Source organism: Juglans microcarpa x Juglans regia, chromosome 1D (genome assembly GCF_004785595.1).
Source record: "Juglans microcarpa x Juglans regia isolate MS1-56 chromosome 1D, Jm3101_v1.0, whole genome shotgun sequence".
Taxonomy (NCBI): Eukaryota; Viridiplantae; Streptophyta; class Magnoliopsida; order Fagales; family Juglandaceae; genus Juglans; species Juglans microcarpa x Juglans regia.
This window is the reverse complement of record NC_054594.1, coordinates 6,088,678-6,160,766: the sequence shown is the minus strand read 5'-3', so window position 1 is coordinate 6,160,766 and position 72,089 is coordinate 6,088,678. Positions and strand designations below refer to the sequence as shown.

At 39.0% G+C, this 72,089-nt stretch overlaps 1 protein-coding gene and 1 pseudogene across 1 annotated transcript; both read right to left on the bottom strand.

Annotated features, from left to right (window-relative positions):
* LOC121256824 overlaps positions 1 to 9,892 on the bottom strand; it is a 14,948-nt pseudogene extending 5,056 nt beyond the window's left edge.
* A 46,418-nt stretch (positions 9,893 to 56,310) lies between these two features.
* LOC121256712 (tryptophan N-monooxygenase CYP79A68-like) lies at positions 56,311 to 68,601 on the bottom strand. Its single transcript, XM_041157625.1, has 4 exons — positions 67,630 to 68,601; positions 66,743 to 67,395; positions 59,291 to 59,292; positions 56,311 to 56,416 (listed from the first exon to the last, which is right to left on the bottom strand). Coding segments are annotated over exons 1-3 (1,626 nt in total). The 3' UTR covers positions 56,311 to 56,416; position 59,291.
* Between the last annotated feature and the right edge of the window lie 3,488 nt (positions 68,602 to 72,089).

Below are 72,089 nucleotides of genomic sequence, written 5' to 3'. Positions count from 1 at the left end.
TTGTGCATTTATTTGAAAAGATGTGCTGGCTTTTGTGTTCAGTGTGTGTAAATTATCTGATTCTGTTTTGATACTTTGTATTATTTTGATATAACATCTGAAAACCTTTGGCATGGTGAACTGGTTTTCGTATCTGACTTTGTCTCTGCTTTGCTCTGCTCTGCTCTGTTATGCTCTGCTCTGTTTGGGTTGGTACCAACTTCTCTGTCTCTGAGTGCACCCACTTTGAAAACAAAGTGGTTTTATTGTGGTCTTTCCTGTGTGCACACTCGGGGCTCCGAGAAGAATAAAGGAAAGATTTCACCTCTGTCTCTGCCTGGTTTGGCCACCGGGGTTAGCACAACCCTACCACGGGGGTGAAACATGGTCTCTGCTCTGTTTGATGCTCTGTTTTGATCTGATGATGATACTCAGTTTATGTTATGCCAAAGCACTATGAGTTTTACTTGTCTTAAAACCATCGCTCTGTTACTTTTGGAAATATGTTCTGTTCTGCATGATAACTCTGGAAAATATTTTGTTCTGCATGCTCTACTTTGTAAATGCTCATGTTTACAAGCTAGCATATGATTTCTGCTTACTGAGTTGTTGATAACTCACCCCCTATCTTCATAATATTTTTCAGATGATGTGGAGAGTCCAACTGAGGACCTGGATTAGATTGGTGAGCATGATTAAGCTGAGAGAGGATGTTAGAAGAATGAATTCTGATGTCTTATGTCTTTTAGATTTAATTTTATCTTGGGCTTGGGTTTAGTAAGACTTTTGAAGTTATTAGTTTGGTTTGTTATGACTACCGGGAGATTTTGGACTCCTTAGCTTATTTTGCTGCAGTAATAACTTTGTAGAGTTTCAATGTGGTTATTTAGAGTACTTGAGATTGAGTTTTGCTAATAAAGTTTTGGAGTTTTATTTTAGTTGTGTTGGAAAACATGTTCTTAAGTGATAGGTAGTAATTCTCCAGGCCAACTGGGTTTGGGGCGTTACATACCCGTAACCTATATATAAGACCTAATCCTGACACACCCCAAACAGGATTCCCAAGATTCAGGCATAGTCTTGAATACGTTGAGATATTTCTGCAAACACTCAGCAAACGGTTAAACGTTCCAACAAAAATATGCAAGAAATAATCTCATAAGCATAAACAATGTCTGTAGCACATTTTTCATAAAAGACTCTTCATTGAGAAATTAATCAAACTTTGAGTTCAAAAAGACAGACAATAGCAGCATAAGCACAAAAGCTGCCCCTACAGCTTTCTTGCTACTCCCCCTACATCTATACTACTCCGCTTAAATTTATACTACTCCCCATTTTTGTCACAATAAGCCAAGGGTCTCAAGTATCACCATCACTCTTACTGCCACCATCATCATGTTCATTGAGTCACAAGCTGTTGCAGGCTCTCAACTTTAGCATCAAGGCTATCAAATCGGGCTTTAAGGCGAGCAAGGTACTCAATGACCTGCTGAAGGCTGGGCTTGGTCAAACCTGGTGCTGATGTGGATGGTGCCGAGCTATGAGGCTATGAGCTGGATGACCGAGAGCTCAATGGCTGAGAGGAAGCTGCAGGAGGATGCTCAACACTCAGAGGGTGAGGGATAATGTGAGCACGACTCAGTTGCATGGTCCTATGACCAATAGGAGCCTTAAGAGGAATTCTAGGCTCATGAGCAAGAAATGCAACTGACTGGGAGATGGCTAACCGAGTGATAAGGTAGGCAAAAGGAAAGCCAGTTCATACTTTGGGGGAATTGAAGGCCTCAAGCAAGACCCGACAAAGATGACTCCCCAGATCCATGGAGACATCATTGATTAATGCATACAGAAGAGTGGCGCGGTCAAGACCCACATCACTCTGATGACCAGTAGGATATAGATTTGTAAGGACAATCCTATTTAGAATGAGATATTCAGGTGGAAATCTTAGAGTTAGAAGTGGTGACTTACCATCCCAACTAGTAGGCATACCATACAGATATTGAGCAATGACTGGCGGACTGGGAGGAGATGTCCGTGTATAGGGATACACTGGATTTGACACATGCGGGGCATTGAGCACGTCTGCTAACTTGCCTGGAGTCACCCGTAAGACGATATTCCAGAGACTAACATCGAAAGAGCCATCATCAGAGATGGTATAAATATTGGAGTAAAACTCCCAAACCAACTCCACAGAAGGAGTGGGATGACCAGTGGTCAAGGCCAGCCACTGGCGAGACTCAAAAATATGTGGAATAAAAGTCTCAGTAAGCTCACCAAGGGTGACTTCGCGCTCGACAATAGGAGAACGGTTAGAGAAGTTCTGAGTATAAAGTTCTCTTACACGAGGATTGTGGAAATGTGCTTGAGTAGGGGCAGGAGGATTTTGGCGTGGACGAATATGTCGAGACATGGCTTTGGCTATGGACAGAATTAGTCACCATTAGACAAGGCTAAAGGTATTTAAGACCTGATGTATGCATGTCCAAAATGTAAAATGCCCAATGCATGATCCAATGCACATGCCTAATGTAAACCAATGTACATGATCCATTGCACATTTCAAAATGCACAATGCACATGCCGAAGAACACAATTTAACAGCCCATTTCAATACCCAACAAACACAATGCCAAGTTGGGTTTTAAACCCAATGGAAGTCGCAAGCCTCAATGTCAAACACTATCCTAATACTAGGATAGAGATGTAATGAACATGGGAACAATGATATGCCAATGCATGATGAAAATGAGAATTCAAACATCATTAAGGCATTTCCCCGAGCACGTGGAGTGCATCCAAGCAAAAACCATAACCAACACTACATGGGAGTTCCAAGAACTTCCTAAATACAAGAGTGAGAGAATCATTCTCTACACCCAAATCACAAACCAACAAACACCCCAAATCAGTTTCTCCATTTTGAAAACCAAATCAAAATGCCCAAACGCAACAACCCGAAATGGGAAAATAAACAAACTCTAATGCCGAAATTAGAAAAAATAAACACAAATGAGAGAAGCTTACCGTGATTAGGAAGGGATTTCTTGAGAGAAATCAAGTGAAAAACACACCGAGAACAGAAAAGGGAAGTCGCACGAAGAGGGGAGAGGAAATGGCACAGAGAAAAGAAATGGGCTGGGGAAAAAGAAAATGAGGCAGGGGCTTTATAAAACGTCTTTGCTCGAGTGGCATTTAAGTTTCGTTCGAGCGACATCCCTAGAATTTTCAAACTGCTTCATACTTTTTCATTAAGTGACTCAAGAATTAATGAAGTCAATTTTGAAGCCTTAAAATCACATCAAATGTAAAAGAGCATCATATTACCACAATTTACGCAAGTAGTAAAAACAGAGTATCATAGGTAAGATGGACATGCGTGTTTTGTGAATCTTAACTCAATCAAGAAGTTTCAACCAAAAGATGTGAGTGGAGTTGGGCTGAGACATGAAACCATAAATGCTTGGGGAGCATTTCCATGATACAGAAAGTAAAACCTAATGCTGCTAGGACCTAAATACTTCTGTTTGAATTTATGTATCAGTATTGGCCTATCGAGTAATATGACCCCTTTCTCTTTTTCTTCTTCTTCCTCCATTATATATATATATATTTTATTTTTTTAATTTATTTATAGATAGAGAATTTTCACAGGAGGAATTTTGATATATAATCATGAGGTCATCTAGCCTGTGGTCAATTCTGTATACACGTAGAACTCCCTTACACCTTTGATTGCCTCCCCAAGAACTCACAGGTGGTAAAACAACAATTGATTGAGTTGGATGTGTAGTGTGCGATGAAGGTCACAAATTACTAATAGTACACATGTTTTAAACATTTGTAACTTATAAAAGTACATGATACAATTTTCAAAAGTCATATGTACCTAAAATTTTTTGAATTGACATCACTAACACTCTTTGTCACATTCATGTGCAAAACATTATGCATATTTTTTAGGAACACACACAACAATATACAAAGACAAAATTATGCATGTAATGAACACACACAATATGCTTTTAACAAAAAAATGAAGAAAAACTATAAAAGACCTAAACATGTGTAAAATGCATGACCATCAGTCTAAACCATAAATACCATGTCTAGTCTGCTCCTCCCCCTTTCTCATCCACATTTGTCTCACTTTTGGATGATTCACCTTATTAGCCTTTTGGCTAGTAGTCAATTGGTCTAACTTCACATTGATCATCTCATTTTGTTTGGTCAAGACCATGACTTGGCTCCACAAGTTTTGATGCCCTTTTCTTGAGTAGAGCTTTTCCATTCTCTTAGGATAGCCCCTAAGCTCAAAACAGTTTGGTCGAATGTGACCAATCTTACCACAATTGTGACAGATGTGATTTGCCTTGTGAGTTTTTTGTCTCATGGAGGGTGAGACGTACCTAGGAGCATTCAAGAACTTCTTACTCTTTTTAAAAGGATAAGCAGTCCCACTTTTAGAGAATGCAGGAGCATGAACAGATTGATTTTTAACTTGAAGCAATCTGGTCTAACATGACCAACCTTCCCACAGTGATAACATATAGGGCTCGTGTTGCGAGCTCCTGGGCTGTTGGGAGGTGGGACAGACTTTTGCACATATAGGGTTTTCTTACACTTTTTAAGAGGTTGTGCTTTGCCATTCTCATTCGATGCAGGAACAAACATAAATTTTCCTACATTTTTACAGGAGGTTTTTGAAGTTAAAGCCACATCAGATTTCCCTTCAACATATCCTATACCTCTCTTATTACCAAAGGACTTTCCTGAATTTAGGATTTTGTCAAGCTTTTGTTTCCCAGTAGAAACGTTTTTCAATTTATCGTTTAACAAAATCAACTCACTTTCCTGCATTTTTACTTTATCCTTGAGTGACACATTCCTCTTTTGCAACTGATCGGTTAGACAAATGGCTTCATTTAATTTGCCTTGGAGATCCTCCTTTTCTCTTTTGCAAATATCTATATTCTCAATATGTGCTTTATTGAGTTTCCTCAATTTTACACATTCCTTATACAACTTCTCATAGATTTCCTGCAACTCATCTTCATCCCCGGATTCACTCCCGGATATACTCTCATTTTCAGACGTTGATTCACTTCTGTGACTTTGGCCACAAACAGAAGAAGTGAATGCCATGTCGTTGAGATTTCTCTTTGGAGATGGACTATCTGAAGAGTCACTTATCTCAGAACAATTATCACTCAATGAAGCACTCTTTGTTTTCCCTTTGGCCTTTATGTAATTTGCACACTCAAGGCAAATGTGCCCAAAATCATGACATTCATGACACTGTATATCAGATTGTACCTTGTCTTTGGTAGCTCTAGTGTATTTCTTAGAGCTCATTTCCTTGTTTCCTGAACTGGAATTTCTATTGACTCTCTCAAACTTTTTCTTCTTATGTCCCCAGTTCTTTCTATTTCTAGATACAAATATCTTCCTGAATTTTTTTGCATAAAAAGCTACTTCTTTGTCACTCATAGCCAACTCATCGAACAACTCATCGGATGACTCATCAATAGTGTTGAGGGCTTTGGACTTATTTTTCTTATCTACAGGAAGAGTATGTTCATAGGTTTGTAGAGAGCCCACCAGCTCTTCAATCCTCATATTGTCTAAATCTTTGCTCTCTTCAATGGCAGTGACTTTGGGACCGAATCTCTCAGGAAGAGATCTGAGAACTTTTCTCACAGTTCTATTTTCTGGAATTTTGTCCCCTAGATTAAAACGAGAGTTGACAATGTCATTCAGTTTTGCATAAAAGACATCAAATGTTTCATCATCCCTCATTCTGAGTTCTTCAAAGTTGGTAGTCAACATTTGAAGCTTAGAGTTCTTCACAGCCTTGGTACCTTCATGGATAATTTCAAGAAAATCCCATGCCTCTTTGCAAATTTCACACATGGAGATTCGCTTGAACTACTCCTGGGACACATCCATGAAATTGCATTTAGGCCTTTGTTATTCCAACCACACTCATTTATTTCATCCCTAGAGTAATTTTCCACATTTTTGGAAATTTCAATTTCTTCAACGACAATAACAGGTTGTTTCCATCCTCTTACCATGAAAACCCACACTCGTTCATCTATGGATTTCAGAAAAGCTCTCATTCAAACTTTCCAATAGGCATAATTGCTACCATCAAAATATGGTGGCGATGTGAGTGATTAAGACTTATCCATTTTAACAACTACAGCAGGATCACACTCAGGAACTAAATCCTAGCGGAGTAAACCCGCTCTGATACCAATTGAAAAAGCAGTGGTTCTATCCAACACAACACCTAGAGGGGGTGAATAGGTGTAGTTCAATTTTTCTGGTCTAATCAAATATAATGACAAGTAAGCAATTAAATGATGAAACAACTCACACAATAATCAACACAGAGATTTGGTCACAAAGTACAAACTCATTTGAAAAATGTCTTCAAATTCTAAAACCACTGCGGGTGGAAGACACCACCTAAAATCTACTATAGAAAAAGTTTGTTACAACCAATATAGAGACACTCACAAAACTTTTGTAGTTCCTAAACTTGGCTTGCAACATCACGAGTGACCCACTCGATCTCTACATGCATGTAATGCCAGAACTCCGACCTTTCTATAGCTTCCCACGAGAACCTCTCGATCTCTGCATCAACAACAACTCTAAAAACCTTCAGGCCAATGAACACGTCCACTTCAATGGACTTAAATAATATTTGATGTTGAATGTGGTGTGGTGGAAATGTGTTTGTCCAAGAGAAATTCACAAAGTGGGGAAAACTTTCTCTCTAAGTCTCTTGAAGCAACTGGGGTTTTTGCTCTATTTCTCCACACACAAGAACATAAATATGCTGTTCTATATATAGCCCAACAGATCACGGCGCTCAAAACCCTGAATTCTAAGTTGTCTTGAATATTGGCTCGAGCGAGGTGTCGAGCGCAAGTCGAGCGCACATTGTCTTTCAGAAACAGCTCGAGTGACACATTGAGCACACATCGAGCGAACCTCTCTAGAAGAATTCTACTCGAGCGCCATGTCGAGCGCACATCGAGCAAACCTCTCTGGAAGGGTTCCGCTCGAGCGCTAAATCGAGCGCACATCGAGCGAACCTCTCTAGAAGGTTCTGCTTGAGCGCCAGTAGAGCCGTGTTGAGCACACTTCAATCATTTTCATGTTGCACCGCTTCAACACTTGTTACAACACAATATTACACAGGTTTTCACAAGAAAATGCCAATCAACTAATTTTTCCCTCAACACTTCTTTCCTTTGCCAAAGTACCTTCTGTTGAATATCATCTTCCTAATGACATATCCACAGTAATGATGTGCAACAAGTCTCACGTCCACAACTGAACCACTAATGGACTGATCATCAGGAACGTCGTCAATCGCAGCATTCTTACATTGATTATAAATGAAACGAACAAGATTATCAGCTTCTTCAATCCTCTTATCGAGTAGCCACCGAGTTGTTTTTGAGTTAATTATCTCGGAAGCCACCAACTTTTTCATCTTCTTCCATTGATCTCCCCACGGCACCAAAGCTGTTGACTTAAAGCCGCGACTAGCATATTTATTCGACATGAAAAGAGGTCTTGATGCAAACACGATATCGTGCTTTTTCAAGAACTCCCGGGCAAGTTCCAGTGAAGTTACCAGAATAACATGAAAACCTCGTAGACATATACAAGCGATTTCCGTATTGAGTGATTCCAAAAGGCCATGTATCCACCGAAATGCGGGCTTGTTCCTCCACAGTTATGGGAGGTTTCCAACTATTGGCCACAGAGTTGGCCCCGGTGGGAGTGCTAGAGTTTGCTTAAAGTTTTTTCCATGGGGTTTCCACTTGAGTAATATGAGAGGAAAATGAAAAATGAGCATGATAAGAAAGGCAGAGATCAAGGCAGTACAAGAAAACTGCTTATTTGCAGCCAGTTAATTTCAACGAAATGACTATTATAGTTAAAATGAATTTGTTTTGATCACAAATAGTCTTTTAGTCACAAATAAATAACCACAAATATTTATTTTTCTTGTAGTGAGGTTAAGCTTATCGGCAACATGATTTTTTCTGAGGAGCCATAACCATGGTTGACGTCGCCCATGGTAATTAAGAATAGGAAGGAATAAAACATGGTTTCTTTTCTACGTATATTGTTTGCGAATGTATATGCTTGATAAGGTATACGTTAATGCATGCAGGGCTTAAGAGAACCGATTTATTGGAATGACAACTTCTTTAGGAAAGTGAAAGAGCACTAAGCAGAACTCTTTCTCGAGCTGAGAATTCTTTTCGAAAATCAATGGAGACCAAAAGACACGAATCTATAGATCATTACTATAGTGAGAGAAATCTCACCACGTGTTTTAGCTGAAAACGTTAGGCTGCAGGGAGACAAATTATTAACGCATGTAAAACTTCGAAGCTGTGTGGTCCAGAGAAGTCTACGTGTTTAATTACACGCTAGATGGTATGGAGCAATCTTTCTATTTTTTGGCGTTTTTTAATATTCTGAAATAAATTCAGTGTCATTGGATTTTTTCAGATTACTATATACATTATAAGAAAACTATTTATTTATAGTCAGTTATTTCTTACAAAAATGATTATTTTTTACTATTTAAATGAGCCTATTTTTGTTATAAATAATCATTTTTATCGCAAATAATCTGTCACAAATGATCACAAATTAATAATCTCATGATCAATATATTATTTATGTTAATCTCTTCAATAAAATGTTGATTTAGTTATATTTTGAGAAGTTGTGAAAGAGAAATTAGATAAAAGCTGGGAAGTTGCTATCTCATTATAATAACTCAAAATTGTGAAAAATATTATTTATCTCACTTTTAATTATAGTTCTTTTATTCTTGCTTAACATAATACAAAATAATTAATAAGTAAGTAAAATATAATAAGTAATTTTAGATAGTTTAATATCGAATTATTTCTTGATTCGATATGCAAATATATGATAGAACCAACTCTATCAGCTATGATATGCAAATAAAAGGTACAATTAAAATTATGCAATTATATATATCTGATTGAATCAACTTTCATTGGTCCGTCAATAAAATAATGAAAGAAAAATTCTATTTTAAATTTGTTTAACAAATCAAATCTTGTCATGTGATTTGCACTTGCACTGACCCATCTTAAAAAGATGAAAATTACATAAACCGTTCAGAGCATTCCGTTCATAGAATGGGAATCCTAGTACAGGCACGTGAAAGTCGGACCCTCAACACCAATCACGACGACAATTAATGTCTTTTTCAGGATGTAATGTCTTTGGTTTGTTTGGTTTTAAATTTTCTCTCTCTTTTTCTTTCTTTTTTTTTTTTTTTTCAGGATGTAATGTCATTGGTTTGTAGGTGCTGTGGGCCAGATTTTAGGCTTGTGAGAGAGGATTTCAAGCCCAGCCCGTGTAGTAGTAGCCCAGCCCCTCCTCCACTTGAAACCGCGACGTTTTGAGGCTGTAAACATTTTTGCCTTCCTTCACCTAACGACGCTATTTTGGAACTTAAGGCTAAAAACTCTTATCCTTTTTTTTTTTTTTTTTCCTTCTCTTCCCCCAGCATTGCATGGCTTCTCTTTTTCCCTATTTCTTTTTGGTTTTTTTTTTTTTCTTTTCTTCTTCTTTTCCTCTTCCTCCTCCCTCCTGCAGACCCGTGAGCTCTCCCTGCGACTTGCAGCACTGCTCCTTGTAACCACCACCTCGGCTCCATGTGTCCGACGGTCAGAGCCCTCTCCTTTGGAAGCCTGCAACTCGTGAGGACATGGCAACTGCTCACCGCTGCTACCCACCCATAGTCGCACGCCATGCCTGCGTTGCTCGCAGAGCCCACGCCGTCCTCTACCCCCAATCGTAGTCGCTGCTGCTGTCGAGAACCACCCATTTTAGCCCATGTTCTGCACAGTTACATCACTACCACTGCTTGCAGCCACTACTCCACCGTCCTCCACCCCTCTAGACGCCAAAACAGTAAGCCTTTATGGCTCTTGCCTTGTGTTTCTTTTTATTGGATGTTCAGTTTTTAATCTAACCAACCATGTCAGTCCACGCAACGATGCACGCACTTGTTCAATTGCGGGACCCCTTAAACCATCACGCACGATCATCCAGAAGAATTACCTTCCGGGCTGTATGTAACTCTCCAGCGCGACCCTTGGAATTCTAAGGTGAAATTTATCGCTAACTTTGTTGTAGTCTGGTTGTATTTGAGAAGGGCCTTGGGCCCGGGGAATTGTTGGGAATATTTGATGTGGTTGTTATTAGAATTTGGGTTGAGAGCCAGATGGAGGATGGGAAATGCATGTAGTTGGAGTTTGTGAAACTGTGGAATTGGACTTGTTTGTTGTTGTGTGGTTGACTGTTTGTGCTATGTCATGTCATCTAATAAACTGTCTGTCATGATTTTGCATATTCATTGTTCTTAATATTTGTCATGAATTATACATTTGTGCTATGCTATATGGCGTAATCTAAAACTGGTTTTTGGTGTCAATGGAAAAATAATATATTTTTGTGTGGGTGCGTGCATGTCACGACCCCAAGTCGAGATTAAGTATTATCTCAGTGGAGCTCCTCTGGTCACTTGAGAGTATGCAAAATCGAGTGACGTTTCCTAGGCTATCGTCGGGCTACAATAGGCTCTGCCAAGATGGTAACGCTTTTGGTACGACTCCGAAGCCCCTCTACTGGAGGGCTAGAGGATGCCTAGTCACATTACGTGCCTGGCGCGGAGCTGGGCATCGCTCGTAACAAAGTCACATGCACGGTCATTACCCGTGGTGTGACGATAGGAGTCAAGGTGTGCAGGTGATCCCGAGCGGAGGCCATGGTGTACACTATAATAAATGGTTGTGTATTGGGTACAAAAGGGTTTTTTGCGTGAGTGGTTATAAGAAATGAATGTTTTGTGGTTATTACTTCCATGGCTATTATGCATTGTTTATGGTATAATTTCATACTTGAACCTCTTGGATGTCTCTTTGCTGATTGATTTTCTAAGATTGCAAAATCTCATTGTGGTATTTCCACCTACAGTTTCGTTTCCTGGGATCGTAAACTTTGACGTAGAGGAGGAGTATGAGCGTGAGGGACTAGCCCCACCTAATGAGTGACGGCATGAGACTTTTTAGCATTATTTATTGTTGGACCTTTGTATTCATTTCCTTTATTTCAATTGGATGACTATACTAACCTCTTGGAGGACTTTGTTTCAGGTTGTATTGTTGTTAAACTTTCTGGTACATAGTTTTTGACTGCCTTATGTCGTACACATTTTGCATATTTGCACACACTTGCACAAGGTGTTGGGGTGTATGATCCGTGTGGTAATCATCCTGGTGTCACAACTTCCACCAAATCACACGTGGGATTTGAGGGCGCCAAAGACTCTCTTCGTCACACCACAAATAATGACCGTGCATGTGACTTCATAAGAAGCGATGCTCAGATCCGTACCTAGTGCATTCATGGCTAGGCATCCTCGAGCCTCATCTAGCAGAGTGGCAATGAAGTCAGCCCGAGAGCGTTATACTCTTGACTGAGCCTATTGTCGCCCATCAACAACCCAAATAATGTTACTTAGTGTTGTACACTCCACTAAGTAATGAGCACGGTAAGAAAGGCAGAGATCAAGGTTAAGCTTATAGGCAAGATGATTTTTTCTGAGGAGCCAAAACCATGGTTGACATCTCCCATGGTAATTAAGAATAGGAAGGAATAAAACATGGTTTCTTTTCTACCTATATTTTTTGCAAATGTATATGCTTGATAAGGTATACGTTAATGCATGCAGTCAGTTGACGTTAATGCATATATTTTTTCTAACTACTTATTTGTAGTCAATTATTTCTTATAAAAATGATTATTTTTTACTATTTAAATTAGCCTATTTTCATCATAAATAGTCATTTTTATCGCAAATAATCCGTCACAAATATTCATAAATTAACAATCTCATGATCAATATATTATTTATGTTAATCTCTTCAATAAAATGTTGATTTAGTTATATTTTGAGAAGTTGTGAAAGAGAAATTAGATAAAAGCTGGGAAGTTGCTATCTCATGATAATAACTCAAAATTGTGAAAAATATTATTTATCCCACTTTTAATTATCGTTCTTTTATTCTCGCTTAACACAAGATAATTAATAAGTAAGTACAATATAATAAGTAATTTTAGATAGTTTAATATCGAATTGCTTCTTGATTCGATATGCAAATATAAGGTACAATTAAAATTAAAATTATGCAATAATATATATATGATTGAATCAACTTTCATTGGTCTGTGAATAAAACAATGAAAAAAAAATTCTATTTAAAATTTTTTTTAACAAATCAAATCTTGTCATGTGATTTGCACATGCACTGACCCATCTTAAAAAGATGAAAATTACATAAACCGTTCAAAGCATTCCGTTCATAGAATGGGAATCCTAGTACAGGCACGTGAAAGTCGGACCCTCAACACCAATCACGACGACAATTAATGTCTTTTTCAGGATGTAATGTCTTTGGTTTGTAGGTGCTGTGGGCCAGATTTTAGGTTTGTGAGAGAGGATTTCAAGCCCAGCCCGTGTGCTTGTAGCTCAGCCCCTCCTCCACTTGAAACTGAGACGTTTTGAGGCTGTAAACATTTTCACGTTCCTTCACCTAAACGACACCATTTGGAGGTTGTCTTGCAAGTGTTGCGGGAGAAGAAGTCATATGCTAAATTCAATAAATGTGAGTTTTGGCTACAAAAAATTTCCTTCCTTAGCCATATAGTGTCCAAGGATGGTATCTCTATAGATCCCACGAAGGTAGAAGCCATAGTAGAATGGTTTAGACCAAAGACAGTCCCAGAAATCAGGAGTTTCCTCGGTCTTGCGGGGTATTATCGAAGATTCGTTGAAGGGTTTTCTCGCATCATAGTTCCTTTAACGAAGTTGACCAGACAGGGTGAGAAATTTATATGGATTGCGGAATGTGAGAAGAGCTTCCAGGAGCTCAAGGAGAGACTTGTGACGGCACCTATTCTCATTATACCTTCTAGAACGGGTGGATTTGTGATATACAGTGATGCCTCACATAAAGGGCTGGGATGTCTTCTTATGCAGCATGGAAGAATTGTAACTTGCGCCTCGTGTCAACTAAAGAAGTATGAGCACAACTACCCAACCCATGATTTAGAGTTAGCAGTCATAGTGTTCACCTTGAAGATATGGCGACATTATCTTTATAGGGAACGCTGCGAAATCTATACGGACCACAAGAGTTTAAAATATTTCTTCACTCAGAAGGAATTAAATGAGGCAGCGCAAGTGGTTGGAGCTATTAAATGATTACAACTGCAGTATCAACTACCACTCGAGCAAGGCCAACATAGTCGTAGACACCCTCAATCGAAAGTCTTCTTCTGCTGGGTAGCCTAGTCCTTGGTCCGAAGACATTGACATCCAGAAGATCAAGACGGAGGTCTCGGAAGGGAAGCATCTTGATTTTGTGAATTCAGAAGATGGATCTCTACAATTTAGAGGAAGATTATGTGTACCAGCTAAGAAGGAGTTACGAGACCTAATACTGAGGGAGGCATATAGGTCTTTATACACAGTACATCTATGTAGTACAAAAAAGTACAGAGACCTGGAACGACACTATTGGTGGAGCGGGATGAAACGGGATGTGGCCAACCTTTTAGCTTAATGCCTGACATGCCAGCAGGTTAAGGCCGAGCATCAAAGGCCCTCGGGAGCACTGCAACTATTGCCAATTCCAGTCTGGCCGTGGGATGAAATCAGCATGGATTTTGTAACGAAATTTCCAAAAGCCCATGGAGGTCAAGATTCAGTGTGAGTGATTGTCGATAGATTATCGAAGTTAGCCCATTTTATACCAGTCTAGATGACCTACTCAATGAGCAGGTTGGCGGAGTTATACGTCAAAGAGATAGTCAGGTTGCATGGAGTTCCATCCAAGATAATATCAGATAGGGACTTGTGATTTACATCAGCCTTTTGGAAGAGCATGCAAAGGAACCTGGGAATAGAATTGACTTATAGCACTGCCTATCACTCTCAAACAGACGGCAAGTCCGAGAGGACAATTCAGATTCTTGAGGATATGTTACGGGCATGTATCTTGGATTTTAAAGAGGGTTGGATGAAATACTTACCACTAGTTGAGTTCACTTACAATAACAGCCACCAAGAGAGCATAGATGCTGCGCCATACAAGGTTTTGTATGGGCGCAAATATAGATCGCCCCTTTATTGGGACGAAGTTGGTGAGTAAAAGATGTTGGGCCCTGATTTAGTTCAGATTATGCAAGAAAATGTGGCTATTATTAGAAAAAGGCTTGCCTTGGCTTAAGAGAGGCAGAAGAAATACGCCGATCATAGAACAAAGGAGCTATACTTTGAGGTAGGAGACAAGGTATTCCTACGGGTGGCTCCAATGAATGGAGTTATGAGATTCGGCAAGAAAGGCAACCTAACCCCAAGATACATTAGACCATTTGAAATTCTTGAAAGGATTGGAGCAGTAGCTTATCGGCTTGCACTACCTCCACAGTTTTCAGCCATGCATGATGTCTTCCATGTCTCAATGCTTTGGAAATATGTGCACGATCCTACACGTGTTGGATTATGCACCTCTCTAGGTGCATAAGAACTTCTCATATGGGGAAGTGCCAGTCTAAATTTTGGATCGACAAGTTCGAGTACTTGTCGATCCAATCCCAACACATCACAATCAAACTACAATTACAATCCCAAGACTTCTCAGTGCCCTCGGCCACCACACCGTTTCACAACCAACTACAGCCTCATTCCTAGCACTTCATTGGCGCCCTCGACCACCACACAAATTGAAAACCAGACTACATGATTCACAATTTCACGATTTGTTTCCAACGACAATTATTTTAATCATTAGTCTGAGGATCACTTACATCATAGAAGGGAAAGATTTTTAATGATTGCTTGTGAACTGAACTCAACATTGTGCTTTCCGTCAGTAAGAGGTGTGCTAGTCTCTTAGGTAGAGGTGGTGTCTCAGGTAGAGAGAAGCAGAGTGTGTATGTGGTAGAGACAGAGATAGACATCCCTTTAGCTAGAGGTGTGGTGGTCTCTTGGGTAGGTGTGGTGTCTTCGTGAGAAATAGAGTGTTTGTGTGGGAGAGAGAGGGAGGGAGAGAGAGAGAGAGAGAGAGAGAGAGCTCGTCGTGTGTGCTTGTGATTGGGGAAGGGGTTTTTGGTGTGTGGTTGGCTGGCAACTTGAGCGTGGGGAGAGAGAGAGAGAGAGAGGGAAGGTGCGATGGAGATAGAGAGACAATGAGAGGGACAGAGAATGATGAAGACGAAGAGACCGAAAGTGGGAGGAGCCAATCGAGGGAGGGAAGAGAGTTTGAGAGTGTCAAAGAGAAAGATCGAAGTCGGACGGACGTGGCACGGGGGGATCGAGGTGGCAGCTAGGGTTTTCAAATTCAAAAATGGGTAAGGGCTTCCGTATGAGATAGAGAGAGGGTGGGTATTGAGGGTGGAGATGGGACGAGAGGCTTACCAGAGCAAGCCAGCGCTCCTATCTTTGGGTCAAATGATGGTGGCAATGAAGCCAAAACTAAGGGGAGGAGAGAAGAAAGTACAATGCAATAGAGAGATGAGAAATCAGGGGAGAGAATTGAGACTGAAAGAGAGGCTTATCTACTGGTGAAATTGGGCAGCATGGTGCGGTGTGTGGCAGACAAGATTGAGAAAGAGAGAGTCAGAGGGTGAAAATGAGCGTGAGAGGGTGATGGAAGAGAAACAGAGAGGGATCGATTGAGACTTACCTGGTTGAGGCAGTACGGGTAAGGCTGGGATGGCGTTGGTGGCGGTAGAACATAATCACTAGGGGAGAGAGAGAGAGAGAGAGAGAGAGAAGAGGGAGAGTGTGAGTGGAAGAGAGATTGAGAGATAGAAAGGTGAGGGATGGGGAGAGGAGGGGACGACACAGAGGGAGAGAGAAGGAGAAAGAGAGGACCAAAGAGGGAGAAGAGAACAGAATGGGGAAAAGTTGAGACGGCAGAGAGGAAGGGAGGGAGGGAGAGGGGGAGAGAGAGAGAGAGGGGGGGGAAGGGTAGTTAATTTAGGGTTTGTGTGTTTAAGGCAAAAACAACATCGTTTTGCCAAGGGTTGGGCTTGCCTCTCCTATGGGTCTTGGCTGAAATGGGCTAGGCTTCACACCTGGAATCAAATGAACAATGCTACAAACCTTGATGTGAGACCTGACTGCTTCTCATTGGTTCGGCACAGATGGATGCATTCTGTGATGCCCCCAACCTCTGCTTGGAGTATAACAGAGACTTAGAGTGTCGAGACATGAAACACAAGGTTACATACCCTTATACATGATAGTTAATATGCAATACATCCTAAAAATGCATCTAACAGTATGCAATAATCGCAACAGAAAGTAAGAGTAAAAATGAGCTTATGCCAGAATAACTAAAATCATCCCAATAATATTGATTAAACCATAAGTTCAAATCATCAAGTAGCTTAATCTTAATACAAAATGCCAAGTTTCCAAAAAAAAAAAAAAAATCTAAAACAGCTGCTTCATGTGTTCTATGGCACGAAGGGTCAGACCTAGAAATATCAAAATAAGATCAAGTCTTCTGTCGACATCTGGTTCCTCCTCAATCCTCTTGATCCACAGTCCATTGGGTCCATCTGCATCTACAACTTCTAATGATAGTGGGTCCACAAAGGGTGAGATTTATTTGAAATCTTAGTAAGTTAGACAACCAACATGCACAAAGATAGATTATGCATAAAGAATGATAAACATGAAATACATAAAATGCAGGAAAATTAAATTTGTCTCTCATTCAGATTTCTCAAGAAAATAGATTTTTAATGCACATTTTCTTACAAAGAACATAATTTCAATTTCGTCATTACACTACAAAAAAAAAGGACTTGTTGTGGCCAAAAAATGGAGCGGCGAGGCATTGTTGGATGAAAGAAGGCTCATTTAACTGTAGTCGCATTTTTGTGATGGCGACCTAGAAATTCGCCACAAAAAAAGACTTTTTGCGGCGGCATTTTGTCTTCAGAAATAAGTCTGCCGCAAATACCAATCCACCACAATGGCTTCCCTTTGCGGCGACATGTGTTCGCCGCAATAAGTTAGAAAAAAAAATACCGACAGAAAAAGACCCTATCTGCATTCACTTTGATATTTTCTCTCTCCTCTATGACAATTCCGCCGCCCCTGCTACTACGCCATCAACTCCTCATGTAGCCGGTAAGTCTCCTCCGTCTCTCTCTTTATCTTTCACTATCGATTTATCTCTCTCTCTCTCTCTCACACACACACACACACTCGGTCCTTCTCTCTTCCTCCGTGAGCAGGCTGCCCCACCATCACTCTCTGTTATGTGCAAAAGTTCCCTCTCTCTTTCTTTAACACGCACGACTTCCTCTAGTACTCAATCGACCTCTATTTCACCTTTATTTCAGCAACTTTCCACATTTGTTTCACTGACCCTTATGATCACACACACACGCGCTTGTGTTTTTTTGTCTATGAGTTTTGTGTTGGCTGCTTTTTCTATAGAATGACATCTACTTAATTTAAAGTTAAGAACACAGGAGATTGAAATTAGAGAACTATCGCTTGACTAGGGCTTTAGAGAACTAGAAGTATTGCTATATATTAACACAATGATCTATCTAGAATTACATTTCTATAATACAAATACAACATTTTCTGCTGCTCACAAATAATGCCTAGATATAATTAAATTAAGCAATTTTCATGCATATGTACTTCTAGTATCAGGGACCTACATATGCATAGTATATCAGTAAATACAAGATACAACAAATCAGAGAATGGAACATGAGAAAGCATAATAAACTCAGTGACACTAAATATATATATAGGTAACTCAATGACACTATATATAAATATATATTATATTGTCAGATTAGCCCATTTCAATTGACTAATTCATAATTTTTTGTCTCTAAGACCTATAATCATCCTAAAAAATATCTTCAAGATAATCTGGCCACCAGTGGTAAGAATACTATATATATATACGTGTGTGTGTGTGTGTATCGTCAAGATCAGGCATGCGCCCCCCCCCCCCCCCCCCCAACACACACTCGGTCACAAACGTGTGAACTACCAGTACGGTGTTAGCATACCATTTAGAGTGCAGTGATTCTCTTACCTCATATATGTGCATGTATATGAACATGCAGTCGCATGACTAACTTCCATAAAAGCCTTTCATCCCATTTGAGAAATATTATTGAAAATTACAGGCCTACAACTTATATATATATATATATATATTTAATGAGAGGTTTCAATTTTAAATGGTTATCTAAATATCTACTAGCCATGTACATACTTAGGATTAAAAGTTAGTTTTGTTGGAGTATCCTGGTGTTAGCTAGGTAGATTAACTTTAGGTACAAATATGCTATATATAATTTAACTTGTGCAAATTGTTTTACTATAGTCAATATTAAATGGACAAAAGTTGGATACATTTGACTGATAGATTGAGGTCCATCAAATACAGAGAAGGGGTACAACAATTCATTACAATGGCATGACCTCATGCAAACACTACAGACAGTATTAGGTGTCTGTGTCGTACTTGTCACAACAACTTTTTTCGACCCATAGATATGGTGGAAGGTCACTTGTTTACCAAAGGAATGGATCCTAACTATACATAATGGATCTTTCATGGGGAGGATGATCACCTTCCTGAGTTCTTGGATTCTGATGATGATGATGTTGTGGTTGATCAAGGCCAAACTCATGAATATGTTGATGATATGGACGAGATGTTAGATGACAATCGTGCCAACATGTTTGCCGGTGCAACGTCAACTGATCCTAGCATCCATGTAGATTCCACCTATGTAGAGCCTACTTCAAAATCATTTGATCAATTATTGGAGGACTCCTCACGCCCACTCTATCCTGCATGTGCGAAATTCTCAAAATTATCGTTTATTGTGAAGTTGTTGCATATAAAGACCATTGATCTGGACTGCAAATCATTTGACATGCTTTTGAAGTTGTTGAAAGAAGCATTTCCCAATGCCCTTTTACCCAACACATACCGCGAGGCACGAAGATTAGAGCGGGGGTTGGGCATCTCTTATGAGAAGATACATGCATGCCAAAACGATTGCATACTATTTTGGAAGGAAAATGCCAACATGAATAACTGTCCTAAATGCGGTAAATCCAGATGGGCCCTAGAAATAAGTCAACAAAAAACGATTCCCTACAAAGTACTCTGATATTTCCTCGTGGTACCAACGTTGCAGAGGTTGTTTACATCCAAGAAGACAGCACTGGCTATGAGATGGCATAAAGAACAGCGTGTTGATGACAATGATGTTAAGGAGCATCCTGCTAACTCCATAGAATGGAAAAAATTAAATGAAGAGCATGCCTCATTCACTAGAGATGCACGAAATGTGTGCATTGGATTAGCAAGGAAGGATTCAACCCTTTTAATAATATGGCAAGGCCATATAGTATATAGCCAGTTATACTTTGTCCTTACAATCTACCCCCGTGGATGTGCATGAAATATCCTTTCTTAATAATGTCCCTCTGAATTCCTGGACCAAAGGCACCGGGCAATGATATCGACGTGTACTTGTAGCCTCTCATAGATGAATTGTTAGATTTGTGGGAAAATGATGTAGATACATATGATGCCTCCACCAAAGGCATGTTTAAATTACATGCAGCATTATTATGGACCATCAATGATTTTCCTGCATATAGGAATCTATATGGTTGGAGTACTAAGGGAAAGATGGCTTGCCCAACTTGTAACGAGGACATAGACTCGATGTGGTTAAGACATGGGCGAAAATATTGTTAAATGGGACATCATCGTTTCTTGCCAAAAGGTCATACTTGGAGGAAGAAGAAGTCAATGTTTAATGACAAAGATGATCATCGTAGGCCACCTAGAGAACTGTCGAGGCAAGATGCACTTGACCAACTAAATTTTGTTGGCCGTGTACAATTTGGGAAAGGTGGAAAGAAGAGAAAACGCCAACCTAATGAGTTAAATTGGATGAAAAAAAGTATCTTCTTCCAATTACCTTATTGGTCATCATTGAAATTGCAGCATAACCTCGATGTCATGCATATCGAGAAGAACATTTGTGATAATATATTGGGAACGTTGATGAGTATTCCAGGCAAATCAAAAGATTCAATCAATGCACGCAGGAATTTGTATAGTCTTGGTTTAAGAAATGAATTGCATTTACATGAAGATGGAGTAGGTTGGTCTATGCCACATGCATGTTACACATTGCATGGAGATGAGAGGAAAAGTTTTTGCATTTGGTTACAATCTATCAAATTCCCAAATGGATTTGCAAGCAATATTGTGAGATGTGTTACTGTGAATGATTACAAAATACAAGGAATGAAGAGTCATGATTGCCATATCTTCCTACAACGGCTACTTCCTGTTGCAATAGGTGGGGCTTAGCGACCAGATATTCGACATGCTTTGACTGAGCTAAGTACCTTCTTCAAACAATTGTGTGCCCGCACATTGCCTATAGAGGTCCTACAACGCCTTCAGGCTGATATTCCAACTATCCTCTATAAACTAGAGATGATATTCCCTTGCTTTCTTTGATGTAATGGTACATTTAGCTGTTCATCTACCTCACGAGGTATTGTATGGAGGGCCTGTGCAATATAGGTGGATGTATCCGTTTGAGAGGTACTTGGAAAAATTCAAGCGATACGTCTGAAATAAGGCCCGTACGGAAGGCTTAATAGCTGAGGCCTACATTCATGTAGAATGCCTTACATTTTCATCTATGTATCTCCATGATATCGAGACTAGATTCCTTAGAGAAGAACGTAACGTGGATGTATCTGAAGAGTGTGAAAAAATGGAGTTATCGGTCTTTTCACAGAAGGTGCGACCATTGGTGTCATCCACCTCTTATCGACCCAATGAAGCAATGTTTCAAGCCACATGTTGGTATGTCTTTAACAACTGTGCATAAATTGTACAATACATTGAGTAAGCAACCTTCAACCATCTTGTGCACCACATATATGTAGAAATGCTTACAAATTGAGTTGGTTTTTTGTTTTTTGTGATATTTGCAGTGAGCACTACAACAAAATTAAAGGAGAAACTGCACATAATACAGATCGTCTGCATCAAACACAATTTCCTATATGGTTCAAGGAGCATGTTTCTTTAAAGCATGAACGCAAATCTTGTTCAGCTTCATATATATATATATATATATATATAAACTTTTATGCATTGGGTACTTAGATACTCTTTCCCTTATCATATTCACCGAACAAATCACAGCATTGCGCCATTCAAGTCCTTCTGAAGTTTCTGATGAGCTATATGCCCTTTCATGTAGACCTAGCCCATGGGTTGCATCATATACTGGTTACATTATGAATAATGTTAGGTTCCACACAAAGTAGCTTGAACAATATCTATTATCACAAAATAGCAGGGTAGTTGTTCCAAGGGAGCGTGAAGGCAAGCCTGTAGACTTCTACGGAGTTCTGACAGACATTTTTGAACTCCATTCCATGGGCTGGCACCATGTTTACTTGTTCAAATGTGATTGGTTTGACGTTGGTGATTTGAAAAGAAGAGTTCGTGTCGAGATTCACCAGACTAGTGTTAACACATGTTGAAAAAGGTACAAGGACAAGCCATTTGTCCTTGCCTCCCAGGCCTCTCAAGTATTTTATCTTAATGATAGGAGCTTAGGGAGGATTTGGTAGGTAGTACAAAAGGTTACAAGCAGAAATGTCTATGACATTCCATGCGTAGAAGACTTTAATGAGGATGAGTCGGGTGCAGATGAAGCATATCAAGATGATGAATCACTACAACATAATGTAGTTTTTCCCGCGACCATGTCTATCCATATTACCCATATTTAATGCCACAAATGCCTTTTTCGACATTATCTAGTCGTGGCAACATCGTTAGAAATAACTGGCCCAACATACTACTATATCTTGTGACCTTAGTTTCTGTCCGAAAAAGGCTCTTTTCTGGCATGACCAAATCCTCAGATAAAACATACATTTGGCAGGAAAAAGGTGGCCCAGCAGGTGGTCTCTTCGCCAAGAAAAAGTAATTATGGTGACATCTCTCGCCGGAATTGAGTATTTCCTGTGAATTATTTGTATAGGATATACATATTTCTAGCGATAGTGACTTGCAGGAAATGTATTTCCAATATAAGATTTATATCCATAATATATATGCCAGAATTAACATTATTTTATTTGTAACCAAATTGTATCGTCAGAAATAATTTTTTCACAGTGGTTTGTAATTGCCAGATTTATAGAGTTGTGGCATATATAGGTCACTCAAAAACACACAACACTAATAAAAAAAATTACCAGAAATAATAATTTTTTACAGGAACACAATCGTTAGAAATGGTCATCCAGTTTATACATGAAATGGATCATTTTTTGGACATGCTTAACATACCGGAAAAAATATATTATTATTATTATTATTATTTTACAATTAATGCCACGGCTTACATTCAGATTTTATGTACTTGGTTCAGTATATGCAGCTTTTATATTGAACCAAGTGCATTTCCATAAGATTTTTCTTTAGCCATAAACTATATACGTAGTGTTAACCAGAAGTGACCATCATAAATCCAAAATTATAACCAAAACGTAAAAACAGAAAGAGGAGTTGGATCAGCATACATGCATATATTGAAATGGCACATCGTTTCGTTGCATGTCACCAACATGCACATATTTACATAAAACATGCATTGGTGCAGTCTACACAAAATAACTAGCATGTATTAACTTAAAGCTTGATTGTGCATCTCATACAATTTTGGATTGTTCATTCTATATCCTTACATGAAGATGTTCTTCCTAAACTGCATGCATGGAGGCTTGGATTCTTGATTCTTTGTTCTGCTCAGGCACTCCATTCTGTTGTAAGTGTAATTCTTTCTGTATGCCAAAGTTGGCTAAATCCCTTCGTGCATTGGCAGAGTCCTTACTTTTTTCCGTCAATATTCATCAAAGTGCCTAATATGCTATCGCATATGTTCTTCTCAATATACTTGACGTCAAGGTTATGCCTCAAACATAAGGTAGCTAAAAAAATATACTTCTTTTGGTCCAATTCAACTCATTGGCTGTGCATTTCCTCTTCTTTGTAGTTTTGCTAAACTGTACATCTGTCACTTCTTTCAACTGTTCCAGGATAGTGTCTCCTGACAAATGTGTAGGTTGATGCTGATAATCCATATAACCATTAAAATCAACATTTTTAGATCTCAACCTGTGCCCTGCCGACAACCACCGACGATGACCCATGTAACAATGATTTCACCGAAAGACCAACCACAATGAATCTATCTCATCATTACATGTTGGACATGCCAACTTTCCCTTTGTGCTCCACCCAGAAATATTAGCATACGCTGGAAAGTCATTAATAGTCCATGGTAATGTGCCATGGTAATGTTATATGTTAACTCCATCTTCCCACAAATATTTCAATTCATCAATTAAAGGGCGTAGATAGACGTCAATATCATTACCAAGTGCTTTTGGGCCAGGGATTAGCAAAGATAGCATGAGGATCTTTCATGCATAACCAAGAGGGTAAGTTATAAGGTACGAGTATCACTGGCCATATACTGTATGGTTTAACTATATTGTTAAATGGGTTAAAACCATCACTAACAAAACCAATTCTCACATTACAAGAATCTAAGGAAAATGTAGGATACTAGAGATCAAAATCTTTCCAGACCTTCGAATCTGCAAGATGCCTCAGGACATTGGCATCGTTGACCCGTTCAGAAGCATTCCACATCATTGTTGTGGCGCCCCCGACCCCCACGTACGGAAACTCGGGAATCTAGACGTCCAGATGATAACACACGGTCACGCATCCCAACGATAAGTGTCAAGTGTGTGTACATGCAATAGTATACAAAAACAAAGTAGTGGATAATTTAAGTAAGTCAACTAAGTACCAGAATTGTTTAATGCAAAATTACATAAGTAAAACGTTTAAAAAGAGTTATACAGTTATCCCGAAAAATATAATACAAAGTCCAAATACATAAATGAGTGATCACATATCACTCTCGGGGGAACCGAATCCTCAGACTCAACCTCAGCATCATCTATATCAAAATCTGCGATATCATAAAACGATACCGCAGGTAAGTAATAATCCAAACAACCTTTGAGAATAAAAATGCATTAATACAACCAACAATTATGTATGCATATGATGAAATATGCATTAGACCCAAAACAATATTTTTCCGAAAAATGAATATTTTCCAACGCACGCCAAAATCTCATTTTTGGCCCGAAATATTTCCATAAAAACATTTTCTCACCATTTTTCCAGAAAATGGCCCAAATCTATAATCCACCATTTTCCCAGAAAGTGACCCAATATCTATTTTAACTGTATGCACCATGATCTCCCCTAGGGACCATCCGCACACCCTGCCTCCCTTCCTCACACCACGAGTAACGACCGTGCAAGTGACTTCATAACGAGCGATGCCCAGTTTCGCGCCTAGCGCATTCGTGGCCAAGCATCCTTTAGCCCCTGTAAGCTGAAGGGCCATGGAGTCAGCATGAGAGCGTTACCATCCCGTGCAATCCCGATGTCGCCCAACGACAACCTAGGGGACGTCCTTCAGTATATTCCGCACCCGAGTGACCAGAGAAGCTCCATCGAGATAATACCCCATCTCGGCTTGGGGTCATGATACACACGCATCCAAAAATCATTTCTCACATGAAAACCCAGTTTTCAACTATACACATGAACATGTATGCAATTATGTGAAAACCGAATTTTCATTTACAAACATGAAGAAGCATGCAATTATGCAATGTACATGATACGACATAATATCCAACAACCAACAAATCACAACACAGTCCATTCACACAAACAACCCTATCCTCCAACCCAACCGACCCCCTTACTCCTCGGATTCAGTCCGGCACAACGAACCAGTTTATAGAAAATATGAGTTAGTATAAAAATATATTTAAATCTCAAAAGTTCTTTTGGAAAATACTTACAATGCTATAATATAATTTTCAAAAGATCATAGAGGTGCTAGAAGTGGTGACACAACAATGTAACAGTGAAAAATGAACAAGGTCGTGGGTCTCAAAATCTTAACTTTTGAACAGGGACAAACGAAGACTTGAGATTACTAGGGAATGGCTTAGGGATGTTGGTGAAGCTAATAGTGGTGGTGGTTGGGCGTAGGTGGTGGCGTGGGCAGCGGTTGAAGTCCAAAAAGCTCAAATAAAAAATGGAGATGGATGGGCTTCACCGGTGGTGGATCATGGCTGAGGATGGGTGGATTAGGTAGCTGGGGGTCGCCGGTGATGTGGTGAAGAGGTGGTGGCCAATGGTGGCGCGATAGTGGCGCGTGAGCTCAATGGGTCTTGCGACTTGAAGCCGTGCGTGGAGGCTCACGGCAGAGCGAGAGGGGCTAAAAACGGAGGGGTGAGGTTGTCGGTCGCTGGGGAAAAGAATTGGAGGGACATGATAGCAACAGACTACGCACAGCGGCACTGTGGAGGACGACGCAAAGGGACAGGGAGAGAGGGAGGGTGTCACGCATGGGAAGAGAGAGAGAAGGGAGAAAAAGAAATGAAGAAAAAAGAAAAAGAGAAGAAAAAAAGCTAGGGAAAAGAATGAGGAAAAGAGATGAGGTCTAATCCCCACAACTTAAGTCACAAAAATGATCTAATGAAAATGATTTCAAAACAGTAAGTTGGATAAAATAATTTAAATGTAACTGAAATGCATAATAATAAAAATCCAACAACACAATGATTTTAAATCCCACAACAAACTAATTTAAATTAAAGAGCAATATAAATGCAAAAAAATAATTAATATTAAAAAAGCATGTCAAAATAATTCTCACAAATTAAAAATCTTAAAAATAAACCAACAAGAGATTCAATAAATTTAAAATAAGAGAACCTATTTCTTTTAAATTAATTAAAATAATCATTCAATTAAAATACACTAAAATAAAGAGTGTCACATCCTCGCCCCTTAAATAAAATTTCATCCTCGAGATTGGCAAGGTCAAACATTAAAGCTAGGACAAGAATAAGATTCGACTAAGAGCAGATTTAAGAAACATACCGCCAGGGTCAATCAAACAAATACGGATATTGCTCCCTCATCTCGGCCTCTCTCTCCCAAGAGAAATCTTGAGCCAACGGATCACCCCATGAAACTTTCACCAAAAATATCATTTTGGACCTTAACCTTTGCTCTTTCCAATCCACAATCTGCGTCGGGGCAACTTCATAAGTAAGGTTAGGCTAAAGTTGAATGCGTTCTAGGTTGACAAAATGTGGTTCTTGCTATCCAAAATACTTCTTCCTCAAAATAGTCCAGCAATGCAACTCTATAAGAAACAAGACTAACTTTCTCCACAATCTGAAAATGGCTAACATACCTCGGACTATGCTTTCCCTTCTTACCAAAGCGCTTAACGCATTTCATAGGAGAGACTTTGAGGTAGACCCAATCACCTACCTCAAAGGATAAGTCTCTTCTCCTCGTATCTGCATAACTTTTTTGACAACTTTGAGCTTCCACCATTTTAGTCCTCTGAACTTGATCTTTCAGTTCTTAAATTATCTCAGGCCCAATTAATATACTCTCGCCAACTTCATCCTAACACATAGGTGATCTATACTTCGTTCCATACAAAGCTTCATACGGGACCATCTGAATGGAGGCATGAAAACTGTTATTATAAACAAACTCTATTAGCAGCAGGTGATTTTCCCAACTAGCTTGAAATTTCATGACACAAGCCCGCAACATATCCTTAAGAGTCTGAATAGTGTGCTCTGATTGACCTTTAATTTGAGAGTGATATGCAGTACTAAACTTTAACTTAGTGCCTAAAGTTGCCTGCAAACTCTTCCAAAAATGAGAAGTGAACCGCGGGTCCCAATCCAACACAATACTCTTGGGTACTCCGTGCAAACGCATTATCTCTTTGACATACAATCGAGTTAGCTTTCCCAAAGAGTCAGTATTATTGATAGGCAAGAAATTGGCACTCTTGGTCAACCGATTAACAATCACCCAAACCGAGTTCTTTCCACTAGGGGTCCTCGGCAAACCCACTACAAAATCCATAGAAATGTCATCCCACTTCCACTCAGGAATAGGGAGAGGTTGAAGTTTACCAGTAGGCCTTTGATGCTCAGCCTTAACTTGATGGTACATGTCACATTTCTCAATAAACATGGCGATATCCATCTTCATCCCTTCCCACCAGAAATTTCTCTTTAAATCTCGGTACATCTTTGTGCTTCCAGGATGAACTGAATAAGGAGCCGCAAAAGCTTCTGCCAAAACTCACTCTTTAAATTCTGAATCTCGGGGAATCACTTTAAGATCCCGAAACCGAAGAATATTATCTTTATCCAAACTATAATGCAAGGGTCCTCTAGACTTTATGACTCTCCTCCTGCTGTCCAACAACTTTGGATCCCTTCTTTGGAGAGTCTTCAATTCTTCAAAATCAACTACTCGGACATTCACAATCGGAGATAACAATTCTTCTTGCTGCGAACTCTCAATAAGAAGTCTTCTCATCCCACAAATGAGAGAGTCCAAACCTGATGACTCTGCCTCGTCCACTAGTTGAGACTTCCTACTCAAAGCTTCAACGACTAGATTCGTCTTTCCTGGATGATACTTGATCTCACATTGGTAGTTGCTAATCAACTCTAACCATCGCCTCTGTCTCATTTTGAAATTCTTTTGAGAAAACACATGCTTCAAGCTCTTATGGTTAGTGTAAACTTCACAAACTTCTCCATACAAATAATGTCACCAAATCTTAAGTGCAAAAACTACAGCCACCAATTCCAAATCATGAGTGGGATAATTCCTCTCATGAATTTCCAACTGATGAGATACATAAGCAACAACTCGTCCCTCTTGCATAAGAACACATCCTAACCCAAACTCGGATGCATCGCTAAAAACCACAAACGACTTGTGTGGCTCCGGGAGTGCCAAAACTGGTGTTGTTGTCAATCTCCTCTTCAACTCTTAGAAACTTCTCTCACATTTGTCTGACCAAACGAACTCAGTATTCTTCCTAGTCAAAGCAGTGAGAGGTCCAGATAATCGAGAAAATCCATCCACAAATCTCCGATAATACCTGGCAAGACCCAAGAAACTTCGAATCTCACGCACTGTTGAAGGGCGAGGCCACGACAAAACAACTTCCACCTTGCTAGGATCTACGGCCACTCCCTCTCGGGAAATCAAGTGTCTAAGAAACTTGACTTCTTCTAACTAAAATCCACATTTACTTAGCTTAGCATACAATTGATGTTCTCTTAACTTCCCATGTGCCAGACGAAGGTGACAAACATGCTCTTCCAAATCCCGATAATAAATCAAAATGTCATCGAGGAACACCACCACAAATGAATCCAAATAAGGTCGAAATACCCTATTCATCAAATCCATAAAGGCGGCAGGGGCATTAGCTAACCCAAAATACATCACTTTAAACTCATAATGCCCATACCTTGTCCTAAAAGAAGTCTTGGGCACATCCTTATCTCTTATCCTCAACTGGTAGTACCCCAATCTCAAGTCAATCTTCGAGAACATAGCTGCTCCTTGAAGCTGGTCAAACAAATCATCGATCCGAGGAAGAGGGTACTTATTCTTGATAGTCACCTTATTAACTTATCTGTAGTCAATACACATCCTGAGAGTATTGTCCTTCTTCTTAACAAATAAAACAGACGCTCCCTAAGGCGAAGTACTAGGTTGAATAAACCCATTATCAACCAGTTCTTGCAACCGAGTTTTTAACTCTTTCAACTCAACCGGTGCCATGCGGTAGGGAGCCTTATGCATAGGAGTCACTCCAGGTTTCAAATCAATAACAAATTCCAACTCGCGAACTGGAGGCAACTCGGGCAACTCATCCACGAACACACCAAGAAATTCTTCCACAACTGGAATATCCACTAAAGACTTCTTCTCAGATGGCGTGGACGCTACTTGAACCAAAAAGGCATTTGCTCCACAAGCTATATCTCTCTTCGCTTGAATTGCAGATATAATTGCTAATCTCGCTTTCAACTTGCTTCCCACAAATTCCAAGTAGTCTCCTTTCGAAAGTTGAAAATCAATTACCCGACTTCTACAATTAATGTTTGCAGAATACCAATGAAACCAATCCATTTCCAGAATAATGTTAAACCAAAGCAACTTGAACACAATTAAATCTGCCTCAAGTGTCCTCCCACCAAAATCCAAAGGACAGCCAAAAGCAACTTTAGAGCACCACACAATCTCACCATTTGGGAGAGTCACTACCAAAGATTGTGGTAAAGGTTTCATGACTAGATTGCACATCCATGCAAAAGTAGTAGACACAAAAGACTGAGATGCCCAAGAGTCAAATAAAGTACAGGCATAAAAATCATACAGACGAACTCTACCTGAGGCAAACACATACACTAGGGAATTTCAAAAAAAAAATCAACCCATGCCAAACATCAAATCCAAAGATTAAACTAAACACATACCAGTAAACACCCTAGCATTTTGAGTCTCTGAAGCCTCATAATCAACATCCCCAGGAGTCACAGCATAAACTTGAGCTTGCACCAGCTACCTCTAGTTATTCCTACCACCACGTCAACCTCCTCGACCTCCCTGAGCTTGGTTAGGACACTCACGAGCAAAGTGCCCCGGCTGGCCACATCTGAAACATTGGATCCCTCTATGACTGCAGTTGCCCTCGTGGGCTCTATTACACCTATTACATGCTGGAGTTCGGCCTCCCACACGAACACCGAAGGCTTCCTGCGATCAGGCCCAAGTCCTCTGCACAAACTTGTATGGCGACCCGAAACTACTCCCTTCACCAATAAAACTCCGCCTCTTATGACCCAGAGGGGAGCCTACCACAAAACTATTTTCATGCTCTGCAATAGTGGCCATATCAACCAACCTCTAAAAATTTGAAATCTGGAGACAAGCTACTTGTCTGCGTATCTCATGTCGCAGACCCTCCTGAAAACGCTCTGCTCGCATCTCCTCAGTGGCAATTAGGTGGGTAGCAAACCGCCCAAGCTCCATAAATTTTCAAGCATACTGCTCAACAGTCATATCCCCTTGGACCAAGTTGTTGAATTTCCATGCCTTCTGTCGTCTCACAAAAATAGGGAAGAAACAATCATCAAACTCTTTCTTGAAGCACTGCTGAGACACAGATGCAAAAGATCCCAACTCCATCTCTAGGAGTTGCCGCTTAGTCTTCCACCAATTTGCCACTTCACCTTGCAGCAGATAGCACCCATACAACACCATCTGGGCCTCCGTGCACCCATAGGCTTTGAATGTCCTTCCAAGGTCTTCAATCCACCTTCCAGCCCAAAGTGGATCCTCTTCACCAGTAAAGGCAGGGGTCCTATGTACTAGGAAGCACTTGTAGGTGCACCCGGCTTGAACCGCTCTATTCGAATCTCCTTGCGGCGGCAGAAAATTCTGTTGGAGGAACTCCGTCATCCGATTTAATGCCCTTGCCATGGCGTAATTCCCATCGCCTCTCGATAATTCATCCTCGGGCTCATTGGTTGGCCTTCTTGGTCTTAACATCTTCCTGTCATAGAGCAACCTTTAACCCCACTTAAAACTCTAGACAAAATCAAACACAACCAAAAGCAACACCAAAAATAAAATAAAGTAAAATACAATAATACAACATAAAATGAAATAGAAATGAACCCATAATATATCATACTTTAAAATAAATAATTTCAATTTACAACTTTAAAAATATTTTTGGTACCTCATCTAAGGGACATGTGGTTTTACCCAGAGCCGAACTGCTCTGATACCACCTGTAGCGCCCCCGACCCCATGTATGGAAACTTAGGAATTGAGACTTCCGGATGATGACACATTGTCACGCATCCCAGCAATAAGTGTCAAGTGTGTGTACATGCAATAGTGTACAAAAACAAAGCAGCGGATACTTTAAGTAAGTCGACTAAGTACCAAAATTGTTTAATACAAATTTACATAAGTAAAACGTTTAAAAAGAGTTATACAGTTATCCCGAAGAATGTAATACAAAGTCCAAATACATAAACGAGTGTCCCATATCACTCCTCTGGCGGAGCCGAATCCTCAGGCTCAACCTCAGCATCATCTGCATCAAAATCTACGATACCATAAAATAATATCGCAGGTAAGTAACAATCCAAATAACCTTCGAGAATAAAAATGCATTAATGCAACAACAATTATGCATGCATATGATGAAATATGCATTAGATCCAAAACAACATTTTCCCTGAAAATGAATATTCTCCAACGCATGCCAAAATTTCATTTTTGGCCTGAAATATTTCCCTAGGGATCATCCGCACACCCTAGCTCCCTTCGCCACACCACGTGTAACGACCGTGCGAGTGATTTCGTAACGAGCAATGCCTAGTTCCACGCCCAGCTCGTTCGTGGCCAAGCATCCCCTAGGCCTCACCAACTGAGAGGCCACGGAGTCGGCACAAGAGCGTTACCATTCCGTCCGATCCCGTTGTCACCCAGCGACAACCAAGAGGACATCACTCAGTATATTCCGCTCCCGAGTGACCAGAGGAGCTCCACCGAGATAATGTCTCATTTCGGCTTGGGGTCGTGATATACACGCACCCAAAAACCATTTTTCACATGAAAATTTAGTTTTCAAATATACACATGAACATGTATGCAATTATGCAAAATTCCAGTTTTCATTTACAAACATGAACATGCATGCAATTATGCAATCAACATGATACGACACAATATCCAACAACCAGCAAATCACAACATAGTCCAATCACACAAACAACTCCATCCTCCAACCCAACCGACCCTCTTACTCATCGGACTCAGTCTGGCACAACCAACCAATTCATAGAAAATATGAGTTAGTGCAAAAATACATTTAAATCTCAAAATTTATTTGAAAAAATATTTACAGTGCTATAAAATAATTTTTGAAGGATCACCGAGGTGCTAGAATCGGTGACACAGCAATGTAATAGTGAAAAAGGAACAAGGTCGTGGGTCTAAAAAACCCAACTTTTGAACGAGGACAAACGAAGACATGGATTACTAGGGAATGACTTAGGGATGTTGGTAAAGCTAATGATGGTGGTGGTTGGTCGTGGGTGGCAGCATGGGCGGCGGTTGAAGTCCAAAAAGCTTAAATCGGAAATAGGGATGGATGGACTTCATCAATGGTGGATCAGGGTTGATGATGGGTGGGTTAGTAGCTGGGGGTCGCCAATGATGTGGTGAAAAGGTGGTGGCCAATGGTGGCATGACGGTGGTGCGCGAGCTCAATGGGTGGTGCGGCTTGAAGCCATGCGTGGAGGCTCACGGCGGCACGAGAGGGGTTGAAAATGGAGGGGTGAGGTCGCCGGCCGGTGGGGAGAAGAATGGGAGGGGCGGTGACAGCAATGGACGGCGCATGGCGGCGCTGTGGAGGATGACGCAAACGAATGGGGGAAAGGAAGGGTGTCGCACGCAGGAAGAGAGAGAGAGAAGGGAGAAAAAGAAATGAAGGAAAAAGAAAAAGAAGAGAAGAAGAAAAAGAGAAAGGGAAAAAAATGAGGAAAAGAGATGAGGCCTAATCCTCACAACTTGAGTCACAAAAATGATCCAACGAAAATGATTTAAAAATAGTAAGTTGGATAGAATAATTTAAATGTAACTAAAATGCATAATAATAAAAATCCAACAACACAATAATTTTAAATCCCACAACAAACTAATTTAAATTAAAGAGCAATATAAATGTAAAACAATAATTAATATTAAGAAAGTATATGAAAATAATTTTCACAAATTAAAAATCATAAAAATAAACCAACAAGAGATTCAATAAATTTAAAATAAGAGAACCAATTTTTTTAAATTAATTAAAATAACCCTTCAATTAAAATACACTAAAATATGGGGTGTCACAATTGTCACGGCAATCTTACTTGACACAAATAGTCTTTGCAACCTTGGGATCAAAGGAAAATATCTCAGCACTTTTTGTAGAATTTTCTTTACCTTATTAGTGCTTAACACCCACTTCGGAGTGTTGCATTTAGGGCACATCTCTTTATCAGAATGTTCCTTTCAAAAAGAACACAATCATTCAAACAAGCATCTATCTTGGTGTAATTAAAGCCGAGGCCACATTCCAAGCGGCAAGCCTCATTGTATGAGTCAGGGAGAAGAGCATTAGGAAATGAATCTTTCAACAACTTGATAACCATGTTAAAAGATTTAACACTCCAACCATCAACTATGTTGATATGAAGCAACTTTATGATAAATGATAGCTTTGAAAACTTTAGGCACGATGGATAGAGTGGACGATGTTCATCTTCTAACAATTCAGCAAAGTTGGCACCTTGACCCCCTTCTGTTACACCTTCAGTAGGTCTTTGAACGCCGTCTGAGTGGTCCATAGAGGCTCCAGCTTGAATGTCATCCAGCATCTCATCCATATCATCAATGTAGCCATGATTCAAGCTTGTCTCATCACCAGAATTTGAGAAACTAACATCCAATTCTTCATCCTCACCATGGAATATCCAGGCCTTATAAGAAAGATCAATCCCTATGATAAATAAATGGTCTTCAACCACATTTATTGGTTGGAATAACATATTACGGCATCTACGACACGGACACGTAATGTCAACTCCTCCGGGTGCATGTTCCCGAGCCATAGCGATGAACTAGTTAACTCCCGATGCATATTCATTAGACACAAATCTATCTTCAATATCCATCCACATCTTGTCCATCTAGATATGATGCCACAAATGAAAGTGTGAAATGTAATCTCTATTGATGAATGTAGAAAGTTCCAAACAAATAGCAAAATAACGAAAAGCAAAATAACAACAATTATAAAGTTGTTTTCTGCTTGCTTAAGCCTATATCTATTTAATAATAAATAAATAAAAACTGGATAACGAAATGGAAAAACTTCACTCAAGGACCCTAATGACAGTTGTTGTCCCAGACTCTCCCCTCTAATTTGGATATTTCATGTTGATATAGGACCAATATCAACATGGTATACATTGTATGGAAAAAGCAAAGAATATAGTGTATAGTGTAGGATATCTTAGAGCATTGGCAATGGCCTAGACATAGCCAAGCCTAAAGTTTGGCTAGAATACAAATACACAATTTGTATTTTTTTCTTTGCCTTTTCTCACAAACACAATAAACCAAATTATTTATACATAAAAAGTAATCTAAATACAAAAATTATTTATATATACAGATTAGGATACCTTGGATTCAAAGGTCTTCAACAAAATAAACTAAACACACAATTTAGTTTAATAAAAGATATTCCCTAAGTCAAGAATTTTTAGCTAACATACCAGATTTCAGAAATTATATTTTTACAACGAAAAAAACTACACAGCCGTATAAAAATGATTTCTTTACGGAAACAACATAGCTGCATAAAAATGAAACTACTATTGTACTATTTCCCACCTAATTGCTAGTGCTATTTGTTACTGCTATTTCCCACCCGGGTAGGGCTCCGATAACTAGTTCTTACTCCTTGGCTGCAAGTGGTAAGTTAAAAGTAGGGATACTAAATGCAGGTTGTGAAGGAAAGCTTCAATGAAAGTTTTGATTGAACTAAACTACTTAATCAAACAAAACAAAACAGGGTTGCATCATAAACTCCACACCTAAAAACTGAAATACCATAGGATTCCCCAACCCAACTATATCATTGCATAAAGGTAAGAAAAACTAAAAGATGGGAGTAAACACAATCCCTGTGATTTTGTACTATCTATCGACAACTTCACAGCTTAATGTTTCTTTGTTCTGCCTTGGGAGCATTGTGTAAATAACAAACCACTTTTGTGAAAGATACTCTAAATTTAATAGGAATTTAGTCCAACTTCAACAACTAGACCATCACATTATATGATGTCTGGTTATATAAAATTTTCCCAGTACCTTTAAAAAATAATATTCTTCATGTAAAAACTAAACCACCAGAGAGTTAACTCTAAACCAAATGTAGCCAGAAAATCTACAGACAAATTGATCCTTTCACTTGGTATTTTCCCCTCCAACAAATGTCCATTATATGCAGTTAATAGACTTAACAAACAGAGGAGGATAAAGGTGCTTTTATTTGAAATAAGCACATTCAATTGACGTTCATGAGACTCAACCATGTCTATGACTAAATTTTAGTTAACCAAAATAAAAAATAAAACATTTTATAATTGTACATTATTAAACAAACAAATTGCATGAACTATCTACTAAGGAAATAAAAAGGGAAAAAATCAAACTTGAGAGTAAATGCTTGGACTGACCTTGCTGGATTCGCCCTAGATCCCTACAGTATAGGAATATAGTTCAATCGATATCAAGCACTAATTAGTGCCAAGGATCGCAACTCACAAGCTCACCACATAAATTCATCATCCACAATTGATTCTCGTGTGTGAGGATGGTCGGAGTTGTGGAAATTTTTGTCGATTTCAACAATCAACTAAGTCGGCTAGCTAAAGTTTGGGATGGATTTCGGCGCAGATGGTGACTGAGAATGGGAGAGAGGGTTTTATTGGTGCAGATTTTTTAACAAAACCCAATATAGAAAATCGTGGTGGCTGTTGCGAGAAGGTGGTGGTCAATGGTGGCGGTCAACTGGTTAGGGCTTGGGTTTTCTCGAATCTCGTAGGAGGAGATATTTCGCAGGAAGGAGAAGAGGCAAAGGGAGAGAAAAGGGAACTATGTGGATATAATTACAACATAAAGTTTATTGCAGCAACAATAGCCACCCTAATAAACTTGATGACAACTTAGTTTTTTGTGTCTAACTATTTTCGTCGCGATAGACTAAAAAGCATTGTAATATATCAATTATGTCCATAGCTTTTACAGCCACACTAATTTTCACTGTAAAAATATACTTTTTCTGGCAAAATTCTGAGATGTTGCAAGCTTAGTGTCTCAACAGGACAAACTAACTTTTTGCTGCCAAATTGTTGTTGCCGGAAATAAATTTGGCCGCAAAAGCCACTTTTTGTTGTAGTGAATATTCGATGCCTTCCCATTCTATACATCACCACGATACAAGCTTAGGAGTTCCATTGCATCGATTAGATGTTGAACCATTAAGAGTTGATCCCCAAAGAGTGTTAGCACATCCCGTTCAACACCATGCTCATGAAGAGTTCTTCGATGATGACTCACCTTCTTTAATGGGTGATGGGAATAGTGATAACATGTCTAATATAGGCGAAGAAAGATGTGGACAGCGACCCTGCATCACTCTCTATGGAATAACTTTTCATCTAAGGTTGATATTTTGTTTATATATATAACTCATAAGAGTGTACACACAATGGCAATTTCAAACATTTTATAGATGTTCTCTTCCCCTTACCTCTAGATGTGGATACCGACCCTACATCACGCTATAACTAGTTGGTTGATAGTTGCATTACACAATGGCATTTTCAAACACTTTCAAATATTATATATTCAGCGATCTCATCTTTAACAACATGCTTGATAGTTGGTTTTGTCCCTTGGTGACAGGACTTTCGCAATTCAAGCAACTTTGCTACAAATCACAAGTTGGCATTTCTTTAAGCATGACAATGTTCAGGCTATGCCGTAAGGAACAACATCGACAACCAACCACATAGATGATCACTGCCAACGTATTCCAAATGATCTTTTTGACCTTCTAATCAAAACAAAATGATGTTTCATTGAACATTGTTGTAGAATCTGGATATGAACTATTGGTGTACAATGGAAGTCATGTATTGGTTGCTAATACACTTTGCTACTGGGTGTGAGATATTTTTGTAGTGAACCTATGAAAGGTGGGGCCAAGGTGGGCCATTACTCTGTTTTTGGTTTTTCTCAAATTTTCTCTACTTTCAATCTTTGTTAAATATACTGAAAGAGCTTACAATCTTGGTAAAACTAAGGAATCCACATGTCATGAAACTTGATGATTGCTTTATATAGTTCAAAACATATTTGATTTGATTTTAATAAAGTTTGAGAACTTTTTCTTAATCATTTCTTTAAAAAAGATAAGTTCTTTCAGTGAAATGAATGGTGTTATACATTGAAACCCTATAGTACTGATTTAGTAAAATCTCATCAGTGGATGAGTTATAAAACTTAGACAAATGTGGAGTTCTATTTTGATTGTCACTTGAGTTGAAAATTGAAATATATTAAGAAAGAATTTATTTTTTCGTCAGGAGACTTTGTTAAGACAAGTATCTAACAATATGAACTTTGGCCCATCCAAATTGTAACTCCTAGTTCACCCCAACTTTGATTCTACCCATGGGTGACCTAGAATAGAGATGCTCAGTTACAAAATCATTGAAGGGTTGGCATCTCACTTTTGGATGTACCATGCTAATTCTTATCTCAATACCCAAACTCATTTTAAATTTTTTTGTAAATATTAGCCACCAATGTCAGCATATTACAAGTGCTGCTCTTACAGATGGGATACAGCTGACATTGGAAGCTAATAAAACAAACAATATATTTTTTTAATGAATACATAAAAATAAATAAATCTAGTTGGATAAAAAAAAAACACTTTCGAAATAGCCCGTTCATTATTAAAAACTTAGAAATATATCATTTTATAATGATGACTTATGGTTATTGATGCAGGCCAATGTCACCATGATAGTAAATAAAAAGGACATCATAAAAAGGAAAGGAAAATATTCATGCACAAAGTCTTTGATAAAAAGCACTTGCTTGAAGGGAGTTGTGATGAGAATAAAAAAGAGAAACAATAATAAAATATAAATTTGATCTACGTAAAGTAACGACCATCAAGTTTGGAGTTTTTTTGGATATGATCCTGTAACTAAAGTCCAATTTTATTGGCTTTAACTAAGCACTCGTTTGTTTTTAGAGATGAGATGAGATTAAAGTTAAAAAGTTGAATAAAATATTGTTAGAATATATTTTTTAATATTATTTTTGTCTTGAGATTTGAAAAAATTGAATTGTTTATTTTATTTTGTGTGGAAATTTAATAAAGTTGTAATGATGAAATGAGATGAGATGAGATGTTTCCTGAAAACAAACGAGGCCTAATTCATTGCCGTCGATTTTTGTTGTCTAATAACTAAATATATGATGGATTTAGTTTTTAAATGATCAATTAGGATGCACTCACCCAATATTCATGCAAATTTACTTAAGCATGTTAATTAGCATATCTAAACATTTAGTGGATGAGTTATAATTGTGGGCCCCAAATAGATTTTCTTTCAACATAAATGGACAACATTCCACCAACCACCAATTAATATAATATTTAATAGAGGGAAAAAGTTTAGCAAATGAGCGGGATGTGAAAAGATAAAGTGGGACATACTGAATCCAGACCTTATTTTACAATGCCCTGTACCCTCATGCCTTCGGAGTCAATAGAGAGAAATAAGTTCTACAAACATGCAGTGAACACGATTTTCAGTATTTATCTCTACATCTCTTTTATGTAGATTATTACGGTTTTGATTGTCACTACCCTTATTTTACTGCATTTTAGTCTCACGATTTACATACTCTGTACAGAAACGAAGCAAATAGGCATCCTGAACAGTCTAAAAGTCCAGAAATCAAATTTGTGGGTTCTTATTCAAGCATTGTGAAGCTAGGTATTATCCATATTAAAGTAGATTGCTCATCCCTATTTATTGATTTTGGTTTCCATAATTTATTTCCTTCTAGCATGGTGTCAAACTACATTGGATGATAAATTTTGTTTCTTCCTTTTGAGACCTGAATAATTTTATTGGAGGCGTCATGTGTTTGCATGTTTGGCTCACAGGCCTAAAAATGATTATATGAGTTTGTTTGCATGCCTGCGGTTAAAGAAGTTGGTATGGTAAAATACCTTTCTATTTTTTTGGATATGATCCTGTCATGAAACTAGTCCTCTATATAGCCAATATTTTAGGTGTTGGATGTTATACTGGGATTTGAATTTGTAGTGAGAAAGTGAATGATATTAGCTATCTCTTAAATGATAGACTATGAACATTCTCTTTCATGTCAATATCTTACAGTGTACAGACCGTAATTCTTAATTTTTCCGTTATGTTTAATCTATTGTACAACTTACCAAGGGCATTATTATTCAATGATCATTGAATAATGTATTTAACTTATTGCATCTTAAATACTAAAGAGGCTATTATTACATTGATTCATGAACATTCAATATGTAGCTTATCCTAAATGGTTTTGCATTGACATATTCAACCTATTGAAGAGAAGCTCAATAGGCCGGAATCATCAATCATATTCTCTTATGAGATTTTGATTGAGAGATTCAGTATCTTTAATATATTTACTGCTGTTGATATTTGTGTGGACCAGAAATTTGTGGACCTCGATAAGTTCTTTACAAAATATGAAACAAGCAAAAATAGGACGAGCTGGAAATGCTCTAAATGCATCGATGAGGGCACGCTCAATGCATGTGAGTGAATCAACTGGACAAAGCCCTCAATCACCATCTAATATGTGCACCCTAAGGGATGAGGCAAATGAATTAGACGATACCCCCATCCATGGTAACATCTACTATGTTTTCAAACATGGGAGCAAACACAATTAGAAGGCCTATCCAGTCTACAGGTAATTATAATATTCTGGCCAAGTAAAATATAGCTTTCACCTTCTTTAAGAGTTAGTTTTTTTATGACAACCTCTCACATTGGGAAGTCTATTGCTACTCAGGTATCCATCATGAAATTAATGATCTGAATGTTAGAATAGAGAGGGGCCAAGACTCAAATAGACAGCCTGTCCAAAATAGTAATATTGTTCTTTATTTACTTACTATTACTCATTGATACAAATATGTCATGTAAAACATTAATTTTTTATGGGGTAAATTCATTCTGAAGTTAAAAGTATGATAATTGCAGCTCCACAAACCAAAAAACGTGGGCATGGACTTACAATCCACTTCATTTATGAAGTTTCGAAAGTATGGTCTCATTCCTTTGAAAATTAATGAAGGTGAAATGACACCTTGTTGTGATAATGCAACGATATTTACTACAAGAATCATGTGGGTTGTGAAGCATCCTGCAAATATGACTCACAACTCATCAAATGTTGTAGATAATTTGGAGAAAGAAGAGCTCATCAACCATATCCGAGTAAGGTTTACATAATTTAGAACCAGTTTCTTTATGATGTCTGAGACTGCTTTTATCAGCATTGACAAGTGTCTATATTACAGGTCGACTTTATCCATGATTAGACACTAAGGAATCACCGTGAGATGGTTACAAAACATCTTGCAAAGAAGTACAATGATTTTCACTACCAACTTCATAAAATATATTTGGGATGTGGAACGCATGAGGATGCACCTGCCAAAAACACCTCGTTGGTTGTGCAATCGGTGTGGATGACGTTATGTGAGAGATGGAAAAGCGAGGCATTTAAGGTAATTGGTGTATGGTATTTCCATGGTGAACTATGTCTCAGAATTTGAAATACATAGGTTCAAACTGAAGTATTCATTTTCTATATAATTGCATTGTTGGGTTTGAATGTAATATTAATGTTACAGGAAAAGTCCAATCAAAACAAGGCTAATTGGGAGAAACAACTGGTCAATTACATAGCAGGGAGCAAGTCGTTTGTATGGCTATTAGAGGAGATGGTAAGCTTTTTGTGTTTATCTTTCAATGGACAACATACATTAGACATATAACTTAGTATCTAAATGTTTGTAATAATTAACATTGGGTATGAAGCGTACTAGTGGTTTAAACTTGGCTAGCTTCTACAAAGAAGTTAGATGGTCAAAGAAGAAAGCAAGCTTTGTCACACCCATTATAGAACAAAATTATGTGGGTACACTCTTAACTTATCTTCATTGGACATGGGGGAGACCCTTTATCTAGATAAGACTATATATATTGTTTGTATGCCACATTTAACTGTATTTCTTGCTTCGGAATGATATGATTGAAAAGCTGGATGAGCTTGAGCCTAAGGAGCACACAGACGAAGTGGCGAAAACCATATTTAGAGAGTTGTTGGGACACAGATCAGGTTATGCCAGAGGGCTGAGTGATTTTGTTATACCTGAGCCAACACCATCCAAAATGTCAGCACAAGTTGAACATCTAATGCACGAAAATGATAGGTACAAAAGTCTGGCAACCCAGTACAAGGGCGAGTTGGATGAGCTGAAAAGGAATGTACTTCAATTAATGGTTTGGCAACAAGAGTGCGACCAGATGATGCATAAGACAAATGAAACAACATCTCAAAGGGAGTCTCCAGACTCTCTGAGGGATGCTTAGGTGGTTGAGCTTGAGACTGGTTCTTTGGTTTTTTGTTATAATGCCTAGCAGGTAATCACTAATAGTACACTTGCTGACAGTCACATCTTTTGAATGAATATTGGTGGCTTTTGAGGATGCCTCTTCTTCCATAGTTTTGACTATTATAAGACTGGATGTTTCTGAAGATTGGTTCATGGGTTCAGTCGAAAGGATAATCATCAAGATTGACCTTTGTAAGTATGGCAACCTATTTGGTTAATTGATCATATCTCAATTAATACCATCATTGATGCGACTTGATATATTTCTTGTGTGAGTAAGAGTTGAAAATACATTAAAACTCAAATGTTGAAATGGATGTTAATGTATTGATGGACAGAAGAATGGCTCTTTATCAACTTATGGCATGTTGAGTCATGTGGGTGTAGAAGCACAAGACTTGTTCATTGTAAGTATTCCTCCACTCCACTCCACTCCATTCATCAGTAACTAACATAAATGTATATGTAAATTCACAATGCAAGAGATTGATGTTAAGTTGCACAGCCTAAGTTGAATGTTAAAATTCTCATTTTTTGGAAGATGACAAGGTAGTGTACTGCTACTTCCCTTGGAAATTGTTTCTATGCCGGCCATTCATTTTAAAGTATAATGGTCTTACAAAACATTGAATAATTGTAATGGTACTTTTATTTAATTTGCAAGTAAACACTCTTAATACTAAAGGTCAGTCATCCAAAAGGTAAAAGCCCAGCTCTCAAAAGTATCAATCTACCTTCTTCACTCCACACCAGGTTTTACATGATGGACATGATGAATTATATATAGCTGTGTTGTAGAGATTAATGTGACTAGTAGCTAGAAGCTATGTTTCTCCAAAGTGATACCAGCCTTGTGTGGCAATATATGTAATTATTTATGGTGGATGGCAGACCATTAATTACGTAAATAGGCTGCATCCTTGCATACTCTGATGTGAATGCTTAATTAATAGATATTATTAAATATATATATATATATATAAGGTGCACCATTTATATATCCTGGATTGTTTTTTTTTTCTATTACTTTATTTAAATTCAAGTATTTTTTCTTTGTAAATATATATCGTTGCAAGAGGGCCCAGAATATTCTTATATACTGAATAATAAAAATAATTACATACAAGACATACAAATATCGTGGAAAGAGGGCCCAAAATAAGCTTGTTATACGCCTGCTGGGATAGATGAAAGGGATAACTCACTTCGAGGGTGAGAACCTCTAGAGAAAGGAAAAGAAATATTTGTTGCATTGATTTTCGATAACTGCATTCCTCACTCACGGGAAGCTATATGCTCCCAGACTTGTAACAAATTGTAACTGACTGGAATAGTAAAGTTAACGCTACCATGACAAGTAGGAAATCAAATAACAAACCCTTTAAGAGGGCTTAAAAGAGACTATGGGCCAAGCCCTTACACACACAGACCATGTCGGCCCAAACTTCTTATTTAATATAACCATAACTGCCCATGGCCTACGAGCCCAGAACACCAACGAGAACCCTAAATTCCCCTTAGGCTCTTCCTCGACACTCATCTTCACTGTCGCCGCTTCCTTGTTGTCCTTATGCTGTCGTTGGTTCCCTGGACACCACCTCCAGCCGTCCGCTTGTTACAGTGCCCTCCCCTTAGAACACCTTGCCCGCAAGGTGGGGAAACGCCGCCTTCAGCTTATAGAAGCTCTCCCAAGTAGCGTCTTCGTCTCTTTGCCCCTGCCATTTCACTAATAGTTCCACGACAGGTCGATTGTTTAGCGGTCGGATTCGACGAGCTAATACCTCTGTTGGTTCTGGTTGCAGGATCCCTTGTTGGTTCACTGGTGGTAGCATAGTTGCGATTTCAATTTGCTCTCCCAAGCTTTTCTTCAGTTGCGAAATGTGAAATACCAGATGTATTTGGGATGTCTCCAGTAGCTTTAATTTGTATGCGACTTCCTCAACTTTGGCTTCCACTGAAAAGGACCATAAAAACGAGGTGATAGTTTCAAATCCCTGTGCTGAGACACAGAGACTTGTCGGTAAGGTTGTAATCTTAAATAAACCGAATCTCCAACGGTAAAGTTCTTTTCTTTCCTCATCAAATTAGCATATTTCACAATTCTCTCTTGAGCTCTACTGAGATTGTATCGATGCAACTGCATGATGAGTGTTCTGTCTTTGAGTTCTGCTTCCACTTCTGCTGCTTTAATGGTTCCTAGAATGTAGGAGGTTAGTTTTGGATGTTTGTAACCGTACAAAGCTTCAAAAGGTGTGAGCTTTGTAGACGTGTGTTGAGTGGTGTTGTACCACCACTCAGCCAAAGGCACCCATTTCACCCAATCCTTCTGGCGGTCTCCCACAAAGGACCGTAGATAGGTTTCCAGCCTCTAACTGCCCATCTATCTGTGGGTGATAAGTTGTGCTAAACTCCAGTTTGACCCCCTGAGCCTTGAACAATTCTTTCCAAACAACATTGGTGAAGGTACTGTCCCGATCCAACACAATTGATTGTGGTAAGCCACGCAATTTCAATACATGTTTCACAAACAATTGGGCAACTGACTTAGTTGTATATAGGTGTCCCCGAGGCACAAAATGACTGTATTTAGTTAAACGATCCACAACCACCCATAGTGTACTGAAACCACTAGAATTTGGTAATCCCTCAATGAAATCTATGGTTATATGAGTGCATGGTTGAGAGGGAATAAGAAGAGGTTGTAACAGACCATTAGGGAAGGAATGATATGTTTTCTATTGTTGACAAATCTGACAGTTCCTGATAAAATTCCTGACTTCAGATTTCATGTTGTGCCAATAAAATTCTCTAGTCACTCTATGAATGGTTTTATCCATTCCAGAATGGCCCCCCCATGGGCTGGCATGCAAGAACTCTAAAAGCTTTTTCTTTAATTCTGAGTTGCTGGCAATGTAAACCCTGTCTTTATAGTACAACACACCTTCCCTCACCGAATAGTGACTGGGTGCTTAACTATTCTGACACAGTAATAATAACTCTAGTGCCTTGGGTCTCTCTTATTCCCCTCCTTAATGTCCTCTAGCCACTCTAAGCTAGGTACCGACAGCAAAGCTATAGAGACTTCTTCCTCTTACATTTGTTGAGAAAGGGCATCTGCTACCCTGTTCTTAGCCGCCTTTTCAAACTCCACCACAAAGTCATACCCCATCATCTTGCTCATCCACTTCTGCTGCATTGAAGTACCAATCTTTTGATCTATGTATTTCAAACTATGGTGATCAGTTTTTATCACAAAAGACCTACCTAAAAGGTAAGGCCTCCACTTTTGAATAGCTGTGACCAGAGCATATAGCTTATTCTCGTAGGTGGACAATAAAAAAGCCCTGCCCTTTAATGCCTAACTGTAAAATGAGATTGGTTGACCCTGCTGCATAAGAACAGCACCTATCCCCTTTCCCAAAGCATCGCACTCGATTACAAAGGTCTTGGCAAAATTAGGAAGGGCCAATACTGGTGGATTACTTACTGCCTATTTAAGCTTTGAAAAAGCTTCATCTGCTATCTCCCCCCATTTGAATTTTTTTTTTTTTTAACAGTGCTGTAAGTGAAGAAGCTAGGGCCCTATAATTCTTTATGAACCTTCGATAATACCCTGTCAACCCGAGAAAGCGCCTCAAAGACTTTATAGACTTGGATTAAGGCCATTCCACCATGGCCTTTAATTTTTCAAGATTTCTCCTTACCCCTTCCCCGAAATTAAGTTACCCAAGTATGCCACCTCAGAACATGCAAAACAGCATTTCGATTCTTTAGCAAATAACTAATGTTTCCTTAGTGTTTCTAGGGTCACTTGTAGGTGTTGCAAATGCTCCTCCTCATCCTTACTATAGATTAGGATGTCATCGAAAAATACCAGCACAAACCTTCTTAGAAAGGGTCTAAAAATTTCATTCATCAGATTCTGAAAAGTAGATGGGGCATTAGTCAACCCAAATGGCATGACTAAAAATTCATAATGACCCTCATGGGTCCTAAATGCTATTTTGTGCACGTCGTCAGGTTTAACCTTGATTCGATGATAATCGGACCTCAAATCCAGTTTAGAAAATACTTTAGACCCGCTTAATTCATTCAATAACTCTTCTACCACGGGTATAGGAAACTTATCTTTCACTGTAACTTGGTTGAAGGCCCTATAGTCCACGCACATCCGCCATGTGCCATCGGCCTTTCTCACCAATAAAACAGGGGAAGAATAAAGACTTTGACTCGAGCGTATTACCCCAGAATTTAAAAGTTCCTTAACAATTCTTTCAATTTCATCTTTTTGGAAAAAAAGGGTACCTGTATGGTCTCACTGACACAAGCTAAGTTCTAGGCAGCAAATTGATGGAGTGATCTTGCTCTTTACACAGCGGCAACCCCATGGGTTCCTTGAATATATCCCCATACTGGTTCAATATTTGTTGCACATTTTTGGACCACCTTTGCCCCTTTTTACACTCTTCTGGCTCATTAATCTCCCGTGCGCTTCTCTATTTCCACCCAATCCACCGCTGTCGCGCCGCCGTGCGCGACACCGCCCCTCCCATCAGCTTCCCCACCGGCCGGCGACCACCTCCCTCCATTCTCAGCTCCTATCGCGCCGCCGTTTGCCCCCACGAGCCCCTCCAAGCCACGGCACATCTTGAGCTCCAACACCGCCGTCGCGCGACCACCGGCCACCATTTCTTCACCACTTCATCCTCGACCTCCTAGTAACCCAATGGACCCAACCCCAGCTCCGATCCGTCACCGGTGAAGCCTATCTATCTCCATTTTCAATTTGGACATCTTTGGCCTAAAACCACCCTTTGCGCCGCCACCCACGGCAAACCACCACCACCATTGGCTTCACCGACCACTCTAGGCCCTACCCTATCAATTTCGGGTCTTAGTTTGTCTCCGTTGAAAAGTAGGTTTTTGAGACCCACGGCCACAGTGTATTTTACACTGTTACGTTGCTGAGTCACCACTTCTTGCACCTCTGGGATCCTTCGAAAATCATATTATAGGCTGTAAGTATTTTTCCAAATAACTATCGTGATTTAAATATATTTTTACACTAACTCATATTATTGTGATCTGGTTGGACATGCCGGACTGAGTCCGAGGAGTTCGGGGGTTGGATGGATTGTGGACGGAGTTGTGTGTTTGGTTGGTATTGTGAAATGTTGGTTGTTGGTATGGTGTTGTTCATGTACATGGCATATTGGGTTTTCGTGTACATGCATTCATGTTCGTGTGTTTCATGAAAACTGGATTTTCGTGTGTTAAAGGATTTTGGGTGCGTGTGTATCACGACCCCAAGCCGAGATGGGGTATTATCTCGGTGGAGCTCCTCTGGTCACTCGGGAGCGGAATATACTGAGTGACGTCCCCTGGGTTATCGCTGGGCGATAACAGGATCGGACGAGATGGTCTCTTGCCGACTCCGTGGCCCCTCTGCTGGCGGGGGCTAGAGGATGCTTGGCCACGTACGCGCTAGGCGCGGAACTGGGCATCGCTTGTTGTGTAGTGGGTGCATGGCCACGAACGCGCTGGGCGCGGAACTGAGCATCGCTACGAAGCCAGGACGTGCGGATGATCCCTAGGGGAGATCATGGTGCATTGGTTAATGGAATAATGGACTGTTTTCTGGAAAAATAGCGTGTGTTGATTAAAAGGATTTTATGTGATTCATTTTCTGGGAAAATGAGGTTTTATTGATTTGGGTCATTTTCTGGGAAAATGACGGAGTATTATTTTTGGGCCAAAATGGGATTTTGGCGTGTGTTGAAAATATATATTTTCAGGGAAAATAGTATATTTGGATCTAAGGCATATTTCATCATATGCATGTATGTTGGTCGCATTAATATATTTTTATCTCGTAGTTGTTTGGTCTATACTTACCTGCGGTACCATTTTGTGGTAATGCAGATTTCGATGCAGATGAAGCTGAGGGTGAGCCTGAGGATTTGACTCCACCCAAGGAGTGATCTGTGATCACTCGTTTTGGTTTGAGACTTGTAAAATATTTATTTTGGATGACTGTATAATTTTTTTAAACTTTTTTACTGATTGTTTAAATTGTATTAACTATTCTGGTACTTAGTTGACTTAATTATCCACTGCGTTGTTTATTGTACACTGTTGCATGTACACACACTTGATACTATCGTTGGGATGTGTGACCCTGTTGTCACCAACCTAGCGTCTTTATTCCCGTGTCTCCTTATATGGGGGTCGGGGGCCCCACAATAATAACACTTTACACATTGGGAACCGAACAAGAGGGCCCCATATGTTGGAAAGCGTTAGACGCTCCCTTCAGTTTGGTTTGAGCACAGGTAGCAATATTTGACACAACCCATAAATTCAATATAAATACGACATAAAATAAGTGGATGAAATAAGTGGATTTAAGTTTAATATAAATGAGTTTCGGGTTAACATGATGACACAAATAATCAAATTGCAAAAACCACCAATCAAATTGTATAACTCGAAATAAGTTCTGTTTTCAAATTATATAAATGTTTAGGTTTATATGCCTTTGTTGTTTTTGTGATATAAAAATATTATTAGTATTTGATTAATTAATATCTCAAAATATTAATTTTTTTTGTTAATATGCAATTTAATTTTTTGAAGATATTATTTTTCTTATATATTGCTGGTTTCAGTATTGTTAATTAGTTGGATATAAACAAATACAAAGGTACGCTGAACCATATATATGAAACAAATTGCGTTCAAGTAAACATAATAAGAGTTTATTATTAAATGGATTATGCAGTTTGTATCGGTTACCCGTTATTTACATGAATCGTGTTAGAATTTTAGGATCTGACCCGTTTAATTTAAAGAAGTGGGTTCGGGTCGACTCATATAGTTAAATACTTCTGACTTGACACAAAATGAACATGATCCACGAACACGAATTGTCACCCATAGGTTTAAGCTATAACCTAGATCTTAGTTCTCCTTGAGAATCCAACGGATTCTTAGGCTGCTAATACTAGAGTCTAAAGCGAATCCATATTTGGATTAGAATCCAATATCAAGTACATATCAAATCACATGATAATACTCCAAAGACCAATGGGCTTAGTAGTTAAGATTGGGGATTTCTAAACCTCCATGTATGGGTCCATTTTTTCTTCTCAAGTTTATCTCCTCTAATGGCTAATGCTAAATTGCTTATGATAAGGATACTTTCGTGGCAAATTATTTGGCCAATGAAATGCCTGTGTATGAATAAGTGCTAATATGCATAAGAAATGTAAATTTATCAGTTAGAGTACTGTCATTAGCTTAATCATATGCCATTATTATCTAAGGTTTAGCTAATCAAACATAAAACCTCTGTGTTCAATTAAGCATAATAATCTAACTTTGAACAAACTTATTAGTGTACAGTAACTTGGGATTCATTTCACAAGACAAATGTTTTCAAGTATTTTCCAATATTTCCTTCAAAAATATCACTCAAATATAAAATAATTTTCAATTTCAAATCTTTAACTTTTTTACCTAATCATTACTGTGGCGCCCCCGACCCCTATGTAAGGAAGCAAGGGAATCGAGACGCCAGGATGATGACAACACGGTCACGCATCCCAACGATAGTGTCAAGTGTGTGTGCATGTAACAGTGTACAAAAAACAACGCAGCAGATAATTAAGTCAACTAAGTACCAGAATTTTAAATACAAATATTCAAAACCAATTATTCTTAAAAAGTTATACAGTCATCCCAAAATATATTACAAAACAAATACATAAATAATTGATAAAGCAAATCTCGATAAACAGGAGTAATCCCAGATTACTCCGCCAACGGAGCCAAGCTTCAGGCTCGTCATCCACATCTACATCAAAATCTGCGATACCATAAAATGGTACTACAGGTAAGTATAAACCAAACAACCACGAGATAAAAACATATTGATGCAACCAACATGCATGCATATGATGAAATATGCATCAAATCCAAAATATCATTTTCTCCAAAAATGGATATTTTCCAACACACGCCAAAATCTCATTTTGGCCCAAAAATAATAACCCGTCATTTTCCCAGAAAATGACCCAAATCAATAAAACCTCATTTTTCCAGAAAATGAATCACATAAAATCGTTTTATTCAACACACGCTATTTTCTCAGAAAATAGCTCATCAATCCATTAACCATATGCACCATGATCTCCCCTAGGGATCATCCGCACGTTCTGCCTTCGTAGCGATGCCCAGTTCCGCGCCCAGCGCGTTCGTGGCCAAGCACCCACTATGCAACGAGCGATGCCCAGTTCAGCGCCTAGCGCGTTCGTGGCCAAGCATCCTCTAGCCCCCGCCATCAGAGGGGCCATGGAGTAGGCACGAGACCATCTCGTCCGATCCTGTTGTCGCCCAGTGACAACCCAGGGGACGTCACTTAGTATATTACACTCCCGAGTGACCAGAGGAGCTCCACCGAGATAATACCCCATCTCAGCTTGGGGTCGTGATACACACGCACCCAAAATCCTTTAACACACGAAAATCCAGTTTTCATGAAACACACGAACATGAATGCATGTACACGAAAACCCAATTTCTTTTACAAACATGATCGTGCGTGCAAATATGCCATGTACATTAACAACACCATAACCAACCACCAACAACTCACAACGCAACCAAATACACAAACAACTCCGTCCACAAATCATCTGACCCCCGAACTCCTCGGACTCAGTCTGGCATGTCCAACCAGATCACAATAATATGTGTTAGTGCAAAAATATATTTAAATCACGATAGTTCTTTGAAAAAATACTTACAGTGCTATATAATGATTTCTGAAGGATCACGGAGGTGCAAAAGATGGCGACACAGCAACATAACAGTGTAAAATACACTGTGGCCGTGGGTCTCAAAAATCTACTTTTGAATGGGGACAAACTAAGTTCCGAAAGTAATAGGGTAGGGCTTAGGGATGTCTGTGAAGTTAGCGGTGGTGGTGGTTGGCCGTGTGTGGCGGCGCAAAGGGTGGTTGAAGAACAAAAATAACCAAATCGAAAATGGGGTTGGTTGTGCTTCACCGGTGACGGATCAGAGCTGGGGTTGGGTGCATTGGGTTGCTATGAGGTCGAGGATGAAGTGGTGAAGAAATGGTGGCCGGTGGTGGCACGACGGCGGCGCTGGAGTGAAAAGAGCGCCACGACTTCAAGCCGTACATGGAGGAGAACGCCGGCGAGATAGGGGCTGAGCTTGGTGGGGGATGATGACCGGCGAGAGGGGAAGCTGTGGTGGTGGGCGGTGAGGGCCACGGCGGTGAGGCAGCGGTGGGCTGGGAGAGGCGACGCGGATGCACGGGGAAGGGGAGAGAGGCTGTCGCGCTCTGGGGGGAAAAAGCAGGGGAAAGAAAAAGAAAATGGGAAGAAAGAAAAGAAAGGGAAAAGAAAAAGAGAAAAAGAAAAGTGAGGGAAAGAAATGAGGTCCAAACCTCACATCTTGGGTCACAAAATGATCCAACGAAAAATAATTTCAAAACAGTAAGTTAAATAAAATAATTTAAACGTAATGATAAAATGAAGATAAAATAATTAAATCCAACAATCAATTAATTTGAAATAAAGAACAATTTAAATGCATCACAATAATAAATATTAAGAAAACATATCAAATTTAATTTCCACAATTTAAAGATCATAAAATAAACCATCTAAAAATATCCGATAATTTTAAAACAAGAGAATAAATTTTGAATTAATAACAATAGCCCTTCAATAAAAATATATTAAAATACGGGGTGTTACAATTACAACTTTTCCAAACTCTCAAACAAAACAAAACAATACTATTTTTCAAAATTAAAAACAAAAATTATATTCAAACAATTTTTTAACTTTACAATATTTTTATTCAATTTTCTCTCTCTTCTTTTCCAAAACCTAACCAAACATATTAATTCAATCCATTTCATAATTATTCAAAGATATACTGAGATATTCTAAGTATCCAAATGAGCCCAAAGCCACCTCATTGTTTATGTTATTTTCTCTTACCAGAAACCCATCACCCATGTTTAGCTACAGTAACTCGTAATGGTTCTACAAACTTTATTTGAACTGTAGCAAAGTCATCATATTATCTTATTCTTATTTAACCCAGCCGAATAGTAAAACAGAACCATTTCCAGCTCACTAAACAGCCCCTTGGCTTGATAAATAATATGACTATACGCCAAGATAACAAATAATACAAATATGTCTAACCAACCTTCACAAACACTTTACTTAATCCATAGGCCTCTTGACAATACATACAAACACATACTCAACCTATAGTCTAGTTAAACTCCACATAGAATGGACAAAACACAAACCCAAGGCTTCACAAACTTAATTTTTGATCGCCTACCACCCTTGAAAGATCAGTCCATAGGAAAGATAAGGAGAGATAAAAGTCATACCAAAATTGAGTGGCTGGTGTGGGGTGGTGTACTGGTGTGGTTGTTTCTGCAGTGGTCAATGGTGACATGAACAGAACAAGCTAGCTGGGCACAATGATAGTAGATCTATGGTGTTAAGGGATATCACATGAACAACAAACTAAGAGAGTAGCATCCAAAAAGAATTCACATGGGTTCTTCGCTAGATTGGCAGCGATGGTTGGCGCAAGAGCTCTTCATGGTGGTTCCTAGGGTGGAGCAATTCAAGGGTGGTGCAAGGCAATCCCATGAATGTCGGTTGGTGATTGGCAGTAAGGCCTATGCAGTGGATGATCCGATGTTGCTCTACTTTTGTGTTATAGTTGTTTCTAGAGATTGCAGTGGCATCCGGTGTCCTTTGGCAGTGAATGTGCATGATAGTGATGTGGCTGACAGTGAAGGGTGACAGCTTTTGGTGATGGCTTACAGTTGGGGAAACATAATGGCTTTAGGTTATGGGAGTGACGCTGTGAATGGTTGGTTTGGTTGGGAGAGTCAGTGGCGATTCTAGCTTGGTTGCCGGTGGTGCGACTGGTTGAGAGAGGTGGAGCTTGGATGTGTGTTGCGACTGCTGGGTTGGATGTGGACGAAGCCCTCAATGTAGCAAACTTTGACTATGTTTTTATTGAGGGATGGCTCTTGGTTTATATAGGTCCATGGCGCGAACTGTTGGGTCTCACAGTGGAGAAATAGAGGTTAGTTGTTTGCTGCTCACGGTGGCTAGTGGTTGAGCTTCATGATGGTGCTTGCAACTGAAACCGTAGATGGACATAAGGAGGGGAAAAAGAGATTGAGACGTAGAGTAGTCAAGAGAGGTTTGCTTGGGAGAGGCAGTGGCGTTTCTGGCTTGGTTGTCAATGGTGCGACTGACTAAGGGATGTGGAGCTTGGATGTGGGTTGCGACTGTTGGACTGGATGTGCAGGTAGCCCTCAGTGTCAGAGACATCAACTATGTTTTTATGGAGGGTGGCAGTAGGTTTGGACAGGTCCCTGGGGGCAATTGTTGGGTCTCACGATGGAGAGAGGGAGGTTAGGTGTGTGGTGCTAATGGTGGTTAAGCTTCATAGTTGTGCTTGCAGCTAAAACCCTAGATGGAGAGAAGGGAGGCAAAGAAGATATTGAGAGCTAGAGAAGTCAAGAGAGGTTTGCTTGGGAAAGCTAGCGGTGGTTCTGGCTTGGTTGCCAGTGTTGCGACTAGCTAAGGGAGGTGGAGCTTGGACGTGGGCTGCAACTGCTAGATTGGACGTGGAGGAAGCTCTTCTCTCAATGCAGGAGACATCAACTATTCTTTTAAGGAGGGGTGGCTCTCGACATGGATAGGTCCTTGGCGGCACTTGCTAGGTCTCATGGTGGGGAGAGAGAGACAGAGACAGAGAGACAGAGAGACAGAGAGAGAGAGGTTGGGTGTGTGCTTGTGGCTCAGCTTTACGGTGGTGCTTGTGGCTGAAGCCCTAGATGGAGACAAAGGGGGAAAAAGAGATTCTGAGAGACAGAGAGAGAGAGAGAGAGGGTATGAAATTGACAAGGAGAGATAAGGTTGAGGGCAATTAAGTCCTAGCCCTACACATGCCGTAACCTTAATCCAAGGTGGAAATAAAATATGAAGAAATAAGAGAGAAGAAAATAGAGAAAATGGAGAGGGAAGGTAAATAGACTACATGAAAAATCCAAAATTAATAAGATATTCTTTCAATCTAAATATCCTTTCAGGCATCACAACATGTATTCCCCTCTCTAATTCGGTCATAAAAGGGCTCCTAGGCCAAACTCCTCCTAGAATTGTCAAGAATGTTATCTTCTCGTCTTGGTCATCCGCAGTCATACGTGCTTTGTTGAATCTTCTGAGATACGATTTCAAACTTTCTTCTTCTTGCTGCTTCACAGTTAGGAGGTAAGCGGCCAACCACCTCCTTCGTTTGCTAGCCATGAGTTGAGTCAAAAATTGTCTTCCCCGTTCTTTAAAGTTGCCAATTGAGCCTGGCTGCAAATTTCGAAACCACCCTCTAGCTATTCCTTTAAGGGTCAAGGGGAAGGTCCAACATGCAATTTCTCCAGAAAACCCAAGGAGCATCATGGGTGCCTTAAACATTTCCAGATGTTCTACAAGATCTTTAGACCCGTTATACAGTTCAATCTACGAGACCTTGAATTTTTGTGGGAGCAAGACTACCATGATTGTCAGGTAATATGGTAGATATGTGCTACTAAGTAGGTTATCAATGGATGAAGATACCATCCTGGTCATTTCCTCATATTTTTCCATCAGGTCACTTAGGTTGTAGTGTATCTTTCTTTTTTCCTCCTCGTGGCTCATTTTTTTTCCGTAATGTTGTTGGTTCGAAGCTGCATCTCCTCCAGTACCCAAGTCTTTACATCTCAGAGCTACGTTTTCTTTTTGTAGAGTCTCCATCCGTATCACTATAAATAAATAAAAAAAAAAAAAAAATTGATCTTTTAGGATGAAAAAAATTTGAGATGAAATTCTTTTCATCCCAAAATGTGACTTTTAGGGATGAAATTCTACATTTGTCCCAGAAAATCCAAGCAGTCCGATTATCATTTGAACGAGATACTTGACTTTCAGACGGAAGAATTTGCGACCATAATGTATCGTCCCCAAATAAATTTATTGTTCGAATTGATGGTACAACATTTGAACTAACATAAATTTCTATTCAAACGTATAATGGTAGTTTGAATGGACATTTTCGCAAAAGAATTGTATATAGTTTGGGCGTGAAGTATTGGGCCATATTTACACAATGGTCAAACTCATAGTGCCCATTTCTTACTTACATTGTTTTAGTTTCATGATTAAATACGAAAATTGATCATATGTAAACATCTTTACATGATGCCCATTGTGTAAAACCATTAAGTAGATAAAAATATATATTAATACATACAACATGTCACCAAAAAAAAGTGAATATCTAGTAATTAATTTACAAGACGGCTAATAATAAGTATATATCGGCTTCTTGTCTTGTAGATGTTCGAACGAATAATTATCCAAAAGAAATGTGTGGCTTTCTTCGTTACTTCACTACACAATCTCTCAAGCTTGGACAAATGCAGTAATAATAAGCGAACATTATCTAAAGTTTGAGAAGTGATGATGTGATAATTTTGGCATAAGAATGTTTAGATCAATTTTTTAAATTACATAGGTTAAAATAGAAACAGCATTTAAGAATAAGTAAAATTATATCGAAGACAACTTTCTTCTCCATACTGAGGAGCCAGTATACCAGGAAATGCATTATTTCATTATCTTAATTTCATTCACTTTTTTTTATCTGTTATACCGTGAATCTAATTTTACTTCTTATTACAGAAGTCTTGACATTCAAACGAACGTCAATCTTATTTGAACAATCATGTCTTCAATATTCGAACGACCTCATATCCCCTTCGACTGTGACTAAAGTGTTCGAATACTAGTGCCATATCGTAATAGTTTCAACAAGATTCTACGAATGCTTGTTAGGGACGAAATGACTTCTTCCCAAAAATGTTTCCCGTTGTCGAGGAAATTTCATCTCAAAAGATATTTTCCATGACAAAATTTTTTTCACGTCTCAGATTGTCTTTCGTGATATACCTATTGTAATGAAATAGGGACAAAACATTTTCATCCCTAATGTCTTCTGGGACGAAAATCCCACCCTTTGAAAGTGGGTTTCTATTGTAGTGAATGCAATTTTTTATTTTCCAGTCATTGATTCCGTCATCAATTGTAAGAATATGGTTATCGTATTCCTCACCTTCCAGCTTAGTCATTAACTTGGGGTTCTTTGATGTTTGTGATTGTATATATACTTTCGCTTTAACCATAACTGAAAAAATGAACTCACCTTCATCGCAAATATCTGATTTCGAATTAGTGTTTTTCTTGTAACAATCATGCAAGGACTTTTCTAAATCATAAATAGTACTCAATCAAATGATTATATTGATCAACATGTTTCTCGATCGTGTCTTCTTACGAAACGAGCGAAATATTTCTTAACATAATTGCATGTCATTCTCTGTTTATAAACTAAATAATATTGATAAGGTACATATTTTTGTTGTTTACTGCATACATTCCAAGGACGTACGTACGTACAGGAAATTATTGACGATTAGCGCTTCCAACTAAAACGTAGAAATTAAGGACAGACTAAAAAGTATGAGCGAAAAAATTCATGAGCAGATCTCATCTTATAAAACTGGTTCAAAAAGATATGATCATTCATTTATTATAAACATGTCTAAAACCTTGTCCATAGACAATGTGATATTATTCCACAACAATGAGCACTACTAACTTAATCAATAAAAAAGCATATTGTAGGCACGGATATAACTTTCCAACTGAAATCTCAAGTGCATCGAATTAGTCTTCTGAGTAGAAGAATTCTATTTGTAATATCCATCCATATGAGGTTAATATTTTAGGCTTGATCTGGATCCCGAGACGTATGAAGATTGATACAAGGTGCATGAAAGTGTATGCCAAGCGGATTAGGAGATATTTAAGGCATTAGGCCAAATTTTTGGATAAAGGGTTTAAATTATTAAGGTTTGACAAGAGTAATCAAGGATTAAAATAGGTGTGCATTGGTTGTCACCGTCAAGTGTGTAGGTTTCGCTTGGGGATATTAGCATATTTCGAGGACGAAATTTTTACAAGGAGGGGAGGATGTAACACCCGGGCCCATTAAACCCAGGGCCATTCATTGGTTTTTTATCTTCTCAACCGTTTTTCTATTTCAGTTTCTACACTTCCGAAAATTTCTCCACCCAATCTCCACTTATTTTGTTTCAGTCCATCCTCTCAAACTCTCTCTTTTTATCTATCTACTCCGCACCTGGAAACTCTACCATCCAACCACCTCGGGTCAGCCCCCTCAGCCCAGTGCCACTATGTCCTCAACGGAAGCCTGTCCCACGCACACATCGGCCTCCTCTGATCCAGTTAAGATCATCGTCAAAAAGGATTCAGCACTGTCACGCGTCTATCCCTCCTCCACAAATTAGACAACAACTCTCCTCCTCAACCACCTCGCAGGGCGCTGCCTCACGTTAGAAATACCATGAAAACAGGCCAACCACCACGCCCCAACTGGCCAGCAAATTCCTTTGTTTTGCTATGCCAAAAACAGAGGAACCCACCACGAGCTTCACCTTAAACCGCAACTCCTTGTGTCAAGCGAACCCACCGCTAGCTACCCAGCCACCGCAAGCATCGCACGGTGCAGCCCTTGCCACACTCGAGCAACCACTCAATCACCATGAGCCTTATCTTGTACCACCAGCCGTTGCTCCAAGTGTCCCCATGCTCGGCCATTTGCAGTTGATAGATGAGGGCTCGAGGCTCAGTCGATCTTCTGACCACTACCGACGCCGTGCTCAGATCCTTCGTCCATGGTTGCACCACCATGCACGACCTCCACCCCTCAGGTGCCAGGCCGCCGTGCTCACCACCGTCGATCCCTGTCCAACTCACTGTCCCATCGCTCCTTCATCTTCCCTCGGTGAGTATGCTTCTGTGTTGCTCAGTTTTGATCCAGGCGTTCCTTTTGGTTTGTCCCACTTTTCTTTTTCTTGTTTCTAGTCGTACCCAACGTGCATGCATGTTGATATTTTCATTTTCCAAAATGCCCCTCCTCATTTAGATAGTTTCATATTGGAACGTTTTCATATTAAACTTGTGTTAAGAGTTAAATTACTAAATTTTCTTACAATTTGATTTTTAGGTAGTAAACTGTAAGTATTTTAATCTTTTATTTTTTTAAGCACTTTAAGCCTATTATATGAAATAAACCTTGTATGGTTTTAATTTAGATATGATTAGTAGTTTGCAATGATTTTAAAAATGTTATTAACTATTTTTTTATGAACTACTATCTATTGTTTAAAGCAATTTACTATTTCCTACTACATCATATGCTGGTGGTATTAAATTTGGGATATTTTAGGGTTTTGCGGAATTTTAGTTTTTTTTAGGAAAATAGATTACATAGCGTCTCAGTTGTAAGCATTGAAAAATTGAGATAAATTCGGATATTTATGGGAGTACGTGACTATTTCATAGGTGACAATTGATTTTTCGTTCAATATTGCTGTGGAGAAATTTTGAAAAGCTAAGAAGTTTAGGTAAGCGGGGTTCCTATGCTAGACCGTACACGAATTATGGAGACTGAGGTTGACTTTCTGAAAACTTTGTATATTTTTGTAATAAAATGAGAACTTGGGAAAAACTAACCTCGATCGCTTATTTACATTACTCATGAAACCTGTATGAAAAAAGGAAAATACTTTCTAACATGCATTGTATAAACATGAGTTAAATTTTGTCATGTAGTCTCTGAAATCTGAAAAAGAGTGATATTGATTATCTGAAAAATTGTGCATTTACTTAGAAAGATACTCTGACTTTTATTTTCAGTATGTGAGAATGATCTGATTTTGTTTTGGTACTCTGTTTTATTTTGATATGGCATCTGAAAACCTTTGGCATGATGTACTGATTTTGTATCTGACTCTGTCTCTGCTCTGTCTCTGCTTTGCTCTGCTCTGCTCTGTTATGCTCTGCTCTGTTTGGGTTGGTACCAACTTCTCTGTCTCTGAGTTTACCCACTTTGGAAACATAGTGGTTTTATTGTGGTCTTTCCTGTGTGCACACTCGGTGCTCCGAGAGTAATAAGGGAAAGATTTCACCTTTGTCTCTGCCTGGTTTGGCCACCGGGGTTAGCACAACCCTACCATGGGAGTGAAACATGGTCTCTGCTCTGTGTGATGCTTTGTTTTGATGTGATGATGATACTCAGTTTATGTTATGCCAAAGTATTACGGGTTTTACTCGTCTTAAAGCCATCGCTCTGTTACTTTTAGAAAACATGTGTTGTTCTGCATGATAACTCTGTAAAATATTTTGTTCTACATACTGTACTTTGTAAATGCTCATGTTTGCATGCTAGCATATGTCCTCTGCTTACTGAGTTGTTGATAACTCACCCCTTATCTCCACAATATTTTTCAGATATTTTGGATATGGCAGCGGAGGTTCAGGAATAGGAAGTATGGGTAAGGCTTTGTGAACATAGTCTATTATATACACAGTGGGTACTTGATATTGGAGAATTTTATGGAATAGTTTCGTTTTGTTCTATTGACTTAGTACTTTGGGGAAGTTGACTTTTGAGATTTCTTCGTAATCTCTCTTATTTATTTTAAAGTAGATGGTTTAAAGCAATGCGATATATGAGTAAATGAAGAATTGGAGTTTACATCTGTACAATGAGATATGATTTTAAGTGTTAAGAGGTAACTCTCCGACCCATCCAGGACCGGGACGTTACAGTTGGTATCAGAGCCAGGTTAGAGATTCTGCATACTATAATACAAAGTTTGATGAAATTTAAGGTTTTAGATTTATGTAGGTCCAAGATATGATTTTTGTGCTATTTAAGGCTTCCGCATTTGCATACTCATGGAAGTTGGCTTACGAAATCTGAGATTTAGAGATTTTGTAGACTATTTGGATCGAGCTTTTGGGAATTTGAGGTTTTAGATTCGATAGGTTTATTCCGTACACTGTAGGACATGACTTGGATATGAGTTAAGGTTTAGATTTTGAAGTTGACCTAAGTTTGACCGAAAGATAGGTTTGAAGTTCTAAAGACTATAGTATTTGTGATTTTGGATCTTTGTGGGCTTAAGAAATAATTTGAGGTGTAGACATTTGCGGATTGCAAGAGATAATTTGAGTTGAGGACATAGTTCCCTCAAATCATTGGAAATGATGTAATTGTTTTGATAGGTTGTTGGATATTGCCAAGCTATGTGGATTATTGAATTAGGGAGATTAACCTTTATTCAAGTTGGTTTTTTTTTATGACTAGACTTTAGTGATCGTTGAGATTGATGTTGGTTGCCACGAGCTTAAATGCGAGTTGGAATTGAGATGATGAGTTCCTGAGTATATGTTGTCGAGTTGAATCTATAGATGTGTTGTTTATTGGTTCGGATAGTGATAGAACTTTTGAGCTCATTTAATTATAAATGGGATGTACTAACTTTCTTCTAGTTGGGTTCAACGTGCATTAAGTTGTAATTGGGAATTTCTCCATCGTAAAGATGCTCGCTTGTATATGTATTGACACATATAGGAGTTAAGGAGATACATGTCAACTCTCTTCATTGCGGATGCTTTAATCACCGCTACCCTTGGGTTTCGCTCTGACTATTTCCAAGTTAATTTTTCTCAAGTACTCAAAACTCCTTACGCACTTACTTTGTTACACGTCTCAAGTAGATCCTTCCCTGAAATTTTTGGAAAATGGTCCGGAATGCATGACTTAATTTATTATTAAGTTATGGTCTATTCCCTTTAAAAGGTTAAAAGAGGTCCTTCATGAAGTCTCGTTCTTCTTTGATTTGGACTTGTGTTTCATTTTTGATCAATTCATTTTATTTTCTTATCCTTGTGATGTCATTTTTGTCCATCTTAAAGATTTTTTTTTATTCATTTTATTTATTGTTATTTTTGTAAATCAGTTAGTGTTTCGATAAGGACATTTTGGGATTTTTGATCCAGTAAGCTTATTCTATGGATAATAGGAAATGTTTTTGATAAGATTTGGATGAGATCCAAGTTTTAAATTTTTCGAGATTTCAAGAAATGACTTTCAGGACACTTGGGGTTTTAGATCAGGTAGACTCATTTAGCAGACCTTACATAATGATTCTGTTAAGGTTGAAAGGTTTAGATTTTATAGATATTTTTGTCATTAGGTTGCCTGTACAACTAATTGCTTATGTTTTTTTGAACTCTATTTTTTTTTTTTTTGAATTGTTATTAAAAATTCAAGTTTCTAGAATGTCACCTTGTCGAGGTTTTATGGATTTTGGTTTTAAAAATTTTTGCGAAGTTATTAAAGTGCGCAGTGGAAACATGATTTTTTATAATACGATAGTTTGCAAGTAAGCTTAGTGATAATTGAAAAATGAGTTACGACTCGAGATCACGCAGGTTTTAAATATGTTGGCTATAGATTTCAAGTTCAAGGATTTAAGAAAGGGTGTTTCTTTTTTTTTTCTTTTTTCTTTTTTTATTTTTATTTTTATTACGGATCTCAAGCTAAGTTGGATTCCTGCATGAATTGAGTGCGAGATTAAGGACCCTGGACTTGGGAGAGTTTATTTTTAATATCCATCCATATGAGGTTAATATTTTAGGCTTGATCTGGATCCCGAGACGTATGAAGATTGATACAAGGTGCGTGAAAGTGTATGCCAAGCAGATTAGGAGATATTTAAGGCATTAGACCAAATTTTTGGATAAAGGGTTTAAATTATTAAGGTTTGACAAGAGTAATCAAGGATTAAAATAGGTGTGCATTGGTTGTGACCGTCAAGTGTGTAGGTTTCGTTAGGGGATATTAGCAAATTTCGAGGACGAAATTTTTACAAGGAGGGGAGGATGTAGCACCGGGGCCCATTAAACCCAGGGCCATTCATTGGATTCTCTTGTTTTTTTTTTTTCCTCTCTTCTTTTCACGCAGCTGGGTAACCTCCCCTACCCCCCACGACGTCGTTTGCGGTGAGCTCCAACTTGCCGCTTGCTTTTTTATCTTCTCAACCGTTTTTCTATTTTAGTTTCTACACTTCCAAAAATTTCTCCACCCAATCTCCACTTATTTTGTTTCAATCCATCCTCTCAAACTCTCTCTTTTTTATCTATCTTCTCTGCACCTAGAAACTCTGCCATCCAACCACCTCGGGTCAGCCCCCTAGGCCCAGCGCCACTGTGTCCTCAACGGAAGCCTGTCCCACGCACTCGTCGGCCTCCTCTGATCCAGTCAAGATCATCGTCAAAAAGGATTCAGCACTGTCACGCGTCTATCCCTACTCCGTAAATTAGACAACAACTCTCCTCCTCAACCACCTCACAGGGCGCTACCTCACGTTAGAAATACCATGAAAACAGCCCAACCACCACGCCCCAACTGGCCAGCAACTTCCTCTGTTTTGCTATGCCAAAAACAGAGCAACGCACCACCAGTTTCACCTTAAACCGCAACTCCTTGTGTCAAGCGAACCCACCGCTAGCTACCCAGCCACCGCAAGCATCGCACGGTGCAGCCCTTGCCACACTCGAGCAACCACTCAATCACCATGAGCCCTATCTTGTACCACCAGCCGTTGCTCCAAGTGTCCCCATGCTCGGCCATTTGCAGTTGATAGATGAGGGCTCGAGGCTCAGTCGATCTTCTGACCACTACCGACGCCGTGCTCAGATCCTTCGCACATGGTTGCACCACCATGCACGACCTCCACCCCTCAGGTGCCAGGCCGCCGTGCTCACCATCGTCGATCCCTGTCCAGCTCATTGTCCCATCGCGCCTTCATCTTCCCTTGGTGAGTATGCTTCTGTGTTGCTCAGTTTTGATCCAGGCGTTCCTTTTGGTTTGTCCCACTTTTCTTTTTCTTGTTTCTGGCCGTACCCAACGTGCATGCATGTTGATATTTTCATTTTCCAAAACGCACCTCTTCATTTAGATAGTTTCATATTGGAACGTTTTCATATTAAACTTGTGTTAAGAGTTAAATTACTAAATATTCTTCAATTTGATTTTTGGGTAGTAAACTGTAAGTATTTTGATCTTTTATTTTTTTTATGCACTTTAAGCCTATTATATGAAATAAACCTTGTATGGTTTTAATTTAGATATGATTAGTAGTTTGCAATGATTTTTAAAAATATTATTAACTATTTTTTTATGAACTACTATCTATTGTTTAAAGCAATTTACGATTTCCTACTGCATCATATGCTGGTGGTATTAAATTTGGGATATTTTAGGGTTTTGCGGAATTTTAGTTTTTTTAGGAAAATAGATTACTTAGCGTCTCAGTTGTAAGCATTGAAAAATTGTGTTAAATTCGGATATTTATGGGAGTACGTGACTATTTTATAGGTGACAATTGATTTTTCGTTCAATACTGCTATGGAGAAATTTTGAAAGGCTAAGAAGTTCAGGTAAGCGGGGTTCTTATGCTAGACCGTACACGAATTATGGAGACTGAGGTTGACTTTCTGAAAACTTTGCATATTTTTGTAATAAAATGAGAACTTGGGAAAAACTAACATCGGTCGCTTATTTACATTACTCATGAAACCTGTATGAAAAAAAGAAAATACTTTCTAACATGCATTGTGTAAACATGAGCTAAATTTTGTCATGTAGTCTCTGAAATCTGAAAAAGAGCGATATTGATAATCTGAAAAATTGTGCATTTACTTAGAAAGATACTCTGACTTTTATTTTCAGTATGTGAGAATGATCTGATTATTTTCAGTTTGGGTTGGTACCAACTTCTCTGTCTCTGAGTGCACCCACTTTAGAAACAAAGTGGTTTTATTGTGGTCTTTCCTGTGTGTACACTCGGTGCTCCGAGAGTAATAAGGGAAAGATTTCACCTCTGTCTCTGCCTGGTTTGGCCACCGGGGTTAGCACAACCCTACCATGGGGGTGAAACATGGTCTCTGCTCTGTGTGATGCTCTATTTTGATGTGATGATGATACTCAATTTATGTTATGCCAAAGTATTACGGGTTTTACTAGTCTTAAAGCCATCGCTCTGTTACTTTTGAAAAACATTTGTTGTTCTGCATGATAACTCTGTAAAATATTTTGTTCTGCATACTGTACTTTGTAAATGCTCATGTTTGCATGCTAGCATATGTCCTCTGCTTACTGAGTTGTTGATAACTCACCCCTTATCTCCACAATATTTTTCAGATATTTTGGATACGTCAGCGGAGGTTAAAGAATAGGAAGTATAGGTAAGGCTTTGTGAACAAAGTCTAGTATATACACAGTGGGTACTTGATATTGGAGAATTTTATGGAATAGTTTCGTTTTGTTCTATTGACTTAGTACTTTGGGGAAGTTGACTTTTGAGATTTCTTCATAATCTCTCTTATTTATTTTAGAGTAGATGGTTTAAAGCAATGAGATATATGAGTAAATGAAGAATTGGAGTTTACATTTGTACAATGAGATATGATTTTAAGTGTTAAGAGGTAACTCTCCGACCCATCCGACCAGGGCGTTACAGGTTTGCATGAGCACGTAAGGGTTTGGCGATGAAAAGTTCATTCATGGTCTCAGAGAGGTCAATCTCCTCTTGGTTTGGCGGCAAACTCCATGAAAATCCTTGATAAAGCCTTGCCAAAAGCATCACTGTCATGGTAGAGCCGAGCACGATGCCCATGCAACCTCGCCTTCTCGTACTGAACGAAATGAAGCGCTACTCATGCTCTTCAACTTCCACCTCCTAATCATCGGCCATCGACAATCCATCCTCCTTCTTCTTCAGATGTCGATTTGGCTTGAACCTCAAGGGTTCTTTCCAAACGCGAGGGTTGCGGCCAAGACCATATTAGCTCATGATGACATGACTTCTGTTCAGGATGAAATAGCCAGCCACGGTCGCGTCTTGCATTGAGACATGGGGGACGTTAAATGGTGCAATTGGGTGAAGCCGGAAACCTTCCCTTGCACAAGCCTTGGCATAATTCAGTTGTGGATATCGGATTCTTCAATCCATCTCCTCTTTCACACTACCCTGTCAATTTCTTCTACAGCTTTTTGGAGGAGCTCCAGTTCTTTGAGCATTTCTGCTAGTGTCCACTCTATGCAGTTGGAAGGATTATCCACTGTTGCAAGCATCAGTTCTTGCACGCACATGATTGAAAACAATTCAAGTAAATGATTAATAGATATTAATGATTGAAAACTTCATTTATTTAAATTTAAATATTTTATACAAAACTAATATTAGTATGGATATTTGAATAGGAGAGAAAACACTATCTAGGGTTTGTGCAAGACGTGAAGTATTTTGCAATGTTACATATTAAAATGCATGCATGGGATTAGGTATTCTTATTAATATTTAATTTTTATCTTGCCGTGATTTGAGCTTTGATCTCCTCCACTGAAAAAGTTGCTTTCCCATTCGAATCCTTTGCCAAAATGAAAGGGTCGAGCAAGTCCTCGGCCTTGGTCTTCTCCCCGTCTCTCCATTGCCATAGTCTCTCATTGACGACTGGATCTTCATAACTCGTAACGATCTTCATTGCCTCACTTACTCGGCTGGGAAAAAAATGGAAAAAAAAAAAAAAACCACCGGAGACGCAGGGCCAGCGGTTGAGAGGGAGGAGAGGAAGAGGAAGAAGGAGCCAAACCTCCCCTTCCCCTAGCTGGGTTCGGACGAGAGAAGGTTTCTAGAGAGAGAGGCTCTGGTTTTAGAGAGAGAGGGACCGTGTTTTAGAAATAGTTTTAAAATTTAAAACTATTGTGATGAGGATTTCGCGACAGACCTATTGTCATGAATTAGGGACGGAATCTTTTCATCCCTAAATGTCTTTCGGGACGAAATCCCATCCTTTTGGGGATAAATTTTTCATCCAAAAGAGGGTTTCTATTGTCATGAATGCAATTTTTTATTTTCCAGCCATTGATTCCGCCATCAATTTGAAGAAAATGGTTGTCGTGTCTTTATTCCTCACCTTCCAGCTTAGTCATTAACTTGGGGGGGTTCCTTGAGGTTTTTGATTGTATATAATATACTTTTGCTTTAACCATAACTAAAGAAAGAAACTCATCTTCATGGCAAATATCTAATTTTGAATTAGTGTTTTTCTTGTAACAATCATGCATGGACTTCTCTAAATCATAAATAGTAATTTTACTATTGTCCATCTCTCTCTAGAAACCAGACCCTCTCACTCTAGAAACTCACTGGTCCGAATCCTGCTGGGGGAAGGGGAGCTTCGGCTCCTTCTTCCTCTTCCTCTTCCTCTCCTCACCAGCCCTTCGTATCTGGTGGTTTCGTTTGGTTTTTTTTTTTAGGTTTTAGGATGAATAAAGGGGGCAGCCGTTTCGAGCTTATCTGGTGACTATCGTCTGACATGCACACCATCGGGCGAAGCCTCACACGCCGATCCTGCGGTTGACCGGATTGGGTGCCAAAGGGGGTAGCCGTTTCGAGCTTCTCTGGTGTGTTGTTTACTTCTCCTCCTATGGATGATGGAGTTTTGATGCGGGATGTTTTTGCCTCTGTTTTAATACAGAGAATGATACTCTCTTTTTGAGAATTTTTAAGAAGTTTAGACAATGTCCGTCACAATGATTTTGTGTACGGAGATACTTACAACAGATGTTAGTTTGACTTGTAATTTAATTCACCGATATAATTTCTTTTAAGAAATGAAATAAAGTCTATTTCTTATATAAAAAAATCATAAATAGTACTCAATCAAACGATCATATTAATCAACATGTTTCTCGATGGTGTCTTCTCACGAAACATCAAGTGAAATATTGATAAGACATATTGTTATTGATTACTGCATACATTGCAAGGAGTAAAAAGTATTGATGATTAGCGCTTCCAACTAAAACGTAGAAATTAAGGACCGACCAACTAAAAAGTATGAGCACTACTATTCTTTTTAACTTAACCAATAAAAAAGCATATTGTAGGCACGGATACAACTGAAATCTCAAGTGCATCGAATTAGTCTCCTGAGTAGAAGAATTATTCTATTAGTAGTCGGGGTATAAAATACAACTTCAATACCAATGGCATGCCAATGGTACGTATACGACGTGTTCTCCAGTACCCTGACTTATAAACAGAACTTCTCTTCCAGATAATTATTATTACTAAGCGGGATAAAGTGAAGCCGCCAGACGTGGGTTTGCATGTGCACGCAAGGGTTTGGCCATGAAAAGTTCATTCATGGTCTCAGAGAGGTCAATCTCCTCTTGGTTTGGCGGCAAACTCCAAGAAAATCCTTGAAGAAGCCTTGCCAAAAGCATCACAGTCATGGCAGAGCCGAGCGCGATGCCCATGCAACCTCGCCTTCCCGTACTGAACGAAATGAAGCGCAGCTCATGCTCTGCAAGTTCCACCTCCTGATAATCGGCCATCGACGATCCCTCCTCCTTCTTCTTCAGATGTCGATCTGGTTTGAACCTCAAGTGTTCTTTCCAAACGCGAGGGTTGCGGCCGAGACCATATCGGCTCAAGATGACATGACTTCCTTTCGGGATGAAATAGCCAGCCACAGTGGCGTCTTGCATTGAGACATGGGGGACGTTAAATGGTGCAATTGGGTGAAGCCGGAAACCTTCCCTTGCACAAGCCTTGACATAATTCAGCTGTGGAATATCGGATTCTTTAACCCATCTCTTCTTCCCCACTACCCTGTCAATTTCTTCAACAGCTTTTTGGAGGAGCTCCGGTTGGTTGAGCATTTCTGCTAGTGTCCACTCTATGCAGTTGGAAGGATTATCCACTGTTGCAAGCATCAGGTCCTGCACGCACATGATTGAAAACAATTAAGTAAATGATTAATAGATATTAATTATTGAAAACTTCATTTATTTAGATTTAAATATTTTCTACAAAACTAAGATTAGTATGGATATATTTAGAATAGGACAGAAAAACACTATCTAGGGTTTGTGAAAGACGGGAGTATTTTGCAATGTTATGTATTAAAATGCATGGTATTTGGTATTCTTATTAACATTTAATTTTTATCTTGCCGTGATTTGAGCTTTGATCTCTTCCACTGAAAAAGCTGCTTTCCCATTCGAATCCTTTGCCAAGATGAAAGCGTCCAGCAAGTCCTCGGCCTCCATCTTCTTCCCGTCTCTCCATTGCCGGAGTCTCTCATCGACGACCGGATCTTCATAACTCGTAACGATCTTCATAGCCTCACTTACAATCTTCCCATGACCATCTAAATCTAGTGCTGTTAAGCATGGCAAGTAATCCGATAAAGCAAATGCATTAAGATGGACGAGTATGGTGAAAAGTGATTCAATGTGTTGTTCTTCCTCAACTCCAGGTCCTCCATCCTTCTTTCCTTTGCCAAAGTACCTTCTGTTGAATATCATCTTCCTAATGACATTTCCACAGTAATGACGTGTAACAAGTCTCACGTCCACAACAGAACCACTAATTGACTGATCATCAGGAAGGCCGTCCATCGCAGCACTTTTACATTGATTATAAATGAAACGAACAAGATTATCAGCTTCTTCGGTCCTTTTATTGAGTAGCCACCTAGTTGTTTTTGAGTTAATTATCTCAGAAGCCACCAACTTTTTCATCTTCTTCCATTGATTTCCCCACGGCACCAAAGCTGTCGACTTAAAACCGCGAGTAGCATATTTATTCGACAAAAAAAGAGGTCTTGATGCAAACACGATATCGTGTTTTTTCAAGAACTCCCGGGCAAGCTCCGGTGAAGTTACCGGAATAACATGAACACCACCTAGACGTATACAAGCGATTTCCGTATTGAGTGATTCCAGAAGGCCATGTATCCACCGAAATGTTGGCTTATTCCTCCACATTTCTGGGAGGTTTCCAACTATTGGCCACGGAGTTGGGCCCGGTGGGAGCGCTGGAGTTTGCTTGAAGGTTTTTCCATGTGGTTTCCACTTGAATAATATGAGAGGAAAAAGGATAATGAGCGTGGTAAGCAAGACAGAGATCAAGGCTAAGCGCATCGGCAACATGATTTTTTCTCAGGAGCCATAATCATGGTTGACGTCCCCAATGGTAATTAAGAATAGGAAGGAATAAAACATGGTTTCATTTCAACGTATATTGTTTGCGAATGTATATGCTTGAAGAGCTATACGTTAATGCATGTAGGGCTTAAGAGAACCTATTTATTGGAATGACAACTTCTTCAGGAAAGTGAAAGACCACTAGGCAGAACTCTTTCTCTAGCTGAGGATCCTTTTCTGAAATCAATGGAGACCAAAGGACACGAATTTATAGATCATTAGTATGCTGAGAGAAGTCTGGCCATGTGTTTTAGCTGAAAACGCTAGGCTGTAGGGAGGCAAATTATTAGGAGTAATGGTAGAGAGAAGTTATTGTAGCAGTGCACACTTTGCACTCACTGCATAGTTGTTTCTAGTTGATTGTTCCCAACACTCATTTGAGGAGATGGGTGGTCTAGATAATGCCACATCATGTGTGTAAAATGGATGCTCCTAATAGTAACTTCTATCTATATTTATTCAATTATTAAGGCATATAATGCATAGTGCACGTGAAAGAGAAGGAAAATGTTTTACATCTTGGTCAGTGAATTTCCGACACATTCTATCCACAATCTTATTATTTATATATAAAATATTCAAACGATGAACAAAGAATCAAGCTTTGTTAAGAATTTTTGGCGTTTCTTAAGATTCTGAAATAAATTCAGTACCATTGGATTTTTTCTGATTATTATATATACTGTAAGAAACTACTTATTTGTAGTCAATTATTTTTTACAAAAATGGTTATATTTTACTATTTAAATGGATCTATTTTCATCATAAATAGTCATTTTTATTATAAATAATTCGTTACAAATGTTCACAAATTAATAATCTCATGATCAATATATTATTTATGTTAATCTCTTCAATAAAATGTTGATTTAGTTATATTTTGAGAAGTTGTGAAAGAGAAATTAGATAAAAGCTGGGAAGTTAATGCTATCTCATGATAATAACTCAAAATAGTGAAAAATATTATTTATCCCACTTTTAATTATCGTTCTTTTATTCTCGTTTAACATAATACAAAATAATTAATAAGTAACTAAAATATAATAAGTAATTTTAGATAGTTTAATATCGAATTATTTCTTGTTTCGATATGCAAATATATGATAGAACCAACTCTATCAGATATGATATGCAAATATAAGCTACAATTAAAATTAAATTATGCAATTATATATATCTGATTGAATCAACTTTCATTGGTCTGTGAATAAAATAATGAAAGAAAAATTCTATTTTAAATTTTTTTAACAAATCAAATCTTGTCATGTGATTTGCACATGCACTGACCCATCTTAAAAAGATGAAAATTACATAAACCGTCCAAAGCATTCCGTTCGTAGAATGGGAATCCTAGTACAGGCACGTGAAAGTCGGACCCTCAACACCAATCACGACGACAATTAATGTCTTTTCCAGGATGTAATGTCTTTGGTTTGTTTGGTTTTAAATTTTCTTTCTTTCTTTTTTGAGGATGTAATGTCTTTGGTTTGTAGGTGCTGTGGGCCAGATTTTACACTTGTGAGAGAGGATTTCAAGCCCAGCCCGTGCACTTGTAGCCCAGCCCCTCCACTTGAAACCGCGACTTTTGAGGCTGTAAACATTTTTGCCTTCCTTCACCTAAACGACGTCATTTGGAAGTTGTCTTACAAGTGTTGCGGGAGAAGAAGTTGTATGCTAAATTCAATAAATGCGAGTTTTGGCTACAAAAGATTTCCTTCCTTGGCTATATAGTGTCCAAGGATGGTATCTCTATAGATCTCGCGAAGGTAGAGGCCATAGTAGAATGGCCTAGACCAACACTACAACACAATTGCTTTTTAGTGACGGTTAGGAAATTGTGACAGTCCCTAGACCGTCACTAAAAGGCATTTTCTGTGACAGTTTCTGAAAACCGTCACTAAAGATAGAATGAGATTTTTTTACGTTCCAACGTATGGGAAATATGCGTTTGAACGTTACATATACGTTTGAACTTTATGTCTGTTTACGTTTGAACGTAAAATGTTTTGGCGCAACCGTTCGAATGTTATTAATTTTACGTTCGAACGTAAAATGTTTGCACCAATGTTCGAACGTTAAGTAATAACATTCGAACGTTCATTGTAAATTTAAATTAAATGTCTTTAATTTAAAAATTATGTGGTTTTTATTGTGCATAATTTGTGAACAAGTCTAAAAAATTGAATTGTATATATTTATATATACACACTTTGTAATATATAAATATATATTATTGATTTATATATATTTGAAATGCAGTGATTTAGTATTAAAGTTGAAAAATATAACATCAAAGAAGATTAAAAATTGAAATTAAAAAACGATAGAAATATTCAATAATATTTTTCGTTACAAATATTAAAAATAAAATACAAAATTTGATATTAACAGTCAGATGATAACGTTATCCGCAAAAGTCGAACTCCGTACCTCCTCAGTCAAGGTATCAACCTTGTCGTTGAGGATAGTTACACGATGGGTGAGTTCGGCAACAGACGCCGATATAGCCTCGAGCGATCGATCGATCTTATGATCGATATGCGCAGTCAGCTGTGAGATGACCGCATCAACTCAAGCAGGCCGCACATCTCCTGCAGATGTACTCGGCCTATGCTGACTACTACTCCCGACATGACCTGGCTCAGGCTGCGTTGAAGGAACTAGATCCTCTACAGGGGGTGGCTGACGTCCCCTCGCCTGTCCAATGCTACGTCGATGCGTGGTCATGTCGAGGGGGCTCATCTGATCTTTGACCCGCTCCTCTGGCTGGGTCGGCACTCCCCGTGCAAGTAATAGTCGGCTGATGAGGACACCATATGGGAGATTATCCGTGGAGACGATGCTCGCCTCGTAACGGATCCTCTGAAAGATGTGCAATGGCAAATCTATAGGATCTCCACGTGCCACTCGTATCAAAAATTGTGCCCGAAGCCGACTAAATGTGGTTTTATGAGCCACAGGATCGACATTTGTTGCAACAATAAGGTGCAACATGCGGAAGAAATGCAGCAGATGGTTCTGGTTGAAGGCGTTCTTCCGCTCGATCTGCATGCGATCTCTCCCGGTGAGGATGTAGAAATCCTCGTCTCGGTCATCATCCCGAGCCTCGACGCCAGTATCCTCAGCCTCTGACTGGCCTGCATCTCTGGCTGATGCTGGCTCACATCCCCAGCCAGTAGATGATGTAGAAGTGCCTACATCCTCATGGGGTGTCGAGTGTGCAAATGTCTCTACTCCTCGACGAATCCCAAGGTGCTCGCCGATGACATCTGCTGATACCTCAATGGAAACACCGCGTACAGTCACGGTGTGAGAGGATGCATCCTGAGGCATGTCACACATCCCCATATAGAATTCTTGAACCATTGAGGGGTATACCTTCCCCCTCAATGTGCAGATATTTCCCCAGCCTCTACTGAGGAAAA

Coding starts and splice junctions, on each gene's coding strand:
- LOC121256712 (XM_041157625.1), bottom strand. CDS start 68,601: ATGCGCTTAGCCTTGATCTCTGTCTTGCTTACCACGCTCATTATCCTT. Junction 67,396..67,629: donor AGATCAAAGCTCAAATCACG/GCAAGATAAAAA, acceptor ATGTGCGTGCAG/GACCTGATGCTTGCAACAGT.